This window comes from Vidua macroura, chromosome 7, assembly GCF_024509145.1.
Source record: "Vidua macroura isolate BioBank_ID:100142 chromosome 7, ASM2450914v1, whole genome shotgun sequence".
In the NCBI taxonomy this organism is placed as follows: Eukaryota; Metazoa; Chordata; class Aves; order Passeriformes; family Viduidae; genus Vidua; species Vidua macroura.
In genome coordinates, this window is record NC_071577.1 from 3,627,739 (window position 1) to 3,699,394 (window position 71,656).

At 45.0% G+C, this 71,656-nt stretch overlaps 1 protein-coding gene across 4 annotated transcripts; it reads right to left on the reverse strand.

The window, feature by feature from the left end:
- Nucleotides 1-597: 597 nt before the first annotated feature.
- On the reverse strand, nt 598-47,911 carry TRPM8 (transient receptor potential cation channel subfamily M member 8). 4 transcript variants are annotated; one of them, XM_053982639.1, is made up of 26 exons: nt 47,686-47,911; nt 31,456-31,560; nt 30,257-30,330; nt 28,666-28,822; nt 25,531-25,708; nt 25,031-25,203; nt 24,233-24,407; nt 23,248-23,315; nt 19,826-20,023; nt 18,925-19,027; nt 18,278-18,396; nt 17,332-17,622; nt 16,910-17,005; nt 16,198-16,327; nt 15,039-15,184; nt 14,442-14,554; nt 13,635-13,851; nt 11,089-11,180; nt 10,245-10,383; nt 9,322-9,493; nt 8,967-9,144; nt 6,407-6,597; nt 4,600-4,699; nt 3,396-3,429; nt 2,028-2,114; nt 598-697 (listed from the first exon to the last, which is right to left on the reverse strand). In XM_053982639.1, the coding sequence occupies exons 1-25, from the start codon at nt 47,791-47,793 to the stop codon at nt 2,064-2,066; spliced, it is 3,408 nt and encodes a 1,135-aa protein (XP_053838614.1). In that variant the 5' UTR covers nt 47,794-47,911; the 3' UTR covers nt 598-697; nt 2,028-2,063. The 4 variants fall into 4 exon arrangements, with proteins under 4 accessions (XP_053838614.1, XP_053838612.1, XP_053838611.1 ...); XM_053982637.1 differs by lacking the exons at nt 18,925-19,027; nt 19,826-20,023; nt 23,248-23,315; ... (5 more) ...; nt 31,456-31,560; nt 47,686-47,911 and having other exon boundaries at nt 598-1,839; nt 18,278-18,360; XM_053982636.1 differs by lacking the exons at nt 598-697; nt 2,028-2,114; nt 18,925-19,027; ... (7 more) ...; nt 31,456-31,560; nt 47,686-47,911 and having other exon boundaries at nt 2,527-3,429; nt 13,644-13,851; nt 18,278-18,360.
- Nucleotides 47,912-71,656: the final 23,745 nt, after the last annotated feature.

Here is a 71,656-nt window from a genome sequence, read left to right on the forward strand (position 1 = left end):
GCCCACAAAGCCTTTAGAAACATTTCCTAGATGAATTAATGTCTCTCCCATGCAAGGCTGTAATAGCTGAACTTCTGCACTGCTGAAAGGCTCCAGGTAGAGGGGGAACAAGTCCACAATGTTCCTGTACAGTCTGAAATAGGGATGAAGGGCTGGACCAAAGGCTTTCCTTGGGGGGATGATGCTGAAATCCATTGCTTTCTGGCATGCCAGCCTTCCAGACCCCAGCAGGTCTGACAGACAGCCCGTGCAAGGAACAAGCAAGATCCAGCTACTGCAGGACAGAACAGGAAGGGAGATGGATTCATTCAGACGCGCAATTAGTGCTTGAAGGAAACCCATGCACGGGTCCCTTTGAGTGAAGTGTAAAAGCAAAGGGATTTTGGCAACAGCAGCAGAACTCTTGGAAATAGGAGTGTTTTGCAACAGCAGCTTACAAGGACTAATTGCTGCCAGTGGACATTAGGGCAGATGAGAAGAGTTTGGGGAATGCAGGAATCATGTCAGGAGATAAGCAATCATCTCCTGTTTCACCACAACCTTGCAACAAGCAGAAAGGGCTGTTTGATCAACAAAAATAAAATTAGCAAGAAAATCCTGCTGACTCCTGCCGAGACATTGATACTCTGGTGCCTCCGTTACCATCTGCTTGGGGGTTACTGCCAGCTCCGAGCAATTTTTCTTCATGAACTGGTACCTGTGTGAGCAACAGAAAGAATTGGAGAGTAGAGCTCCCAGCCCACCTCAAGGCTTTGCTTTCATCCTCTCAACATCAGCTCAGGTGACTGGATGCCTTGTCCAGGGGAGGGTGGACATAGCAGAGGGTAGAACTGGATGAGCTTTAAAGTCCCTTCCAACCCAAACTATTCTGGGATTCTAGGATTCTTCTGAAGGCACTATCATCTATCATGAGAGGTGCCTTTCCACAAGCTCCATCATGAACTGCTGTCCCTTGTCCCAGGCTGCCCCACTGTACCTAATTACAACCTGTTTGCCAGCCACACTGCAGCTCCCTTTGATCTGTGCTGGCACTGTTTGAGCAGCACTGGACTAAATGGCCTCCAGAGTTCCACTATTCTACAGCCTTTTTTTTAGGCAACTTGGGAGTCCAGCACATCCTAGAACCAGCCCAGGAACTGGTGATCTCTGTAGATTTTATTAGGTGGTTGCAAGTCATTCATGACTACATGGAACTTAGGTCAAGTGAATATTCAGTTCTCCCAGGAAAACAGTGAGCTGAGTGGGGAATGTTTGGCACAGGTTTAAGTTCTCTTGGACAAAACCACTCTGTGGAAGAAGGAGCCAGGCCGTAATGTCCAGGCTGATCAAGTTGTTCCAGATTATCCCATTCAACAGTTACACTTCTTAACCTGCTGTCTCTAAAGATGGCAGCATTCTCTGCATCCATCAGTATTCTGTCTGACTTTCACATCCCTCTGTGGGATCCAAGCCAATTCTTTCTTGAAACTGGAGGCAAAAGGACACAAGGCTGATGACCAGACACTCAGCTGCACCTGAGACTTTGGGTCAGCTCCTCACACTGCAGCTTATTGTACAAGAAGGCTACAGCGGTCCAGCCTAATGCCCCACTTTGATAGTGGAAAAATAAACCTTACTCCTGCCCTCACTTGTGTCTTTTCTATTTGGGTTGCCTGCTCTTCAGAGTTAGAAGGTACCAAGGGTAAAGGATCCAGCACAGCAGCTCCTCATTTTCTAGAGGCCCTCCAACAGAAAGACAACTAAAATAACCTTGGGTTAGTCACAGTTATTCAGAGGCAAGCGAGCAAAACAAAGTGTTTTAAACAGTGCCAAAAACTGATGGAAAGCCCAGATGGAAACCTGTATTTTTCAGAAAGAAAAACACAAATGAGGAAGACAATTCGGGTCTCCTTTCTTCCCCAGTATCAGACAATATGAATACAACCATCAGCAATTAATACTAGCTCTTCTTTCAAAGACACACCAATTTAACACCACAAATGCTGGTAACTTTTTCAAGGCAGAGAATGGATTTAAAGAGGGCTTACCCTGCTCCAGTAGCTGCTCTTGAATTTCAGCTGCACTCATTTAATTTTACTGGTAATCTCTTTCAGAAGGCCTTTCAAATCAGAGAGCTTAAAAAAAAAAGAGGTTATTTTTGTAAAGTCCATCTAGCTGAAGGAAAGCAATGCTAATGAGTAATGAAGGTAACAAGTAATTGCCTCTTCAAGTATTACACCAAATGCAAGAGTGCTCGAGAGGACACTCCCAATGACAGTGTTCATCAGGGCAATTAATACAGCGAGCCCCGATGCCTCTGTATTGCAGCGAGTTAACCAGCAGTTAGCAGAACAGAGGAGCAAGAGATGGGTATTTCTTTTCAGAAGAGAATTAAGGTTAGCAAATCTCCTTTCAGTTTCAAGAGAAGCATCACTAGCCACAGACTCACTCACCACTTCCCTTTCAGTCTGGGAAGCAACCTATTATTTTGCAATCTAAATTATTGACAGCAACCAAAAAAAAATACTCTGAAGTATATGTGGGTCTTTTCACCTGTGAGTTTCTCAAAAAGTCTGTGCTTCATACCAAAGCCACTCCCCACTTCAGAGGCCAAAAAGATAGTCAAGCCTCAGAAAATACCCATTGTGAACACACATACCCATTTCAACATCACAGTCATAAAAAGATTATTTGTATGGCAATTCTCATCATGTGCTCTCTGGTAGATTGGTAGCTTTATATTGCTTAATTACCCCATGCCAACAGCACCAGAAGCTAAACTTGACAGACACCTTTGGGATGGGGACATGAAAAGTATGTGACACCCCTTCTTCCCACTGGTGTTTCATGGACCTGTTAAGACAGCTGAATGTTGCAGTTTAAGATGGAAATTCCTTCTATTTTATTCCATCCCACAAGGAATACTGAGAAACACTCCTCCAGTGCTAAGCAAGTGTCTTTGTTTCATTTTCCTGCACAATATGAAGCTCTTGTGGCTTGGAAGGGACCTTACAGCTCATTGTGTTCCACCCCTGCTGTGGGCAGGAACACAGGCTGCTCCAACCCCATCCAACCTGGCTTTGGACACTTCCAGGGATCCAGGGGCAGTCACAGCTTCTCTGGGCACCCTGTGCCAGGGCCTCCCCACTCTCACAGCCAAGAATTTCATCCCATTATCCCATCTAATCCTGCTCTAAGTTCAAAACCATTCCCTCTTCTCCTAATCACTACACACCCTACACACTCCTATGTATGGAATCAAAAGAGCACGGCAAAAAAGGCCAATTAAAATGGGGTCCTGGTGACAGTGACAAAGACTGCACATGACTCTGGGAGGCTCATTTTCCTTGCCATGGCACACCCCCTGCTTTACCAGAGAGAATCACATTCCCCAGAGCAATCTGGGTCAGAAGTACCTTTGCATCCAGTTGTCTAAATCGATGCACCATCCTAGAAGCAGAAGGAGAACACGGAGCAATGGGATCAGTCTGGATACCCAGGAAAACTTGGCTAATTACCACACCCCAACTCCCCCCAGTGCTCCATCCTCCCAGGGAGGCAGGGCTGCACGTGACTGGCATCGTTTTTAGTACAAGTAAATGAACTAACATGCAAATTACTATTAGTAGAATGCTATTCCATTTTCCTTCTCCAGACACTTTTGCTTCCAGTACCAAGGAGATGTTTTTGGTATTTCCTTGACTTCTTATCCAACGCTGCTTGTCTCTGGGTAGTCTTAACCTAAACACTTATTTGTGGACAGCAATGTTCATGCCCACAGATATGGAAGGGTCTGGTTTTTCTTGTCCATTCCTATCAGCTCTCTCTGATTAAGGGAAATACTCAAGCTGCCACAAGTTAGCAAAGTTAAGCAATCATACAGAGCAGATTTTGTTCTCTAGCAGTGTTCTGTTTTCTTGCTTTCTGTTTTTTTTTTTTTTTTCTCTTATACTATTACTCTGAAAACAGTGAAACAGCTCCCAAAGATAATGTTTCCATGAGCTGGCAATCAAAGAAACATCCAAGTCTAAGTCTCCAAAGTTTCAAATACCATGATTCTAAAGACCATCTTCCCCTCCTCAGAGGTCTTCCTTACTCATGCTGCTAAGTACACATCTCCATCTGGATTACTGCTGTGGGAATGTCTGAGATTCCAGGTCTAATGGTAAACATTCTCTGCTAAATGTAAATTCACAGAATTATTTGGGTTGGAACCAATTCCACCACTAATTCATGTCCTCAAGTGCCACATCCACACAGCTTTTAAATCCTCACCCTGAGATGGGGGTGCCACCACTGCCTTGGGCAGTCTGTTCCAGGGCTGGACAACCCTTTCTGTAAAGAACTTTTTCCTAATATCCAGCCTAAACTAATGCTACAGCAAGAGTCAGCTGTGGCACTGCTTCCCACGATGAGATCTCAGAACACCATGGGAAGACATTTTCTTCTCTTCAGCAGACAAAAAAGCACCACTTCACTTTGGAAATAAAAAGCACATTAATGCTGAGTTTATTTACTTACTCATTAGTTTGTAAACACTTAGAGCTGCTGAAAACTTGCCTTCACTAGAAATGTTCAAGAGAAAATTAAGAGAATGAAGACAAAGATAGGCAGGCTTACTCTTCTGACGAATCATTTGCTTTTGTATTGATTTTGACGAGGTAATTCTCCTTCATGACAGCTTCCCATGCCAGGATTTCATTGTCCTCATTTCTTGAGCCTGGGAAAGGTATTTGAAGAAAAAATACTTGATTTGTCTTTCCAAAGCCAAAGTGCAAAAAGGCTGGCTCAGTGTGTGCATTGAGAGGTTAATGATTCCCTTCCCCACATCCTGAGCACTCACAGCCCCATTGCCCACTCGTGACTCTGCTCTCACAGATGTGACACTAACGCCTTTCGCTGAATGCTCCCGGCAACCAGAGTCACTTAAAAACACAAAATAGGAGCAAACATAAAACCCAAAAACCACCAAACAAGCACAAAACCACCCCACAACCTTACAAGCTCCAAAAGTCTTCCTGGACTTTTTTTGACTCTTGGTTAACATAGGTGCCTCTACTTTCACAGGTACAGGATATTCTAGCAAGTTCCCATCTGGGTTTGAGCTTTCCATTTGTTTCTACATTATCCCATACTGGATCATTAAGAGTAACACTTCCAGGAACCATGATGTATGATTTTTCATTGAACTGAAACACTCCAGAATGATGAAGAATTGTCTTCTCTAAGAAGCATTTTGTGGTGGTGCTGTAAATTCAAGAGTTGATACAGAGGAGCCCGCTTGGAGGCATCATAGTCCTCCAGAGTAATACTTGAGGATTTTGTCATGTTCCAAAAGGATAGCATAAACCACAGGGGTTTAAATAAAAAAATAAAATCAACTGAGACAAAAGAAGCCCAGGGCTGGTGAATGGCTGAAGTCCCTTTCTTCCACCCAGTGCTCCTCTGACCTCAGACACCCCTCAGCTGTTCCCCCCACATTCCAGCAAGCATTTAAGCACCCAAATCCCAACCATTTCTGTAGGAGTTAAAGGGGAAGGCAGGATTTTACAACAGTCAATACATCAATGTGCTTCCTCCATGCAGTTCTCAGTTCCTATCATCAGCAAAACCACAATCATTTTCTGGCTCTAATGAACTCTCCCATTCTTTCAGAGCTGCAACATCAACTGTGCATCATTTGAGCAGGAATTTCTGCCATCCAACAGTTTCCCCAGCAAGGAATCCACACAGCAATTTAGACAGCCAAAATGATTTAATGCTAAACAATTTTATACCCCAAAGCAGGCTCTTCCTCCTAAACTGGTAACAAATCCAGCTTCTGCTGCAGGGCAACAGGCTGGTTACTGATGGATGGGAAAAAGCCTGTCAGTTAACTCAACTTATGCTCTCTCAGCTGAGAAAACACTCTACTTGCTGGAGAGGTGTGGGGGAAAAGCTTGTTAAAACAATTCCTATCTGTGTCCTCTAACAGAGAAATTAAAGGAGAAATAGCTTGAGAACTGACTTGCCACATTTTTGAGGTGGTTTGCTCATTTGGCTACATGGAAACTGTTTGTTCTCTTTCAGTCACTCCCTAGCAAGAAGAATGAATTATAAAAAAGCCAAACCCACAACCTTGCAAAGCTGGGAAACAGCATGAGCAGCTCTAATTAATCTGAAGTCTTAATGATTTACACACACAAGGCAATTCTACATAAAAATGGCTTGGACAAGAGAGCTCTGGATAAATCTCACTTGAAAACTTGAATCTTACTGAAGAGATTTCCAGCAGCACAGTGGATTTGCATGACAGAGGTCTACATGGCCCTTGGAAATTTCCCAGCACAGCACAAAATGCCCGGAATAAGCACCGGATGCCATGGAGGAACTGCAATGCACCTGCTGCAGAGATGACTTTCGGGCAACAAGGAAAAATCCAACTCACAACAAATGATTGGCTCTTTGCTTTCTTTGTTACAGCAGCACTTGAAGCATTTCCTCAGCACCATGAATATGTAGGCAAAGATGACAAAGGGGAAGGGGATGGTCAGGCGACTGCAGTATTCCTGCACCAGGAAAAAACGCTGGAACTTCCACACCTGGTCATTGTTCTCTTGCACTGATCCAACAGTGTAACTGATGGGAAAGAGAGAACACACCCAGGATGAGTTGTTCACCAAGGAGCTGCATCAGAGCCAAGAAGAGAGCATTCCTCTACTGCACCAGGGCATGGTTTTATAGTCACAGAATCCCAGAGTGGTTTGGCTTGGGACTGACCTTACAGCTCATCCCGTTCCACCCCCTGCCATGGACAGGGACACCTTCTTTCATCCCAGGTTGTTCCAAGCTCCATCCAACCTGGCCTTGGACACTTCCAGGGATCCAGGGACAGCCACGACTTTTCTGGGCACCCTGTGCCAGGGCCTCAGCACCCTCACAGGGAACAATTCCTTCCCAATGTCCAATCCATCAATTGGAAGCCATTCCCTGTGTCCTGTCCCTCCATCCCTTGTCCCCAGTCCCTCTCCAGCTCTTCTGGAGCCCCTTTAGGCCCTGCAAGGGGCTCTGAGCTCTCCCAGGAGCCTTTTTCTCTCCAGGTGAGCAGCCTCAGCCCTCCCAGCCTGGCTCCATTCCCTCTGAGAATCTCCTCTGGACTCATTCCAGCAGCTCCATGTCCTTCTGATGTTAGGGGCATCAAGGTAGTAATTTTTATTGACTAGGAGGTTATTTAGTTTGTTCTCCTCCTTAGAGAGTAGTTTGCAAATGGGTGGAACTAAAACAGTAGGGGGGAAAAAAAAAAAAACCTTGAAGTTACAAATAAACAGGAAAAAATTCTGAATAGGAAGAAAATACTCCATGTACTTTAACTACCTCAGCTCTAACAAGTCTTCTTCTAGCCTAGACACATGACAACAGGATGCTTCTTCACAAGATACTGTGTCTTATTAATTGAGCACATAACTCCTTTCTTAGGAAAAAACCCAAACCTAAAACTTACAAGAAATTTAAAAGCTCCTGAGATTTATAGTAGAGGTATTAAGGACACTGCAGGCACAGCTCAAACCCACAGCTCAAGGCACTGTATGGACCCAGCAAAGCAACAACCACAGGTGCAAGCAGCTCCCAGGCTGCCTGACCTTTCAGTGTGACATTAAGTGGCAGATGGATGCTCCCAAAATGCCTCTGCTGAGAGCCCAATGCACCTTTACGTGAGATATATGCAAACCTTCACCTGGTGGAGATTCTTTTTCTTTAAAAGATAGATACAACTGGCAAAAACTAGAGGGTTTTTTACTGGCATAACAGCATAAACTAGAGCACTTACCATCAGGTGCTGTTAAAGTAAGTGTTCTAGCAAATATTAAAGGTTTTTAGGGTAGAGCTGGCTTACTGCTATATACTTTCCTTCATTCTTGAGAGGTACTTGTACCCTTTCTAGGGAGTATGAGCATGCTTGTCTCTCCCCAGGCATAGATATGCTTTACCTATCCTGGCTGCCTTGCCAAAAATAAGATTTCTGACTTTCTTTAGATTCTAGGTCAGCCTGGGGAGAAAGGGTCAGAGCAGAACCTAAACCTGAGGCATTCTCAACTTATCACTCTCGAACATCTCACCTCAGGCCAGGAAACACTGGCAGTGTCATTCAGCTGAGAGATGCTCTTGAGCAGCACCAGGAGTCCTGTCAAGACTCCTGTTGCCAAAGCAACTTCCTGCCAAGGTACCATCAAATCACAAAAATAAACCTTGTGGTCCTCAATAAAGGGTGGTCAGAGGTTTTGAGTACTCTTGTTATGTTGTGAGTGTAATGCAGAAAAGGAGCAGGGCTGGGAATGGGAACAGAGCCACAGCACCAATCCAGCTGCATTCCCAAGTGAGACATGAATGCAGCAAACCCCCAAAGTCTGATATGAGGAACTTCCCATGACTAAATCAACTCCGTGTCACAGCTTGCAGAGGATGCAACAAAGATTTCTGGGAGAAGCTGAGGAAGATGTTCCCTGCCCTTGCTGGTCTAGAAGTGATGGCACTTCTCAAGACAAAGTCCTTTTGCATGTCCCAAGGGGATGTGGCCCATTACCTGTGGTCTAAGTCAGAACAATAAATGGCAGGTCCATCAAAGCAAGTACCAGACTCATCCTCACCACACAGCAGCTCAGGTTAATAAAACCACAGTGTCCTGAAGAGTGATAATAACTCATTTACTCACTCTAGCAAGGTCACTTGGGCAGCAGCTCACACTTGGTAAGGCCCTGCTGACCCAGCATCACCCCCTGCGTGACTCACGGGGGTTCGCACCACAGCCACAGTGCAGAGGATGCTTAGAGATGGAGGCAAAGGACAGGCAGCAATCCCTCCCCAGGACACTGCACCAGCTTCCCCCAGGCTGCTGTGGCAGATGCAGAGGCAAGGGTTGACTTCCTGCTGTTTTCCAGCACTCCAGTCCCTTCCCCAGAGGTATGTCAGTGCAGGGACGACCAGGAAGCCACGGCTCCTTCGTTACGCACCCGAACATGGCCACAAGCAGGTTGACCAGGAGGATGTTGGTGGAGAGCATGTAAATGCACACAAGGGGAATGGTGATCCACTCCGGGAAGCGGGGCTGGTTGTTGGCATCCAGCTCCACGCACAAGGGCTTGGACTCGTTCCCAGAAAAAGTGCAGTGGTCGAAGTTGTAGGTGGTACCTCAGAGAGAGAGAGGGGAGAGCAAACAGTGAGCTCCTCGTTCTGCTGGTCCTGCCCTCAACCCTCCATTCCTGCTCCCTGTTAGACTTGGAGGCAAGGGGCCAGCACAGGGCTGGACAACCTTTAGAAGGACAGAGCCTTCGACCCACCCAGGAGAGACCCCCAGAAGATAAATACCATCAATATCATCAGGGTACTGGCCAAACATGGCCAGGTAGGGCTCGTAGATGACCGAGCGGAAGATCCACTCCCAGCGGTGCTCATTCTTCCTCAGGATGCCTTGCCTGGCTACACCGAAGGCCACCATCCACACAGCAAAGAGGAAGAGGAAGAAGAAGACATCTATCATCTGAAAAGGGACAATAGGCATCAATCAGTGCCCCCCTGCAGGTCTGCTGCAAGCCACACAGGGATGGCTTTTTGCTCCTAATTTCACCAACACACATGGTAATAACTGACCGCTCCCATTCAGAGAACTTCAAAAATACTCATGCAACCACAAAAGCAAGACATGTTTTGGAATACAGGACATCCCCCTGGCATCAGACAGGCTCCACAAAAGCCAGAACCAGGAAAGAAGCACTGTGGCTCATCTTACCCCTGTGAGATGAAAGCTTCTGGAAATGCCACTCTGGGTGGCTTCCAAGCAGCATTTACAGCCCAGACACTCTGGCCAATGGTTTCATGAATTTCTAGCACTGTATGAGAGGATCCTCACCACCCTCTTCCTCAGGTACTTGTGTGATGGATGCAGTGGAGGACCAAAATCCTCCTCCTGTACCCTCTATCATCACTGTCTTGTCTGGGGAATACTCATGGGAGCAACAGAAATACCACTGGAATGTTTGATGTATGGAAGACAAAAGCTACCAGGAAGCAAATTTCCTCTTCTGTTCTTCAGCCTGGTCCTTATTCTTTCTCTTGACACAGAAAAATGCCCTACTCTTAATTAGGTCCCATTTAAATCTTAATTCATCCTGTTTAGCAGATTTAACTTGCTGCCATCATTAGAACATGGTGATTTCACTTTTAAGAGGGAAGGGAAAAAAAGAGGTGTCACATCATTTATTCAGACTTTTGAATAGCTGCCAGAATCTTACCATCCTCTGCAGCATAATAATTTTGGGTCCTAGATTCCTGCTAACTGTGAAAATATGGATGAGCCTCAGGGTAAAAACTATGTAGTCCAAACAGAAAATTACTCTCCCGGAATACCAAGAGCTTTCATCAGAGTGAAGCCTGATGGAGACAGCAGAAGAAAACAAAGAGAAGCCTTGGGTGAATTATGCAGAAATCAGGTAAAAACACACTGAAACATTGAAATGGAGAGTGGGAGGTAATTGGAAAGCAGAGCACAGCTATCCAGGGCCCCATGGCCTCCCCCATCTAATGACAGGTGACAGAGATGGTTAATGCACACTCTGTTTACACCCTTTCTTCCTGATGCGCATCATCCCTGCTCGTTTTTTCTCTTACCCTTAAAGCTATTAACAGCAAGGAAATTTGTACCTGGAGCTACTCCCACAGCCCTCTGAAACCACCACAGTGCAACAACTGCTGCACTGCCCTGAGGCAACAAGGACTAAGTTACAGCTGACTGAACAATTACTTTGGAAAATGTTTCCATCATTTCTTTGCCATGGTTTTTAACTCATCCTGTCGTGTAGAACAGCTTCTGGGAGATAATGACATTGTTAGGCTGCTGCACAGTCCTCTTAAATATAACACAAGGCCCAAGTGGTCATATTAAATAGCCAGTAACAGAAGCCACAGAAAATCCTAAAGATTTTTTTTTTTTTTTTAAGTCAACACTTGTCAGTATTTGGGGCCTTCACAATGGGAATTCCATGAAATTCCCCAAAATTTCATTACAGATTGCAGGCAAAACCCACTAAGGAAGGGAAGCAAAGCTGTAACATGGACACAAGAGAAGGCATTACTCACCTGAACACAATTCCTGCTATGAAGTAGAAGATTGCAAGGGTATCCATAACATTCCACAGGTCTGAGAAATACTTGCTGCCGTTCATGTACCACTGGGAAGGAAAAAGAACAAAAAGTAACCCCCACACAGCACAGTTTCTTTGTCCAATTAACTTTTTGTCATACAGTAGATAACATCAGACTTCAGATGGCTTTCAATTTCCCCAGAAAGAGGGGTTTCATGTATCCAGCAATGCCACAAATTACTGGCAACCTGTTTTTTTGGGTCTTGGTGTGACCCAAGAAGCACTGCAGGGGGAGGGGGTAGCAGTTTAAGGGTAGCTGATGCATCCTGGCTTCTCTCCCTTCACAGAGCTTATTCACTGATCTGTCCCCAGCTACATGCACATGCTTTGGATGCAAGATGCACATTTAATTTATTCTTTTAATTACAGAGCTCTCTATTTCTGAATTGCAAGTCTAGTGAGAATCCCTGCTCATTCCCAGACTGACTGGCACAGCAGCCTGGATCCCAAGTCTGTGCAAGAACTAACTTCTGGAATCAATTCAGAGGTGACTCATAAGGACAAGAAGCTTCATCAGGACAAACCTCTGCCAGGCCTGGAGAAATAAACTGCATCCCCAATTATAAGTCTTTTGAATTTCAAATTTCATTGAAATCAACGTTTTGGAAAGTACTGCTCAGTGAATCTCTAACTGGCATATCCAAGGAAGGCAATTCTGTCCTTATTACTTCTATGGGAAACAAACAGAAATCCAAGGGAGCTTTCTCCTAGGTGCTGTCTCTGCCCAGCAGCTCCTTAAATCAAACAAAACATCTGGGACTGAGGTGCAGCTCTCCAAATTCCAAGCAGCTCCTACTGCTGAGAGGTAAAGTGCACAGAGGTTCTGTCCAGATTCCTTCTCCACTGGAGAAAACAGGGCTTTCCTTCACACCCCACCAGTCCACCCACTCACCTGGCTGGAGGCTACCTCCATGTGGCTAAGGAGACAGCAGGGAAAAGGCCTCTCCGATTTCCCCATGGCTCTAAACGGGACTAGGAGCAGCTCCAGCTACTTACAAATCCCTGGGACCACCAGAAGTGAAAGCGGGGCTGAGCCAGTGGCTTACACTTCAGAGACTGTTCCAGACCAAGGGCTGATTTCTCCCCAGAACTGGTTATCCAACTGCAGCAGCTACAGTGGGACCCCAGGCAAGCTGCTCTTACTTTGCCTTGGATGTGAAAACAAAATCTGAGATACCCCTCTCTTTTTTTTCTTTAAATACAAAGGACACAGACACAATTTTGATGCAGAGTTAGACCGATGCACACATGGTCTGTTCTCAGAGGAAGCCAGGGAGGAATTTCCCCAAGAAGTCTAGAGGACTGGGACACTGCTCTGCTTTCTGCTCAATTTCTCCTCCTCAGGAAAATGGCTTTGCAGCCAGAACACTGGCTGCAGATAGCTTTCAATCTTCCAATTTAGCTGCCTCCACTGCCAGATTGGTACAGTCTGGCTACCAGTTACTAAAGGGAATTGCAGCAGTTCTACCTGCTCAGGGCAGTAAGAAAAAGGGACATTGTTAGGAAAATAAGCTTTCTATCCCTAAGTTTTTCCCCAGGACTTTTGCTGGGTACACACAGGATGTGCAAGGACAGGTCCAGAAACACCAGAACCTAAATCAGCAGAAACAAACACTCCATTAGTGTTTTCATGGCAAAAGAGTCTTTTACTTTTCCCCCATTTTCTTAGCAAGTAAAGTTGCCATAAACAGGGTTCTACCTTGACTATTAAAAAGGGAAAAGACCACAGTAACAGCAGCATCAGAAATGTCATCTGAGCTCAAGTAAAAAAACATTATTGCAGGGTGGGATGATCCAGCAGATCACCCACAAACACTCGTGACGCGACTCAGGCTTTACAGCAGAGTCAGAAAGCAGCACCAAACCCACACACCCACTGCTTTTTGACTCCCCTAGCATCCTCCCACTGCTCTGACCACAGACTGGCAGAGACCAGCTTGCCCAAAACCCACCAGATTGCATGTGAAGCGAGGAGAAGATACCAGCTAAGTGGCTGGCTATAAAGGCAGTCCCACATGCTGTTCCCCACATCACAGCTGGTCCCCGAGTCTACACTGAACCAGCAGAAACTGTACAGATGAGTAAAAGCTAAATAAAAATGCATAAAGGTATGTAGCTTACTGGTAAACTATAAAATAAAGGGAGTGGAATGTAGAGAAGAGAGGCAAGAATGACTTAATCTAAAGCTTTGCACCAAGATAAATGTGCTAAATCTAACCCTTTATTACCAACTACCTTGGCAAGCCAAGCATTCCTGGGAAACACCTGCACTGGCAGCAGCTTATCCTCTTGGTGCACAGACACTGCACTGCAGTGCAGGAATTAAACACCAGAGGAAAAAATCCCTCCCTGGGCCCTGAGCTGCCTGAGCAGCTCTGCTAGGAAGTGGCTCCCCTGAGCACCTGCACTGCCTGGGAGGGGGGAAAAGCACAAGGCTGTGGCTCTAACACTGAACTTTCTGGGGTTGCAAGCGCTGCCTACTTGTCTCACTTCATCACAAAGCAGAATGAAGACCAGCACGTAAAGGATGATCTCCAGGGCCGTGGGTTCCTTCTGGAAATCCATAAGCAACACGTAGGCGAAGAGCAACAGGAAAGCAATGTAGAAGATGACGTTCCAGGAGAAGACCACAAAAGGGGAGGTGAAGAAAGACACATAATATAAGAAGAGTTTCTTACTCTTCTCCACAGGCTTTTTCCTGAGGAATTAAAAGAGGGAAAAGGTCTCTAAGCATAGCTTTTAATGCCTAGAAACATCTGTGTTCTTAAAGGCGAAAGAACAAAGGGTGCAAAATCTAGCTCAGGATGTTACTTCAGAGGTAAAGACATCCTGCATCCACTGCCCTCAGGCACTCCAGTACACTGGTAAACTTCCAGCTTGGATGGGGCTTGGAGACACCTGGGATAGTGGAAGGTGTCCCTGCTCATGGCAGAGGCTGGAATAAGATTAGCTTTAAGGTCCCTTCCAACCCAAACCATCCTGTGATTCTGTGGTCTTAAATCCAAGATCAGAGTGAAACCCAGACTGTCAAAAGCTCATCTGGCTTTTGAATACCTTTATCTAAGACTGACTGAACACTAGAACAGCTTCTCCCGAGTAGCTGTGGAGTCTCCACCATTGGAGATATCCAAAACTGGACACAGTCCTGGGCAACCTGCTCCAGCTGACCCTGTCTGAGCACAGGGTTAGACTGGATGATCTCCAGCCAACTTGCCATAATATTCTACAATTAATTAACTTGCTTTGCCTCTGAAAAATTTTCCCACTAATGAGAAGTCAATTGATTACCTGAATGAGATGAAACCACAGCCTATTAAAGGGAAAAAGAACAGGCACAGTATAATCTTCCAGTTCTTAGTGTCTCTTGAAATCTCTCCATACCACTGCTTGGAAAGGAAATTCTGCAGGGAAGAAGGAAACACCTTTATTTGTTCCAACAGCAACAAAATAACCTAGGAATGCTATTTTAGAACATTTGATTTAGTAAAAATAAACCCCAAACTTTGAGATTTCCATCAAAATACTAGGGATTTCTTTTGCAACAAAACAGAAAGGTTTCTGCATCAGTGACAGCTCCTTGGGGCAGCCATGCTCCATCTGTGTGATGAGGAGTTAAAAATGAGGCTGAGCAGGACTTGACCCGATTGATAAAACACTTATAAACCATTGCATTATATGCAATGCTCATCCATGCTGGGCATTACATCCACACTGTGCAAAGCAGAAACCACTTCAGGCAGTCTTTATTATCCAGTTCATTATGATTTATAGCCCCCAGTCAAGATTTCTTCCTCCTGATTTACATTTGTGGGTAGAGGAGCCAACTCCCCCTGTCAGAGCACAAGAGCTACAGTGACCTGTACACCCTTCCTTCACTGCCATTACCTGCACACCTGGCTGGGCAATAAACTGCTGGTCTCTGGCTTCCACTGCTAGTTCCAGACAGTTGCTCCCTCCCCAGGCTTCACAGGAATAAGTCAGCAGCTGCTCAGCCAGTTCTTCATCGTTGCTGTAGCACTCGGTGAACAGCTCTGGTAGAAAGAAGCAGCTCCACATTGAGCTCCAACTTCAATTTCCCACCAACTTGGGTGCAAGTATCTTTAGTGTAGTATTTGTAATATCAAAGCATGTAGACAAGAACCCTTTTCACATTTTCAGCACTGCAGAACGACTGTGCATCCCTTTACAACCCCACTTGCACATCTTCAACTTTTGATACAGAATTTGTGTCTGGATGGAAAACTGTAACACTAAATCACACAGAGCACTTAGTTCTGAACTAAAAATTTGAGTAAAAATGTGAATTTCTCCTTAAATGACTCAGTAAATCTACTTGCTTCATCCTCTTAAATTCTTGGCATTGATCTAATGAATTACAGTCAGTCCAAAATTAACAGCAGGGTTGAGAAAGAATCTGATGCTTTTTCACTGGGAAACGCACTGTTCACTCCTTAGTGTCTTGCTCAATCATCTAGCCTCAGGGATGTAGATACCTTTAAAAAAGTCTATTTAAGCAGCTTTTGCTTTGTAGAATAAGAGATACTCTCTGGAAACAAATAAGGTATTTCCAGCATGGCCTTGAGCTGGTCCTTATAAAGTCACAGAATCATCAATCTACTTTTTACCTGCAACTTGCTCTCATTCCCCAAAAGTACTCCCTGAAGGGTGGTTTTTCCCAACCTGAATACTACCAGTACTCATTAGGAAAGTTTACCCTTTTCCATATTCTCCTTCCTGTTTGTGGGCACCATTCTTTAGCCTTGCCAGTAGAGCTAAATAGCTTTTCTTCCCCATGAAAGAAATTCTCCACTCCAAAAAAAAAAAACCCCACTTCACAACACCCACCACCTTTTGAAGCCAAGCTTTTAACACAGGACACAAAATTTCTACTGGGAACAAATGGTGTGGAAGGAATTTCCAAGCAGTAAAACCACATGTTGACATAAAAGAAAAATGTATTTAATGCTGGATATCTAGTTTTTAATTCCCTGGTCTCTGACCCTTCCCACTAAATTTCTAAAGGAGTCACAGAGCAGCCACTTACCTACTGCTCTTGTCTCATACTCATTAGCGAGCTCCTCAGACTCCCCAGCAGCATTTATATCATTCTTCACCTTGGCCATGCTTTTCAGGAGCTTACTGGCCCCCAGGGCTGCCAAAGTGCAGCCTCTGGTCTGTGGAGAGAGAGTGAAGTCATGCAAATCCCTCTGAGAAGGGAACATGATCATAGAATCCTGGAATCACAATGATTTGGGTTGGAAAGGACCTTAAAGATCATCTCATCCCAACTCCCTGCCAAAGGCAAGGACAGCTTCCACTATACCAGGTGGAATCCTTTAAAAGTTATCCTCCATTTTGCAGCTTCACAGTTCCCAGTCCAGAATGATCTATTTGATTCTATAATCATTAAATTAATGTCTAATCCAAATTAGAAATTGGATTTCCATCAAACATCTAGAATCAGAATCCATCCATGCTGTGGAAGGGGTGGGAACTCAGCATCCCAGCTTAGGCACAGATGACAACATACAATGGATATAGCCTGCTGACTCACACACAGCCTTAGGAAATGAAAGGATAAAGTCCACATCCAGACACAAAATGGGCAATATAAAACCTACTGAGAGTCATCTAGCAATTATCTCTTGTGGTGTTGTGTTTGAAGCTGGATGTGGAGCCTTCAAAGGCCAATAAACCAAAGGCACAGAACCCCACTGCACAGCCTGCAAAAAGAAATAAAGGAGAACTCCACTTACTTGCTCCCAAATTACTTTGGACAACTCCTTCTTGTTCTGAAGAACTGACCAAATAAACAGAGCTTGCAATGGGTGCCTCGTGATAGGACACTCCTCCTGAAAGAGAGAGCAAGAACTCAGACCTAAGATCACCAAATGTTTTCAGCTGGAACAAATCCTGGACTCTGTTTTTGTATTTTCTTTGTTTCACAGCCACCTCACCAATCCCTTCTCTCAGCTCTCTGCCAGTTGTCACACACTACTGTGAGTTAAGTTACATTTGCTATTTCTATTAAAGTCTTGTATTTGACAAGGAAGAATCAGCCTCCCTGTTTTTCCTGAAGCTGGTACTAAAGAATACTTGTGTAAAAGGCACTTCCTGCTTTAACCTCTGCAGCCCAGATAACCTCACTCACAGCAGGATCAAACTGCCCATCACTCACTGAGAGCTGTATCTCCATCTCATCCTTGCTGTTTTTGTAGTATCTTTTGAAACCTCTCCGGAAATCCTCCACCATCTTCCACACGAAGGTGAGGAGGGCATCATTGTAGGAGTTCTTGGCAATCTGCAGGTTCTTGAACACCAGGCTGCTGAAGTTGTTGGTGTACAGCTCCCTCAGGACCTCAGTGGTGAGGAACTTCCGCAGATTCAAGCCGTTCTCCAGGAAGAGCCTGACAAATTTGGGCCTGTCTTTCACCAGGGCTGTGAACATCACATCCTGCAGGTCAGCAGACTAGGAAGAAGTGGAAAAGCAAATGTTAGGGATCACATGAGACGTGTACACCTTATGTAAGGCCTGACACATGGTCACTGTCACGTTTTCATCAGAATCAGTTTTTTTTCTGTACACAGTTGCCCTGGCTGGATGGCCCAGAACATTTCTGGCATGGGCAGATCGCCTTTGCAACCACTGATCATACAATGGGTCATCATGGAATGATGGACGATGGTTTTATGGAATATCCTGAGTTGGAAAGGACCCGCAAGGATCAAGTCTCACACCCCTGGCCCTGCACAGACACCCCAACAATCCCAGCCTGTGCATCCCTGAGAGCATTGTTCAAATGCTCCTTGGGCTCTGGCAGCCTTGGGGCTGTGCCCATCCCCTGGGGAGCCTGGGCAGTGCCCAGCACCCTCTGGCGGAAGAATATCCAGCCTGACCCTCCTGTGACACAGCTCCAGCTGCTCCCTGGGGTCCTGTCCCTGGCCCAGCAGAGATGGGAGCTGACCCTGTGAGGAAGCAGCAGCTCCCAAGGAGGCCTGACCTCTTCTCCAGGCTGAACAGAACGTGTCAGTGCAGGAGCAATAGACACTAAGAGGCTGAGGTGCTGAGACAGTGGCTCCTGCTGGGATGTGTCCCCCCTGCACTCACTCAGAAGTGGCTGTACCTCCCAGTTTCGGTCGTTGGTGAAGATCTCATCGCTGGCCAGGTCCAGCTGGTTCCACTCCAGCAGCAGCTTCAGCTGCCCGTTCCAGTTATCCCTGTCGTGCTCGTTGGTGCTGAATGCTGCAGAGCAGGAACAACCTCTGGGTCAAGAGCAGGCATATTTATCATCTCTGCTTCTCACACTACCAGGACAAGACTCCTTCCACTGGCTTTCCCCACATCCACGCACATCTTCCCAGCTGGAGGATGCTGCAGGCTCAGGGATGTATTTATGGTCCAAGACAGGCCACAAAGGAGCTGCCAGGAGCACCTCATAACCAAGGTGACCACAATGCTTCCTTCAGGCTCCTCAGAGTCCTGCAGCCTCTACAGAGGAGAAATTCTGCAGGATTCCTACCAGCATTCCTAGGGCTCTCCAAATTGCCTTCCCAATTACCTGGTTTGGATCTTTTCCACACTGAGAGATCCCATACTGCTGCTGTGGCCTGCCCACACCTCTTCAGAAGAAGGCAGGCTCCACACTATGGCAGTAGCTTAGCTCTAGAGAGATGGCACTGCTCTAAGGAAACCTGTTCTAGAGAATAAATAGCCATCCTTTTTCCATTTATTTTTAAATCCCCAAACAAACTCAGAAAAACAATTACTTGCCTTTGTATAGGGCAAAGGAAATGGCATTGCTCACAATTTCATCTCCAGCTTCTTCTATTTTGATCACTGTCAGTAAATGGGGGCTCTCAAGGACTTCTTTGATCTAAAAAAAAATAGAAAAGTTGTGTTTCAAAGCTATCAAGGCTGTTTAGTAGCAGATCTCCTATTAAAAAGAAATTTGACACCACATCATAGCAAAGCTGCTTCTCATCAGTCCTGGGTTTTAACAAATTTAAACAAACCCAAACAGAAGTAGATAATGAGCTTGATTTTAAAGCCACCAAAGGACAACATTAATTATCCTCTGAACATACAGCAAATAACTGAGATTCCCCTATTCAGATCATCTTTAACAAGAAGATTATAATCTCAGTAATTAGAAGTGATTCTTAAAGTAGAAAAGATTGTGACAGCACAAGTTTCAGCTTATGTCAAGCAGTTTGTTAGAGAACAGTCTCTATCTCTTTGTGCTTTGTCAAAACCAGGTAATTTTTCTCATAATAAAGCTTTGTAAAGTTAACTTCATTTTAGCACATAGAAGACAAACAATCTTGGCCATTTCTGATGCAGGAGGAGGTACACTCCAAAGCAGCCCAGCAGAAGCTGTGAGGAGTGTGGCCAGACAGGGAACACTGCCTCCAGCAGCTCCACACTGCACAGGGAAGAGATCCTTCTGGAACCTTCTTAACTTTCCTGTGAGCAGACATCTGCTGACTTGATTGCAGTCCCCCCTCCCCCGCCCAAGGCTTTTGTTCCAACCCCTGTGGAGTCAGAATTTTCCTTTTTTAAATCTGCACAGATGTAACAAGGCAAGGAGCCCTGCACACCCCACAGGTATCACCAGACAGCAACACCCCTGACTTGGAAGCCACCAGCTGCTCCCTCAGCACCCCACACTCACCCACTTGATCCAGCTCTCAGTCTCCTCTTCTGAGAGCCTGGAAATGGTGCGAGGCAGGAACCTGAGCAAGCTCTCCTTGACACAGGAGGAAGCAAGAGTGCCTTCAGCCTCCACCAGGCTGGCAATGACGTCAGCAATGCGCCCAGAGCCTTCCACCACCACACAGGGAATCTTGCTCTTGATGGCCACGTTGATGGACTAAGGAGACACAGAGAGAGGAGAGCACTTGAAGCATGGTTGTCACTAGAGTCTGCTATCGAGTAAGGAAACGTAGAGAACAACAGAAACCCACAGTCCACAGCAGTATTTTTACTATTATCCACTGATGCATTACCAGTGACAACTCTTTAAAGCATCATCCATCTAATGAGAGAGGGCTGTGAAGAGCCCCAGAGAGACTGAGGGTCAGAAATCACCATCTGCCAAATTTCCATAGAATCACAGAACAACTTGTGTTGGGAGGGACCTCAAAGCACATCTTGTTCCACCCCCTGCCATGGGCAGGGACACCTTCCACTAGGCCAGGCTGCTCAGTTTTAGAGTGGATCAGCAGATCAGGACAACTGCCAAGTGGAAATGGCATTCAGGTCACACAACAGTGCTGCCCAGCTAGTGTCACTGCTGGTTTATGGCACAGCATTGCTCAGCTGAGACCCAGGGCTCTGGATTTATTTGCTGGGGGCAGAAGCAGCAGTGTTTTACAGAGAGATCATTTCTGTAGCATCACAAGAACATCAAACTCTAATGTTACTGGCAGTCTCAAAGTAGCTACTTACATGATTTCTCACACAGCAATATTGCACATGGATTAATAGCAAGACAAAAATCTGCTGATTTATGCTGGATGGACCATTAACCCTCCTGGTGCAAAGACCATAGGAGACGCTGGTTTCATTTGCACCACTACACTGAGAACAGAGTCACAGCATAAGCTGGCTGCCAGCAAATGTACAAAGGGAGTTGATGCAAGTTATCATCAAACACAGGAAAGACAGAACATCTACTAGTTAAGAGAGTTTCTTGAGGGGAAAAAAAAAAAAATCAACTCAGTCATCAAAACCATGCGCACATTCCTCCTGTCAGCTGGAGAGCAGGTCTCTGACAAAGGCAAGCAGGCTTTTCTTATCAGCTAGATGAAAGTGGTTTTCTAAAAAAGAGTTCAGCTAAAGTGCATGTTTTACATCACAGGGAAACTTAAAACAGAAGCTTGGAACAGTTTTACTTCTCCCTCACTAATGCTGATTCTTGTTGTCATGCACCAGTCACAGAAGCTGAGAAAAGAGGGAGCCTTTCCTGGCCAGCACTGCTAGGACCAAGGCATGGCAAGGACAGACATCCACAGCATGGACTCTGCTGAGTCATTTGGGCTGGTCAGAGACTCAGTTTACTCCTTTAAAAAAGGCTTCACCTCAGAATATCTCAGTGCACTTCCAACACTGAGAAATAAAAACTCAGCATGACATAAACCAGCCTCAAGTTGCACCAGGAGAGGTTTAGGTTGGATATCACAAAAAATTCTTCAGGGAAAGGGTTGGCAAGGACTGGGACAGGCTGCTTAAGGAAGTCACCATCCCTGCAGTGTCCAAAAAACGTGTGGATGTAGCACTAGAGGACGCGGTTTGGTGGTGAACATGGTAATGGTGATAGATTGACCACGGGATCTTAGAAGTCTTTTCCAACTTCAATGTTATCATGATTCTATGAAGCAGCCAAGAGAGTGGCATGAACCCTGAACTGAACCATCATCCAGGTACTTCCAGAGGAAACTCTTGCCAGGAATTATGCACTTGATTTAACAAGGCTTTAACTCATTCTGGTGAGGCAGCTACTAAGTCTGTGTTATGTATCATTGCTTAACAGTGGGTCTGAGGTCTCTCCTAAAAATGTGAAATTGTAAGTCTGCACAGCTACAGCACCTGGCAGTCAGTCAGCTCCTTCAGTGATGGCCAAATCCTTTCTCAAACATCAGCAATTTGGAGCTAAAAGGAAATGGACATATTCAACACAACCCTTTGAGCACAGCTTTCCTCTAAAACCTGACTGGATGCTTCATATCATCTCAGGACCTCTGATTAACACTGCCTCTGCAGTCATCTACAATTGGGCAAAGATAAAATTGATCACATGAATGGAACCAAACTCCCACGAAACATACAGGGAGGCTGGGATAACAATCTGGAATTTCACACACTGATTCAGACCAATTGATTAACACCAGCAATGAAGTGGAAGCAGAGATCATGCTCTGAAATCACATTGTTTATCCTCCTGACAAGCCAAGTAGTTTGATCAACCTCAACAGTAACAGCACAGCTCTAGTGAGAGCAGAAGCATCAAGATAACATCTACAAAAACCAAAAAATCATAAATACAATGCTGCTTCAATTTTATTTTTGCTGCATACTACTCTCTTGCACAATCCAGGCCCTTTCCCAGCTCTTTGTACAGGCTAAACCAGCTCTTCCTGACGTTGGTCAGAGCTTGTCCTCGCTGTTACAGTTCCCTTCCCACACAGCCTGACTCCACATCCCCTCACTCTGAAAACCTGGTTCAGGTCCCTTTGCTCCCTTCAGGCCACTCATCCTTACTCTGGCACGGTGAATGAGCAAGTAAGAACCCTGGTTTTTAACCCTGAGAGAGATTTAGAAGCCATCTCCCTTTCCCCCTCTCCCTCAGACATCCTGTTTCAAGAAACTTCTTTGTTCTTCACCCTCTCATCTGTTTGAAGATGATGCCTGGTCCTTCCCCACATAGGCTTAGAAGGGTCAGAGTCAGCAGAGCCTTCCTGCTCTGCTCAGCTGTCAAGATTTAAACCAGGTCTAGATCCAAACTAGATTTCAAATGTGGCCTTTCAGTACTAAAAGGGGCTTATAAGAAACAGGGTGAGAAACTTTTTACGTGGCAGATAGTGATGGGACAAGGAGTTTTAATGGTTTTAAACTACAAGGGAAGAAATCTATATTTACATTAGGAGGAAATGATTGACTGTGAGGGTGGGCAGGCCCTGGCACAGGGTGCCCACAGAAGCTGTGGCTGCCCCTGGATCCCTGGAAGTGTCCAAGGCTGGGCTGGACAGGGTTTGGAGCAGCCTGGGACAGTGGAAGGTGTCCCTGCCCCTGGCAGGGGGTGGAACTGGGTGGTCTTTAATGTCCCTTCACATTCTGTGGTGTGGAAGAAGCGAGACAACTGAACTATCCCAGCCAATACTTTTCCTGGCAGAAACTTTGTACAGAAATTTTAACAGAAACAAAGTTCAAAAGCTTAAATTGCAAACAATGTCATTCTGTAGTAAGTGCAAGGCAAGCTTCTGTAAATAACAGCAGTGTCTACTTCATCAAGTTTCTTTTGGAGCAATTAGTCTTCAATATTAGAGCAATGCCCCTATTGTGATTCCTGGAAATAAATAAAAGAAATTAACTTACTTTCAAAGTCTCCTTCCCACCACCTTGGGCAAAACACACAATTGGGATCTTCCCACCATAATTAGATTCTGTGAAATATGCCAAAAGGAAAAAAGAAGGAAAAAGATCAATTAATGCAGTTTGAACAACTTATTTTTCCTGAGTACAATGAAAGCATTTCCAAGCCATTCTTGTAAATACTAGTTTGCTGATGATTTTGCCAGTTACTAACAGATGTTTTTAACAAAAACTCAGTTTTGCCTAACCTTCTGTATAGCTAACTTCAGACACCCTTCTCCAACAGCTTTTCCCTTCTAGAAATCCTAATTTTTGCTATCTCTGAAGTCGTTAAAATGGAATTTTATTGTATTTATCTGCTCCTTTGACTATTTGAGTCTTAATGAAAAGTTCTTATCACAAGCTCAAGACACAGAACCTGAGTTCACATTTCCAATTGTAAAAGAAAGGTAAGAATTCTGTAACTCTAGGAGCTAGTGCTTGAGACAGTCCACAAAAAAAAAAAAAAACAAACCAAAACAACCAAATCCAAACAACAACATGCCCAAAAGCTTTTTAAGAATTTCCTCCTAAGGCCTTTGATTTTTTTTTTTTGTTTTGGTAAAGAAGGGGGCAACAGAGAAATGACTTAGCAGTGGGTTGCAGGCAGCTCAATCACCCTCATAAATAAATATTTTGGGAAAAGCCTGTGTAATTGTGCTCCAGCTACCTGGAATTCAGTGACAGGTAGGAGGCATATAGAGGGGTCAGCTTCTAAGAGGAAGGGAGGGAAGGGCTGTGTGGCTGAAATGAAGCATTTGCTGTGGCACAAAGGACATAGAGAAAGGAAGATGAGGGAAGGTGTTGCTCCAGAAAGGGCAGGTTGCTCCTGAAAGAGCTCCAGATGCATTGCAGTTCACACACAGCTCAGCTGCCACTACTTTCTCATTTCAAGAAAAATCACTGTGGATCAGCCCCAAAGCATGCAGAGCCAGGAGGAGGAGGATACCTGGGATAACCCGCTCCGAAATGTACTTCTCCAGCTGCGTCCGCACTTTGGCCTCTGTGGTGGGGTGCCCGTGGGTGCCGTTATCAACCAGCAGGAGATGGGTGTGGTTGTTATCCAGGCAGTACAGGGGGTCTCTCTTCAGGTCATCCATGATGTAGTGGGCCAAATAGCTCCCCTAGGGGCATGCACAGCATTTGACACAGAATTCAAGGACAAGGACACCCCCACCTTATTTATGTGGTGGGACAATTTTTTAGACGTGTTCTATCATGTTTGGTGGACAAGAGACAAAGGGGGCTAGCCCAGTGCATCTGACAGGTAGGATGGCAGTGTCAATGAAAATCCTGAACAGCAGCAGCAGGTACTGTGTGCCTTGGCTCATGGGAACCCCTACTGTGGGAGAGCGCATGGGGAATTCAGAGCTAGAATAACCATGTGAGTAGTTATTCCCTAAAGCAATGCCAGACATGGAGTTAGAGCAGCTGAACTCCCACACAGTCGTGCCAAAATCTGGCACAGCTGCAATCCTCCTCACCAGGCCTGATGTGACCTGGGACTAACTCGGGCATGAGAACATTTCACTTTCCTCCTGTTCTGGGAAGAGCGCCCGACGTTTTGAGGCCGAGCCTCCTCTTTCTTTCCCCACCAACCCATCCACGCAGCACTTGAGGACGTGGTTTAACTGTGAGTGCGGCGGTCGCACTGGGCTGACAGCTGGACTCGATGATCTCAGAAGCCTCAGTTTGTCCAGCCTTAACTTTAAGCTCATCAATGACTCCACGAGCCCGTGTTCCTTACGTCGCTGTCGGCCGTGCGGATGAGGGTTTCCCGGTTGGAGATCATGCCCCAGGCCGCGATGCCAATGGCCACCACGTTCTCCTCAGAGCTGCGGCTGATGGTGTTGTCTCTGACCACCTCCCCAATGTACTTCATCAGCCCGTAGTGCGTTCCCCCGGTGAAAATCCAGGCTCCTGGAACAACACCCAGTCACCTGGGGGAACACAGCCAAACACCCACCCTCCCACAGCATTACAGACATAACCCAAACCCCTTTTGATACCTTGGGGGCTGGCTCTTCAATTAAGCACAAAAGAGATGCTACACAACTCACCTTATGTTATCACAGGCACCCCTGACTAAATCCCACTCCTGTTACTTCCAAACCATTTATGCCACACGAGTCCCATGTGCAGCAGCAAAACGAACACTCTGCTCCCCCACGGACCCTTTGAGCTGCTGCCTCTGCACCCCTGTTGTGCAGCAATGAGGTTACCAGAGGCACAGAAGGAGGTGTTTACCCTTGGACTGGGCGATGTAGATCAGCCTGCTGAATATCTTGCGCATGCGGGGCTTGAGCGCGAAGTTCTTGGCGCCGCCGGTGACGGAGATGACGAGGTTTGGGGTTTTCAGGTGCCAGTGCTGCGTCATGAGATCATAGAGTGTCTCTGAGTCTGTGTCACACGACAGGCGGATGTACTTGGGGGAGAGAAAATAGGAGAACAAATAGAGCAGGAGATAAACCGAGGTGGCTGGGAACAACCCAGCAATTGCATTTTCTTCTCTGCTGCACAGCCTAGCTCCAACAGCCAGGAGATGAAAGGCAAGGTGATGATGAAATCCTTGTTTCTTCCTCTGAAGCACTTTTATCCTTCCCCTACAACCAGGCACCCAACCCAGCTTCCTCTAGAGAAGGCAAAAGCAGTGACCTTGGGCTTCAGAGGAACTCTGCAAGGATGAACACACCGCCACTATAGCAACTAACTCCAACGGTGCTATTTAAAGCTTAGATTATGAATCAGAGGCAGCATTATTGCAAGTGAACTAATAATAATGACAGTTGTATTTTGATTCACTATTCAAATAAATTCGAGGCTCTATGTGAGTGGTGTCCCTATCACAACACATACCCACTCCAGTGCTTCAAGTATGAGACAAAACAAATATGCCAAGTTTGTAGTAAGGCTTGAACACTCTACAAAGATGCCAAAAAGTAAGAAAGATTATCTGGCTTCAGGTGGACTAAACATGTCTCCATTTATGTAAAAGCTTCTCTGACCTTGTCTTGCTTTACTATTCAAAAGCCCCTTCACAGTTTCATCACTTTTGGAAGACATTCATGGCTGCACAAGCCAAATCAGGAGATGAAAGACTAGCTTGGACCTGAATCATAGAGGATTTCATATTGATTGCCCAGTACTTGCAGGAGAGCAAAATGAAAGTATTACTTTGAGAAGGAAATGTCCCCACCTAAGAGACACTGAACTTGAATAAAAATATTCATGTGCTGCAAGACAGGTTCCCAGAAGGAGTTAAAGCATTTAGGGCATCACAGAGGATGCTGAGCAGGCTCCAGCAGCTACACAGAGAGCTAAGGGACTCCCACAGCTTCTGCCCTAAGAAGCTTCAGTCACATGAAGCTTTGGGTGTTTTTCTGGAGAGGATCCCCTATAGGAGAGGGGGGAGCTGCCAGGAAAACAACCTGGTCAGCCGTGCCCACAGCAAAGCTGACAGCTCCAGTGCAGCAGGTGAACTCCTCAGCTCAGCATCTCTCTCCTCTGAAGTACAAGGATGCCATCTCGTGGTACTGCTGGATGCTTGCTCCCAGACCAGAGCTGTGATTCAGGAAGTCTTTCCGGGGTTTGGGCTCCCAGAACATTAAATGCAGTGACTGAGATGCTCGTGGATGTTACAGGGTCTGAGCAGCACAGCAGAAACGAAGAGCTCAAAAGCAGGACTTACAGAGGGTGAGATTTTATAGAATCCCAGAGTGGCTTGGGCTGGAAGGGAGTTAAAAGATCGTTCAGTCCCATCTCTGCCATGAGCAATTTGCACTATCCTAGGTTGCTCCAAGCCCCATCCAATCTGGCCTGGGACACTTCCAGGAATCCAGGGGCAGCCACAGCCTCTCTAGACAACCTGTACCAGGGCCTCATCACCTTCAAAGTGAGGAATTTCTTCCCAATATCCCATCTGCCCTCTGGCAGTGGGAAGCCACTTCCCCTTGTCCTGTCCCTCCATCCCTTGTCCCAAGTTCCTCTACAGCTTCTCTGGAAGCCCTTTAGGCACTGGAAGGGGCTCTGAGGTCTCCCTGGATCTATTTGATTAGATATAATCTAATCATTAAGCCTTCTCGTCTCCAGGCTTAAGCACCCCCAGCTCTTCCAGCCTGTCCTCAAACCTCTTTATGGGTCTGTTCACATCTCATTTCTGCTCAGAACTTTTTAGGACTCATGTGTCCTAAAAAGCATAATGCAGGATTATAAAACTTTCCATCCCTCATTTATAATTGACAGCAATTCTCAGGTCACCCTGAGTTTGAAGTCCTCTCTGCCGTGCATCAACAGAAAATACTTGGCAATCTTCAGGAGCAGCGGGTGCCTTGCTGTGTAGGGAATAAGAACAGGGAATTAAGATGTATCTTGATTCTAGCTAGCATTCCAATGGGATGGACTAGGAGACCTATATGCAGTGTTTGAACAAAGTATGCTCTGAAATATGCACAGTGGCCTTGAGAGTGCACATGAAACAACTGAGGGCACATGAACTGATTCCCAAAGCTGGAAGTGGGGAAGGCACAACCTAAGGAAAGAACATTTAACCTTTGAGAAGTCTGAAATATTGCAACAGAGCAAAGCACTTTTTGTTCCAGTACAGTCATACAGCAGCTTACAACAAAGTAGTAAAAAGCTAAAATGTGCATATCAAAAAATATGTGAAGCACATGGATCTGTCTAAGCGTGATTTGAAACTTTCAGTCTCATTTCCCACTCAAGTGCCTCTCATTTCTGCTACTTTGCATAAAACAAACCAAATTCATTTACACAGTAGGCTCTGATTTTCCTCATTTATTTTGATTGTCCCAAGCAACCTGCACTGGTGTTAAGTATCAGCCATTTAGAGGAGGCAGATGAGCTCAGCCACATGTGACTCCTCACAAGCATCAGTACAAATCACCAGAAACAGCAACAGCAGCTATTTTCCTCTTCCCACACCTCCACTGTCCCCACTCAGAGCAAAGACACAAGGAAAAAAAAAAAAAAAAAAACAAACCAACAAATGGAATAAAACTTTTGAAGTTCCACAGATATCTTACATGCCCCTCCAGAACTCTCCATCCTGGAAAATATTCAATTGCTTATAGGCATGAGCAAGCTGGTCTATGTGGATATAAAATAATCCCTGAATGCACCCATTCTCCTGCCACGTCTGGAAAGAGCATATATCTTTTCACTCCCATGACCAGCCTAACCAACAAGTAACACAAAAGGAATTATCCTTTGTTACCTATTTTCAGGGCTTGAAAAACAAGTTTCTGTCCCTTGTAGACTATCTCCTGCCATTAGAATAAAATCCATTTCACCTTCCTTGCTTCTGAGGAGCTCCCACTGGTACTCAACAGGGGCCTCATGAATATCCTTCATATTTCCACTTACCTTTCCTCTTTTTCCCAAGTTTTCAAACTGAATGTCCCCGAAGGCATCAGTAGGAAGCTCCTTGGTGTGCTTCTTGTAGTTCCATTTTTCGGTGGTGTTAACCTGGGTGCCTTCTATGTGCTGATTTTCAGGGTATCCACATTTACATAAGTTACCCCTGAAAGAAGAGGGAATAGACACGAGACCCCCGAGGAATGCTGAGCACAGAAAAGTGAGCTCTGCCAGCAAGGAAAGCAGCAGGTGGAGCTACAGAACCAGTTGTGTGAGGGACTCTGCTGGGATTTACCACCTGACAAAGCAGAGCAGCACCTGATCCTGCTTCCTCCCCAAAAACCTGCTTCTGCCCAGCACTGGGAAGTGGAACACAGCTCAGGAACCAGGCTGTGCTGAGGGGTTTTCTTCCCCTTTTTGTGCTCTTAACCACACAGGATAAGTTCACTGCATCTCCTCTCCCAGGTAACAAGTGACAGGACAAGAGGAAAAGGCCTCAAGTTGAGCCAGGGGAGGTTCAGATTGGATATCAGGGAAAAAAAAAAAATTGAATGGAAAGGGCTGTCAGGCATTGGTCAGGCTGCCCAGGGTCGTGGTGGAGCCACCATCCCTAGAAGTATTCCAAAATCACATGGATGTGGCACTTGAGGACGTGGTTTAATGGTGGTGCTGGGCTGGCTTGACTTTAAAGGTCCTCTCCCACAGCCCACACTCCTGCTTCCTCAGAGGACACAGAGAAGGGGTAATTGCTTGTCTCCTATAGAAAAGTTTCTTTTACTCTGCTGCGCCTTGCAAATGAAACCAGCTTACCTTAAAAATACCTAGACAAAAATAACCCAGCAAGTTCTGCAATCCCCTCCCAGAGGGCTTGCAGGAAGAGAAGCTGTTGAGAACCAGCTCCTCCATCCACTGGTGCCTTGCCAGACATCCCATTTTTGGTGGCAGAGGAGGACCCTGAGCGAGACTTTCTGAAATGAGACTAATTTCCCTCCTAGCTTCAGAGCAGAGTAGTGTCAGAGAGCCCTCAGAGCTCAGTATTAAGATTTCTGCAGCTGTATTAGTTTGATCATTTTTCTCCTGAGACAAAAAAAAAAAAAACCACCCCAAAACCACAAAGCAATGTTATGGTCCTCAAACTAAGACTGCACTGGTACCTGTGCCTGAAAATGGAGCCAGTTTAATATTCTGTTTTAAGAGAGCATCAACCTAAGCAAAACCTAGTGCCTGTGTAAGGTTTGTGCATGAAATTTATGACTTGGGTTTAAAAGGAAAATTCACATTATGCAAACCTCTGATGCATACTTTGTCATACACCCATATCAGTGCTGCATCCTTCAAGCATCCTATTGCCCCAGTTATGCTTCAAATAGAGAATTTGATATTAAACCCTGTGACAGAGCTGCTGAAAGATGAGATCCCTATTTCTGCATCAAATTACTTGTGGAATAACTCAAACAAGGGGACTGACATGAGATTGCACTGCTAGATCCAGACTCTGAACAAAAAAACCCAAAACTTTTCTCCCTGCCTTTACAGACAGAAATACCCTCACGTACCAGCCCCCCCCGTTCTTGAAAAACAAGAGAAAGTATCTCCTTACATTGACTTGGTGTCTTTTGTAAAAAAGACACATTCTCTCTTCTTAAAGTTTTCTTGGATGAAGTTGGCCAAATCCTGGAAAATAATATTTAGAAGTTTATTTCTGCTGACTCATGAAACAGAAGAGACCTCAGTAACAGTACAGTCAGTGTGAACACAAAGATACTGCATAAAACACTGTGGCAAACATTCTTCCCAATGGTAAAAAAAAAAATATAAAGATAAAATAGGGAAGACCGTAACGTTCTTTAAGGTAGAGGCTGTTTTAATTCAACACACAAAGACCCCAGCAGGAGTTCAGAACAACTTCAAGTCCTCCGGTATGGGAGCTCAGTGGAATGCGAAGTCTCTCCAGCTTGTTTAACCATTAACTCCGCTATTAACCTTGAAACTCCCCGGAGAAGCTTTGACACTCGGGGAATTCAAATTCATCCCTAATCTGCCCCTGCTAGCTAAGAAAGCAAAGACAAATTCTCACTTGCTGATGAAGTGTTGGGGGTTTTTTGTTTGCTTTTAAGTACAGTTTAGATTTGCAGGGCAAGATTTCACCTGGGACACAAAGAGAAGACAGGCAGCCATAGATCAGTTTACCCGTTTGACACAACGCTTGTGGTTAAACAGCAGGTAGAAGTTATTCCGAGCAGAAAAAACATCACAAGCATTATATCCAAAACAAGTAAAATGGAAGGGAACGCATTCAACCAGTAAAAGTCAAAACCGTGCATGAACAAAAAGAAGGAGGAGGAAGCACTTGCTGAAGTCCTAAGAATCGGCCTTTAAGGCCTTCTGCAAACCCATCAGGAGCAGGGAATCTGCCACACAATTGCTGGAATCAGCAGATCTTTCAGACATGAAAGATGTTTAACATAACCATATGCTGGCTGCCTCGGCCATCAAGCTGCGAGAAGAGCTTGGGGTGGTTCTTTACACAGACAAATTTGTCTCTTGCTGCAAGGTGGGAAAAGGTTTAAAACCAGAAGTGATGAAGAAAGAACAATAAAGAGCTACAGGGCTCAAAAGGAAGGTAATACACCCTTAGGGTTTCACCGTGTCAGCTGCTGCTTGAAGGTCACTGGTTAGGAAAATTTCTCCATAAAGGGGAAAGTGACAAATCCATCATCCTTCTGCTCCTGACCTGACCGAATTCACCACCACCACCGTAGCCCCCTCCCAAGACACCAGCATGTACCAGGTACTCACAGCATCGCTGCAAGCCACGTCTATACTGCGAGACATGCTGGAATAGAGGAGTCTGGAACTCTCAAAATTGCCATTTCTTCGGTGTCTCATGCTGCCCATGGAAACCTGGAAAAGCATGGTAGAGGGGGAGATGGAGGAGCACTAGAGAACAGCAAGGGCACTTTGCACCCCAGCAAGGCAAGGAAGAGGTTATTTGAATCCAGCATAAAGAATTAGGATGGAGATTATTCCTGAAGCGTGAAACAAAAATTCAGAAAAAATATTTTCTATTATTTCATACCACAAAGAGACGTTCTTTTATCTTTCCCCTCTCCAAAAGAACTCCAAATCAACATCTTTTGAGAAAGGAACATACATGAAGTGCCATCCCATTCAGTTCATTCCCATATTTGAACTCTTTTGTCTCTGATAAACAAGCTCAGGCTTATATATATGAACAGTCCTTAATCCAATGTATTTGCAAAATAAAGGGGATATTAAGAAGAAACACTTCAGGCACGGAGGAAAAAGTGCAGTGTTAAAGCAGCTGGCCCAGCAGGACCCCAGGAGCTTAGAGGAGCAGCACCACCCACCACTGATGCTACTCCTGGAACAAGAACAGTCAACACGTGCAAACAGAAGAGCATGTGGATTTAAAGGACATTGGATCCACAAATTAGGAAGTGACCTGTAGAAGTGTGAAAAACGCCAATCACTTGGTTTTTAAAAGTTTTAAAGTTTAATAATAATAATAAAATGGTTATAAAAATAGTAATACAATTAGAGTAATAAAAATTTAGAGTTAGGACAATTACAAGACAATAAAAAGCAAAGAATTACAGATGCCCGGATGCTCTCGGGCACTTAAGCCACGACAAGCATGCCTTGTGAACAAAGGAATAACTTTAAAAGCAATAGCCTGTTGCATATACAAAACACTTCATGATTATGCATATATTTTATTTAAAACAAGAAATTCGTCTGGTACTTGTCAAAAAGTTTCTGTTAATTCCCAGGCACCTTCGAGTCTAAGTTAGGCTTGAAGAAGTTAATTTCTGTTGATAAGGAAAGCCATAAATTCCTCTCCTCTGGAAAATTTAGGGGTTTCTGTAATTGTTATCTTTGTGTGAAGAATTCCTTGATTATCTCATCTCTTTCTTGAGATAGTTAAAAAGTATCTTACATAGTATAGTTTCTATTTTAACATTGTGTTATAACCTAAAAATACATTCAACACACTACTTGAGAGAATTAATACAGCATAACTTTCCAACATTACACATATAACATTCATTGTAACTATTGTGAAAAGCCAATCATAAAATATGCATTTTTCACAGAAGCAAACACATTTCCATTGCCCTCCGCAGCAGATCCCTGTGTTGAAGTCACCGTCTTTGAAGGAGCATCACAGCACTCGCAGCAAAGCACAGAACAAAACCATACTTATTCTAACACAAATATTTCAATTACCTTCAGGCTAGTCTATGAATAATACTGGAAAAGGCCTTTTCCTGAAAGAAAAGCTGTCAGCCAGCGAACATGGGGAGCTCAGAGCCTACTTGTGCTTCCACCACTGTTTTCTCTCCTGCCTTTTCTCTGCCTGCGTGCTCTGGGTTTGCCTCTGGGGTACCACTGCCACTGCATGGCACACAAAGCACCCCTCCCAGGCACAGCAACACTGAAGCATCACCCTGTAAATACAGAACTCCTGAGAGCCAAGAACCAGCAAGTGTGAAAATTTCCTTGGGGCACTCAACACAGTAGGAATGGCACAGGCAGTGGGAAGCTGCAGCTTCAGTAAACAGAATGATGGAATGTGATGTGAGCAAGCCCCCAGAGCAGTAAGGAACAACAACTTTCCATAAAGACACATATATTTATGTGTTATAGTTATTTTAAAAATCTTTTGAAAAACATTTCGTGTTGAGGGGGAAGCATGATTGACTCAGTGTTTACTGTGCATGGCAGAAGCCCTCAGCTACTTCCCCCAAATTCTGCAGCATGCCCGGGGATCTGTGCCACTCTATCACTGATAAGTGATAGAAGAGCACTGAAGAAAGCCCTTTTCCTCCTTCCCAGCTCCTGCACAGAATAGGAATAATTTCAACCCAAGAAAAGGGAAAAAAGGGCTGGAAAGTGAATGGCTGGAAGGCTGGGCCCGGAAAAGAGGGAACAGAATTAAATGCAGCTGGTGGCCAGTGACCAGTGGGGTTCCCCAGGGCTCAGTACTGGGCCCAGTCCTGTTTAATATTTTTATCTTTATCAAGGATGAGGGGATGGAAGCTGCAGACACGGAGCTGGTGGGATGTGGATCTGCTGGAGGGCAGGAAGGCTCTGCAGAGGGATCCATGGGCCGAGGGTCAGCAAGGCCAAGGGCCAGGTCCTGCCCTTGGGCCACAACAGCCCCGCGGGACACCGCAGCTCAGGGAAGAGCAGCCGGGAAGCTGGAAAAGGCCCGGCAGTGCTGGTGACAGGGCTGAACACGAGCCCGGGTGGGCAGGAGGCCGATGGCCCCGGGCTGTGCCAGCCGCGGTGTGACACAGCCCTAGGCAGGGACTGTCCCCGGGGCTGGCCCTGCTGAGGCCCCTCCGGCCAGAGGGACACCCAGGGGCTGGAGCGTGTCCAGGGCAGGGAACGGAGCTGGGAAGGGGCTGGAGCCCCAGGAGAGGCTGAGGGAGCTGGGAAGGGGCTCAGCCTGGAGAAAAGGAGGCTCAGGGGGGCCCTTGTGGCTCTGCACAGCTCCTGACAGGAGGGGACAGCCGGGGGGTCGGGCTGTGCTCCAGGGAACAGGGACAGGAGGAGAGGGAACGGCCTCAGGCTGGGCCAGGGCAGGCTCAGGGTGGATATCGGGGTAAATTTAATCACTGAAAGGGCTCTCAGGCACCAGAACGAAGGGGCTGCCCGCAGCAGTGGTGAAGTCACCTTCCACAGAGCCCCAGCACGGCGATTTGGGATTCTCAGCCCAGAGGAACAACAACTACCAACCCTGTCTTGTGTGACCTCCTCATCAGTGATCCCGAAGTGACCGAGAGGAAACCCGACTGACAGAAAATAAGGGACCCAAAGCTAGTCAGCAACACTAATCGATAATGTGGGAATGTTTATTTCAAAATGCAGCATTAATAATTCAGGTAAATAAACTTCAGTATACAGAAAGGAAGCATGCTGTCAAGGTGATGGAGAATATGCCCTCAAGTACAGCACATCTAGGCAGCAGAAAAATACGTAGTGGTTTAATATTTTCCATTTTCACAAGAGCTTTTTGTATCCCTAATTTCACTCCCCTTGATATGTTTTCCTAGTTAATACTATTTAGTGTGCTCCATAAGCTAAACCCAGTTAAATGAGTTTGGCTTTTATTACGGAGAACTTCATTATAAATTTAAGGTACAGAGGATGGCTGCACTGGCATGTGGGATGGGCGTCTGTCTTCTTTAATACATGCAATTTATCGATATTCAGCTCTAATTGACATGCAGTCCTGCCTAGGTCTACTCTCCCGGCTCTGACTTGGGTACTTGACTGGGATCATTCAGCAATATTTAAATGCTCATAGAAATTTATTTTTATTTAGCCATGCAGTTGGGCCCAAACTCCACCCAGATGCAGGCAGCCTTGCCAGTGATTCTGCTCTGACGGAGCAGGCGTGTCAAATGGGATAGTAAGGAAAAGAGGGGAGCTGTACACAAAACACAAGAGAGGCTCAGAGCTGGCACACATCATAGACGTGAAAAAACACCTTGACAGTCACGGGCAGCAAGAAACTCCATGAAACTTCAACTTGGTAGCTGGTAAGGACGGAAATCTGAGATTTAAGGACACAGGCAACTCTGCACTGGGAGACATACTTCCTAATAACCCAGAAAGCAATTCTTAATATTTCATATGATTAATGTTCAGCGTAAAGATGGTTTTAAAGCTGTAATTCAAGATAAAAGCCCCACGGAGGGAAATTACATTTAGGGCTGGATCTACGCAACTTATTTAGTGACAGTTTTACTTTCATTGTCGATTTGTTTAATAAAATTTAACACCAGAAAAGTGATTATGGACATAACTGCACAGAGAGGAGATTAAAAGGAAACAAAGGCATTCAATTATTAATTCCAAACACTATGGGATTTCAAATTTGCCTTGCTGCTTTCGTAAATTATTTACAAGAACGAACAAACAAACTGAAAAAAGTTAGCGAGAGTGGAAAAAGCCCCTCTGAAAACCTGGTATTTAATTTTAAATGCTGAAAAGCCTCATCGATAGCGCAGTGTTCAGCTGATACCAGTGAGCGACGCTCATGAACTCCGTGAGTGTCGGAGATAATACAGCAATTATACATATTTTAAAATATGCGACACAGCTGCACTCCACGAAACAGGCAAACTGTTCTTTTGCTAACACATTTCCAACCCGTTAAATTAAATACATAAGATATTCAACGCATTGAAGCATAACTCTCTTAAAACAACATATATTGAGAATAATAACCATTGGATAAACTCCAAAATAATCCTCTAAAGCTTAAGACGATAACTTCCACGGCAATTCAAGGAGCATATCCAAGGTAATCTTAAGCCTGAGGTGACTTAAAAAAGAGGGAAAAAAATCTATTTCTAAAAAGACAAAGCAAGAGGCTTTTAGAAACTTGTCTTCAATTGAAAAAGCAAGACCAGCTCCATTCTCAAGAAGCTCCTAAACACATGAAACCACTATTTGCATTAACAATTCCCGAAATCGGCTTTAAGTGAAACCTCTCCGGCAGCAGAGAACTTCACCGAACTTCAGCTGCACCCGCTCCCACAACTTCAGCAAATTCAAAGTATATTCACTCAAGGACAGAAAAAACCCCCAAGATTTATTCAGTAGCAGAGACTTACCAAAGTCTCTAGAATATGCCCCAGGACTCCTTCTGCAATCATGACTCCAAGAGGAAGGCTCTGAAATAGTCGGGCGGGCAAAGCCCCACCTTTATCTGTGTCATGCCTTCCTTTTAAGGGAGGGAGGGATCATGGCCAGGAGCAGCAGAGTTATTCACCAGTTCCTAATGAAGGCTTAATTGCAGCAGGGTGCGGGGGAAGAGCAGCTGCAGGTTATTTGTAATTTATTTATTTGTTATTTGTTTGCTGTCCCACCTGCTGCCCATGGACTGCAGGAACAGAAAACACCGCAGCTCGTTTGCGGCACCAGCAGCACCAGTAAAAAGCCAGAAGTAAAAGAAAACGCTCGTGGGAATAAATAAGTAGATTTTAATGTAGCAGAAGATAATGAAGCAGCTGTAAAATCAACACCTATTAATCTAATTTATTACAAGGTTGTTGAAGCTCTGTTGAGTGCAACAGAGGATTTTAAAAGTGTTTTTACTCAACAAAAATCTGACTCAGTTCCTTAATTTTTTGTTTGACACTCAGCATGGAGTAATCTGGTTTTCTCCTGCCTTTGACTTAAAGCTTTTCACTCAGGTAAAATCAATTTCTATTCTTGTGATGTCCAGTGACTCCATGGAGAGATGGATTGCTCCCAGGCCACCTTCCTTGCAGAAAGTAGTGCTACTCCATTTGCTGCTGGAGAACCTTCTACTGCCTTTCAGTCACCCAGTTTGGACCAGTTTAGGTTGGAAGGGGCTTGGAGCAACCTGGTCTAGTGGAAGGGTCCCTGCCCAAGGAAGGAGGTGGAAGATTTGAGCTTTGAGGTCCCTTCAAACCTAAATAATTTCAGGATTTTAAGTCTCAGAGTCATCTTTCCTTCTGTGATGGAAGGTATGTTTATTTGTCTTAAATCTCACATTACCTTGGCATATACACGTCTGCATTTTCATGAATGATCACTTAGGGGCTTCACCCCACATGGCAGCATCTAACAGCTCCCTAAAACATGTCTGTTGAGAAAGACAGAAAGCATCCAGTGATCCATTGCTCCTAAGGAACACAAAGAAAACAGATTTCAAGGATTTGCAGCTAAGCCTGAGAAGGAACTAAATAGGTCCTGTGCATTTTCTGGCACCCTGTTTCCTTAAAGCAGAGTTTTCATGAACAGCAGCACTGTGGTCATGCAGCAACATTCCTGAAGTACTGAACATGAGAATTTACTGTGGTTTATACCTGCACATAGCCCCTTAATCACTGCCCTGTGAAACCCGCCTGGCTGGCAACTCTCAAGAAAAATAACTACCCAGTACATAAAATGGAGAGCTCAATTATTCCTTTAAAAATGTTGGTGCACAGTTGAGGAACAAAACCTTCTGCCTGGTCCTCTTAGGTAGAGCAAACCTGGAAAAGAGACAGAATTTTGGGGCCACTTTATGGTTCTCAAGTAAGAAATTTGGTATACCAAACATAAGTCAAAAATGCTCTCTGAAAGTTTTTAGGGCAAAGATAATCAATATTTTCCAAAGACAAGAGCACCTCCATGGGCAATAAATCACACTTCCCAGCATTCCTGCATTCTTGTTTCGAGACTACACATACAGGTATTCCAAATCTACAGGAATATGTTAATATTTACTGTATTCCAGCAGAAACAGGGCTGACTCCAGCAGAGATTTCAGTGAGAACTTGCCAAACTGCACAGCACGGTCCCATCTTTCCCAATTCACAGAAGTTATGTAACTCTGGGTTTAGACTAGACAGAGCTATTTGTGAACAACCAAAAGGTGATCTTGTGGATCCAGGACTAAGAGTTCTGTGTCTTTCTGGTGAAAAAAAGTAAAAGCTGTCATCCTCAGGATCAGAATCCTTGTTATCTATGCAGGAATCAAAATGCAGCAAGCCCTTGTATTACTAAGAAGTGGAAATTCACATATATATAAAAGTATTTTCCATTGTATTGAGAGCAGTGAAGAGACTGTGAAGAAAAAAGCTCCTTCTGCATCTGCATAAGCCTTGTGATTGTTTAAAATGAAGTATAAAGCCAGAGAGCAGCTTTAAGGAAAATGGTGCCTGAAGAGCTACAGGGATTTGAGCCCTGCAGCCCCCACTGTGCACAAAAATAGGTACAATGGGATTGAATTCAGTGGCTGGCAGGAAATCACTTTCTCTCCCAGAACCTGTGAAATCTTGAGAGGGGCTTTTTATGGGTGAAGGCAGAATTGACAAGGTGCCTGTGAAATCAAGTGACATCACAGAATCCCAGAATGGTTTGGGTCAAAAGGACCCTAAGAGCCCATCCCATCCCACGCCCTGCCATGGCAGGGACACCTTCCACTATCCCAGGCTGCTCCAAGCCCCAGTGTCCAGCCTGGCCTGGGACACTGCCAGGGATCCATGGGCAGCCACAGCTCTTGTGCACCCTGTGCCAGGGCCTCAGCACCCTCACAGGGAAGAATTTCTTGCAGTCATCTTATCTAAATCTCTCTTCTCTCATTTTAGAACCACTTCCCCTTGTCATATCACTATATCCCTGTGTAATATATATTAACTCTCCTGTAGAGTGTATTTTATTTTGGGGATGGGGGGGGGGGGTGTGCCTTTTTAAAATTAAGTCAGTCTCAGTTCACCACACCAAGCAACATTTTTAATGCCAAGGAGACCATCACTGGCTGACAGCACTGAGATCACCATTACTGGCCATGAAATCCCTTTTTAGGAGCAAGTTTTTTTTGGCTAAGCTTTGAGCACACGTTGTAACAACCTGGTCTAGTGGAAGGTGTCCCTGCCCATGGCAAGGTGGAAGATGAGCTTTAAGGTCTCTTCCAACCCAAACCATTCTGGGATTCTATAATTATTATCCCACTGCTGCAAGGCAATGGAGATTTGTATGTGGGGTTTCAAAGCCTAGGCTCCACAGAATCCAATAGTTAAAAGCATGATGGATCAAAAAGGCAAAAAAACTAATACTTACTCTGTTGAGTGCTAATCATGAACATTCCCTCATCTCAGCTCTCCCCATGGACTGCCAGAGAGAACAAAATGTCAAACACTGTCGTAGAACAGCCAGGGTACTTACTAATTACAGCAGCTCAAACAAAGCATTACAGGGAGATTCACAAAGAACATTTCTATCCCCAGAATCCCTCTGGATTTCTCTTGCTTTGGCTGCAAGCTGTTAACACTTCTCCCGTTTCTGAGCAGGAAACTGGCAGCTGCACACAGAATTTCATTTGCTGTGCATGACCTGCCTTCTGCACCCTTTTATTGCTTGTACAAAAATCCACTTCTCCCCTTTTTATCCAAGCTGCAGAAGCCCACCTTGAACAGGGATAACAGCTGGTGTGTGGCTCCTCACTCTCTTCATGTTGAGAGTTTGGATTCATAACCTAAATGGGAACTACAGGATAACATTTGAGCCATCTCGAATATAACGAGCATGAGCACAACAAACCTGAGGAGGAATACAGAGAATTATGTGGCATAATAATACAGGCAATTTGTTGTCCTAATTTTGGGTTGTATGAAGGCACAGTGAAGTGAGGAGCCACAGAAGGTTTTCCTCAGTGCAAGCAAGGTCAGTGAAACTACTCAAACTAGACTGGAGTCCTACCCAAAGCAGAGGTGGGATAAGTCCTGTTACATTTGGCAACAAAAGCACAGACAGCACAACTTCTTTGGGGTTTGGGTCTTTAAAAATCTTGGAAAAGCCTAAAGAGCACTTTTCTGTGGTGACAGCTGCTCAAGTTCTGTGTGCAGGCAACACTTTCTGGATCCTCCTTTCTTCTGCTTTCAGGAGAGCACGTGCACTTCTGGACACAAACCAAGTTTCATAGAAGATCCCAGCTCCAGTGACTCTTACTCATTTGAATGGCAAATATTGTGGAATGGCATATTTCCATCAAGCTGCTCAAGTCACAGGGAGTTTTAATTTAATATTAATTACTGAAAGCAGTTTTTAGCCATTTACCTAAGGACGTAATAGAACATTCCAAGAGGCCTGCAATGACACACTAAAGGACACACCAAAGAGAAAAGAGAACACAAGCTGGTGCAAAATGGCAATATTTTGGCAATTAGTGGTGTTGGAACTAATGTTCAAAAGGGATTTTTAATGGAATTTAAATCTATTAGAAGCACTTCTGACTAGTCTGAGTGTCAAACTAGTCTCGCTGAAAGACAAAAGTCTCCTGGAAAATTTAAGTGTGACCCTGCAGAGATAAAGACCTAATGCTGTGGAACCTTGAAAATGGGGATACAACAAAGCAGAGAGCTGTGGTCCTGCCCTCCCTCATCACCCATCCTGCTGTCCACAAGCATTTAAAACCCTTTTTTCACAATTTACATTCCTAAATGCAGACACTTGTATTTCCTTTCAGTGTGAGAGTACATTGCATTTGAAGAACAATGAAATCATTCCGATGTGCATGTCAGCCCAGAAAGCTCTGAAATGCATTTTGGTGTGAAATATTAATAGGTAGGAACAGAACACTGGCGGATTCTTTCTGTAAAAGCCCTAAAAATAAAAATAAATTTTAAAAAATCCACCAGAAAGAATTATGTAATTTTCAGCTTATCAGTGTTGAGTGATTAGAAATTGTGCACCTCAGGCTTTTATGCACTTTATTTGATGGAAATGTTCTGAGAAAGTGTTCATCAAGCTTTAAAAATGAGGAGAGGTGAGGAGAGGAGATGCATGCTTGAGATGAGCTAAAAAAACCACCCCAAACCCAAAGAAAAAGCAATAAGAAGGCTCTAATTAACACAGCAGTCAGCTGGAGACTCACTTCCACCAGTTTCAATGCAGTAGGCTCACATCTTAGCTACAGCTCCATGGATTTCTTAGAATTTAGCTAGGATCTAAATAAAAATGTGCATTAAGCCAGAATATTCCAATTGATGACAATCACAGGGAAGTCTCAGCAACAAAAACTTTCGAAACTAAAAAAAACTTCAAATTAAAAGCAATAAATAAATGAAATTCTTTTCACTTTTACATCAAAACTTCATGAAAACCACTTTCTTGGAAAGGAAGGACACATTTCAGTAATCAAGTAAATTTGAATATGGCTAGAATATTTAAGGAAAATACCAAGTTCATTAATTTTTCAAGGCTCATGGTAATATTGTTGCAAGATTCAGAGTATTGTCCTTAGTAATAGCTGCTGTCATTCACTGTTGTAAAGTTCAGAATTCAGACAAACTATATAATCTTTCTGTTTGAAGAATTTATGCATAATTTCCTTTGCCTATTTTGCATGCACTAAGATCCTATACAGAAATCAAAGCCATACAGCACAAAGACAAGTGGTAAGACCAAAGAAAAATCTCTCAAATGTTCATTTAATCCACAGAAACTCCTCCAGTGAAGAAGTACATCTGTTTCCACAGAGCCATATGACTAAAACATGCTGTCAAATTCATCTAATATTCAGTGAAAATTAACATATGCTTGGGACTGTTTCAGTCTCCATTCTCTGGGAGCCGGGTGTAACATGCAAACCTTGCACATCCATTCCATTCCAGGCTCACACCACTGTGTGGATAATGGTGTGTGTCAGCAGCAGGCAGCAGATTATCCCACCCCAAAAAGCTACACTTAATCAGATATCCAAAGATACCTTGGGTAAAATGCCTTTAATCCATGGAAATCAGAGTTTTCAGAGTAAGTAGGAAGGTACCTCTGGAGGTCCAAATAAGTCAGAACTAAACTACACGTGACTCAAGAGCTCAAGGAACATAAATCCCACAGTCTCTCCAGAGTCTTTTCTAGTGCTTGAAAATCCTCAGGTGGATTTTTTTTTCTGCTACAAGAAAATCCCAGAATGGTTTAGGTTGGAAGGGACTTTATAGTCAATCTCATTCCAAGCCCCTGCCCTGAGCAGGGACACCTTCCACTATTGCATTTCTTTCTTGTTTTTCTGCCTGGGTCAGGGTTGGGATTGAAAGCGCTCGAGATGGTATTTTGTGTTTGGACTCAGATGTTTATTAATTCGTACCTATATTACAGTCTTACAAGTTGTGAGTTCTACAGCATTTCACTAACAAGCTATAAAATGGCCCTGTATCTATCTCTACAAGGTCTTTTGAGGAAAAACTATCCAATTAAGAAATGACACCTAAATTATTTTCACTTTTAACCCAATAAGCAACCACCCATGTCCCGCAGTGCGGACTTTTCTGTTCAATTACAAAATACCACCCAAACCCGTGGAGAAGAAGGTGAAGAAGAAGGATCAGCCTCTGCCCTAAAACCTCCATCTTAGCTTTATCTATATTACTATATTCTAAAACGTTGAACTCTAAGTTTCCCACCCTGTGCTATTACAAACTTCTATTCAAGCTACACACCCACAATCCCAGTTCTATTACTCAATTTTGGAAGCCTTCTCCATGGCCTCAGGTCAAATGCAGTGTTCTCTTGAGGGAGAACACAGAAAGTCTAAAATTCTCAGTAAAAAATCTCAGTAACCAGGGTTCCAACATTCCACTATCCCAGGTTGCTCTCCTACTTATTCCTTTGCTCCAGTTTGTGTCCAGTGCCCCATTCCTGCACACCTCGAACACGCCTGGATCCATTTTCTCTCCACATTCCCACATCAGGAAGTTGCAAATACAATGAAGATACCACAGCACACTTCCATCTCAAGCTCTCCTTGGGCATTGGAGTTGGAACTAGATGATATTTAAGGTACTTTCCAACCAGGAAGATTCCAGGACATTTTATTCACCTAGGACAGGATTTACCTGGGAGGGGACCAAAAACATGCAGTCAGGCATTAACAAGCCTCTAGCTAAGCTATGGAAAAACCCTTCAGCTTTCAGGAATATGCTGCCTGTTTCCAATCCCTGAACAGGCTGAGAGATAACCTGTACAAGTCCTGTTGGTTACTGTTTTCCTGCTGCCACAGAAGAAGTAGGGACAGAAATAGTGAATCATCAATCCCATGGAGATAATATTAAGACAGTGCCAAGAGAAATATTCAGCTGGAAAGTGTGGTTGGAAATCAAGTGAGCTGTGACATTCACCCCAGAGCACTCTGAACAAGTTGCTTTCTAAAAACAATATGGGAATGGGAGGCCAAGGACACCTTTGAGTTTTGAAATGAAAAAGCTGGATTCAGTTGCTGAAATAGGAAGCAATGAAAAACTAAGTGTCAGAGAATTCAGAGATGAAAACAATACAAGAACCCTTGCCAAATTCACAGGCAAAAAGTAAAACAGCCACACTCCAGGTTTGAGGTAGGAAAACCCAGGAAAACCCAGCTGAATTATCCATTTTGGGTGGTCTTCACACAGAAGACCCCACTCCTTGAAGTTTCTAAAATGCTTTGCATTACTTAATAATTTGTTCTCAGCACAGCTGCTGCTGGAAAATCAGTTTGAGAAAAGTAGGAGGATGGGAGGAAACTGCTTCCAAGAAATTTAGCTCGGGTCACAGTCAGCAAGAACTGGCTGTCCCTCCCTCCTCCACCCCAAAATGGAAATGTGCAGGTAAAGTTTTGAGCTAAAGAGTCTTTAAAAAGTAAGCACTAAAGGTAACAGAGTTAGCAGCTCTGACAAGAATTTCAGCACACAGGGAGAGGCGAGGAGGAAGAGATGGAGTCAATGGAAAAAATCCCCTGGAGGCTGAGGTCAGACTGATTAAGATGCTGTTTCAGTCAATATCCGCCGAAAACCATAGTTGAAAGCAAACAAACACTAAATATACTTTTTCAGAGCCTTACAAGGAAAAGACTCTCATGGAAAATGTATGAAGAAGCTTCCAAGTAATTATAGATTGGCAAAGTTATATTTCTTTCCCTGACCATTATTTTAATTAATTATTAATCAGCTGCTGCTGTCAAGCCTATGTGCTTAAAAACACCGAGCAGTGCATTCTTTATAAGGGGTAGTTTATCAACTTGATTTTATGTCCATCACACAGCATTAAAATGAAAGACAAATGATTTAGAGTAAACCATGAATTTGATCACTCACTTACACATTTCATTGCTTTCCCAAGTGCACAAGGAGCTTGGTGTCTGGGGAGGCTTTGCTTGACTTTGAGGGTAAGAACAGCACAAGCCCAAGGTCAGGCACAAAGGGGAAGTGCATGACTTGTCTGGAGTTCAGCTTCTGGAGAGCTTCTGCTTCTGGGAGACCCCCCCCCAGATTTCACATGCAGCAGTGCAGGACACAGAGCATCATTTTGACCCAAACCAGAGTCTCCCTGGAGTCACAGCCAGCTGCACAAAGGGGACCACAAACACCTGTCTCATTCTTCCTGCCTGAACAGGTACCATTGACTCATAAATGTCTCTAGAACCCTTTAGTCCTGCTTCCAGAATATCCATTTCTGTAAGGCTTGGACTTTTTCCAGTGAAAGTCTCTCATGTTTTGATCATCTGCTTGCATTTTTTCCAATATTCTTAGCACAAGAGCAATGCAAAACATTCACTCATTCTTTGCCCAAAACATTTTGTTTGCAAGGTTAAAGACCACTCAAAATCCCAGGAGCAGAAGTTTCCTCCTAAGGACAGCAAGAATGTTTGAGTGTACTTTATTTATTCTGTGCTGTAGCTGTCCTGGCTTGCAGTGAGGCTGGAACAGCTCACTGGGTTCTGTGCTGACACCAGCCTTAGTCCCAGCTGGAAGCACAGCCTGGAAAAAGCAGTGGAAAAAAGTATCAGCTGGAAAATGTGACCAAGACGGGGGCTGAAAAAATGCAAATATCTTCACCCCCACAGTAGGCACATCAATTGATGAGGGCAGGTAAGAGTGGGAGAATATTTACTCCAGCAAGGTTATCTGACTGGGGACTCTGTCAGTTGAGAATTCTGAGGAGAAAAGGGAGAAACCACAAAGAAATAGAGTCACAGACCTGACAAATCCACCATGGAGACACTGACAAGGAACAGACCCTGCCAGTCCCACGGATGGATGGGCTGCTCAGACACCACAGGCACCACTTCCAGCAAGATCAGCATGAGGCAGCAATGGTGTGTGTCCCTAAAAAACAGCTACTGGGGGAGACTAATGGGAATGAGGAGCCTTGGAAGAGTGGTGGAGAGGAACAGGCTATAAATAAATCCTACAAAGCAGGAGCAAAATTTCACCAGGTTTCACCTCCCTGTTTGCAATACAAAGGATTAAGGCTTTTAGGCTTGGCCTTGGTCTGCCTGAGGGCAGATTTTGCCTATAGATAAATAAGATTTAAAGTTATCTTCCAGGATGTCAAAGCCTACATCCAGTTTGTGAACTCAAAAATGCTTTAAAATGTAGATAAGGCAAGGCTGAAGCTGTCTGGGTTTTTTAAGGCAGAGGCAGATTTTAAACGGGTGTTTACTAAGGTTAAAAAAGCCCTCTAAGAACATCAAGTCCAACCAATAACCCAGCACTAAATGGTGTCTTTATTCATCAAGACTGCATTGTTTTGAACACTTCTAGGGATGGTGACTCCACCACTTCCCTGGGCAACCTGTTCCAATGCCTGACAATGCTTTCAGGAAGAAATCCTTCCTAATATCCAACCTGAACCTTCCCTGGGGCAACCTGAGGGCATTTTCTCCAGTCCTGCCACTTGTTACCTGGGAGAGGAGAGACATTTACCAGTTCTAGACTAATTTTAGATAACTATTTCTGAATCAGAGTAATGGCAACACAATTCAGATGGCCTTTCTTTACAATTGCAAATCTTTCAAAGATGGCCAAATTTTCCAAGGTTTCACCCTTGCTTCCCTGAAGACATCTGAAGCCAAACCTCCTCTTTACTGCTTCACTGCATTTGCCACCAAACACCCCCGATTTGTGATTTTCTCCCCATCACTACACAAAATTTGCACACCCAGTTCTATGTTGATTAGAGTTTGAGGACCTCAAAGAGGTTGTGGAATCTTTAATTTATGGCAGGAGCTGTGAAGACTTTAAAGAAAATAATTGGGATGATAGGTTATTTGGGAAAGCCTAGATCTGGCAGCCGTTGCAGACCGATCCTACGGCAAGCAGAGCTTTATAGCCACTCTCCCCAAAATGCTGAATTAAGGACAAAACATCCTGATATACTGCAGGAAATCCTGCCCAGTCTCAGAAAGAACCTCCAAACTAGTGAAGAACCACCCAGCTGCAGCAGTGAATGTCTGTCACCTCTAGATGTGCTCCATTTGTCTCCCTGCTTGTCACTGATGCTGTGGGCTCCACAGGGGGTGGGGTAATTGTGCCAGCTCCTTGTTCCTCCCCATTGGAGAGTGGAAAGTGCAGTAGATGTTGAGATGAAGAGAAGTCAAACATGCCCCTGAAGCAAAGTCTTGCACTTCTCAGGGCAGTGCTAAGTCTTGGAGAGAGCAGCAGTAACTCCAAAGATCTGCAAGTCTGCAAGTTATTGGCACTAGGAACGTTTTATGGTCTCAGGCTCTCCCCAGGACACACACCCCACAAAGACATGGACCTGACTTTGATGAATAACTGCAATTATTGCTAATTAACAGGCCTTTAAGAATCAGAAGAAGGAAGGCTATGAGTACACTGACAGAGGAGGACCAGAGACATTCCACCCAGGGCTGTGGAAGGAAATGAGAAGGGTATGGAATACTGTTAAAGTATGAAAAGGATATTAAAGCCAGCTTCAATTACCTAGACTATAAATGCATATACCATCTGCTAGCAATTTTTTGCATCTCAAAAAGGAGTCTCAATCGAGTCAGCACCATTCAGCTTTTCACACACTGCAAGTGGCAGTATTAGAAAGATCCATTCTGGACTTCCCCATCATCCCCACCTCTCCGGCGTCTCCAGCCTACCAGATGGCTGAAACCACAAAAGTAAAGAATGTCTTTAAAACCGCTGCTCCCTAATTTAGGAGGGAACACATTCTTGATCAAATGATAAAAAAAAAAAAAAAAAAAAAGAATGAAAACATTTATGATTTCCAGCTTCTCTGAAGCTGCAGAGAAAGGTTTTCGCTCTGACAACTTGTATTAGCTGGCCTGGAATCTGCAGACAGCAACATTTAAGAAGTAATTTGAAACTGAAAGAGTACTTTTGGGGAAAGTGTCTAAAATGTCAGACAGATCTATTAAGACAGCTCTTGACAGACTAATCTTTAAGCCTTTCTTTTTTAGTGTGAGATTTGTATCGATTTTTAAAATAGCAATCCCATTACTACACATTAACAGCATGGATAAACATCTCTCTGAGTATTTAGGATTACAACAGGACAAAGAGAGAATGTGAGGGCAGTAATTTTCCATCACACAGTAGGTGAGTTTAACGCTGTATCTGCAAATCAAGTCCATCTCTAAAGCAAATTTTCGGCACAGCAGGAACTCTGATGACCTTTTTTGTTACCCAAATCCACGCAGTACTCCCCACTCTGCTCCCTTCCCGGCAGTCAGCTCAACATCCCCTTACTCACCTTAATGCCTTCCCCACTGCCAGACCTGGAAATTCCTGTTCTAATGTGTCCAGTTGTCACAACTTCAGGAATAAAAGAGGAAAACCAGGAGCAAGTGTACCCATGCATGAGGCTCAATCGGCAGGAATGCAGGAAATGGACTCCATCTCAGAGGTTTTTCCAACCTAAGTGATTCTCTGAAAAGAAACATCCCGACAGAAAAGGAGAGGCAGGCAGTTCCCTTCATAGCAGTTTGGATTTCCAGGGCCAGAAAGACCAGACATGACCCTCCCCAAGCCCAAAGGCTGCTCATGGACTTGTCCCATGATGAGACCTGTAAGACTGACCAGACTCCCAACAGCACCGGTGTCACAGCCAAAATAAATAAATAAACAAATACTATTGCAGTAAATCCTGCTATTCTCTATCCCAGAGATTCCTTGAGCTCAGCAGGCTGGTGCATGCATCAGCCTCAGAGTAGACCACAAAATCCCAGAACCATTTGGGTTGGAAGGGTTCTTAAAGCTCATCTCATCCCAATCCCTTCTGCCACGGTAAAGGACATCTTACACCAGACCAGATTGCTCCAAATCCCATCAACCTGGCCTTGGACATTTCCAGGGATCCAGGGGCAGCCACAGCTGTGCCAGGACCTCCCCACCCTCACAGGGAAGAATTTCTTCCCCATTTTCCATCTAACCCTGCCCTGTGGCAGTTGGAAGCCATTCCCTCGTCCTGTCACTCCAACAACCCCTTGTAAATAGTCTCTCTCCATCTTTCCTTTAGGTTCCCTTCAGGACCTGGAAGGGTCAGTAATGTTACCCTGGAGCCTTCTCTTCTCCAGGCTGAACAATCCCAATTCTCTCAGCCTTTCCTTTTGTCTCCACCAGTTGCTAGAGTTGTGTAACAACAACTTACCTGGTTCGCCCTGGATTCCAGGTATGGAATAAACTTCTGTAATTTCAATATTTCTCTCAAAATCCAGTGTTTATGCCACTCATATACTCTCCCCTAAACACACACACATTTAAGAAGCTCATTTTCAAACAAGGCTCTACAACCATGGTTTGGATTATTTCAAAGCTCAACTTGCAGATTTACAGGTGCTCCTGGCTCTCAGGACACTGGGCAACAGAAGGATTGCTCAGAGGGGCACAACAGTAAAGATTGGAGCCCAAGAATGCTCAGCTATGTAAAACCTGTGACAACGTGGCTGAACCTGGGTCAGGTCAGGGGCCATAACTTTGGATGTGGAAGAATTAAGTTAGAGATCCATGGTGGGGCTGCCTACATTATTCTTTGGTTTAAAACTGGGATTAATCCAAAACATTCAGAGAGATTTTAAATGAGAAAAATGAGATGTTACCGAAGTGTGATCTGCAAGTGCTACCTGATCAATGAGGGAGGCAGGGAAAATGGGAATAGAGAGTTTGCAGGGAAGTCTCTCTCCTGGCCCGCAGTGGAGGGTACCACCTCCCCAACCCCAGCATTTCTAAAGATTCCACAGCATTCTGAGTCTCTCCAAAATGTCTTGTAGTGTTGGAGGCCTAGCTGGGTGCCTTTAAAGCCACTGGACTTCACTCCTGAACCTTCCTGCCCCATGGGAAGGAAGCTCCATGTAAGCCTGCTGCCTCCAGGCACATTTCTTTTCCAAGTGCTGTTCCCTCTGTTCCACCTCAGACAACCTCTGCTCATGTCCTGCAATTGCTTTTCCCAAGGAAGAGAGCCAGAAGCAAGAATAGACCTAATTGCTGCTCCAGCTTCTTTTTGGGTGGCAAATAGCCTTGAATATCAGTGGAGATGGCTTCTCACATGGGCACAGCTCCAGACCCTCCCACCTTGTTACTGCATACTTTAGCAACCAGGGCTAGTAGTGGACCTTGACCACCTCCACCTGGATCACCTCAGAGCCAGCAGAGCTGACCAAAGGGACAGCCCACACCATGTAGCACCATGCTCAGGCAAGAAAAAGAAAAGGAATCTTTGGAGTCTTTATTTAGTTCCCCATTCTGCTGAGGGGGACAGGGAGCGAGCGTGGGTCCCTGTGGGGTTGTGTCACAAGAGAGCATCACTGGGTTCTCAGGTGTCCCACCCTCTCTGAAGATGTCACCCAATATCTCAGAGCCCAAGTGTTACCTGGCTGATTGCAAGAGCTGAGCCATGACCTTCTTCAGACTCTCAAGTGCAGAAATGTAATGAGAGAGCTCAGAAATTTCAGCTAATCTTTCCATTAGAGCCCCGCTACACAAACTCCCAAAACTGAGGGTCAGAGGAGTATCAATTTGCTTTCTGAGTGGATTCTGTGCCCTTAAGACTACAGATCATAATGAGAAAAAACAAAAAAAGCCCTCAAACAGGCCAAGTACTGGAAAGGTGATAAACCCCACACCATTAAAGCAAAGATTTAAAGGCAGGTACATATTCTACCTGATCTGATTCTGCTGTGAAATACCCAAAGCTGTTACAGAAGTTCACATTAGTTCTTCCAGCTCCATCAAGAAAGAATGTTTGCATGGGCTTTGTCAAGAAGAGTGGAAAGTTCAGAGAAAAAATAAAAGAGAAAAAGGAAGAACATTCCACCGTTTGCACAATTATTCTTACAGAGCCAGTGGACTGGGACAGCAGAACAACACCAGGAAAACGCTTGTTGTGCAAGCTCACTGTCACCCTGAGCCCAGGGCTGCTGCCTTTTAGAAAGCTCCTCTTGCATCCATTATTTGGACTGTGCTGCACCTCTCCCTGGCCTGGAAGGAGGAACACAGAAGGGAAAAGGGAGCTGTCCCATTCCAGGCCATGCCCATTAAAAGCCTGAGCTTCTTCCTCCAAAATATTTCTAGCATAATACATTGAATATCCTGCAGGTGTAGCAAGGTTTGAGCACAACACTTCTTTTCTCCTGCCCCCCACCTCACTACTCACCTGCATTTCCAAATTCAGACAGCCAGGCTGAGTTCTGTTCTGTCTGCTGGAGAACCCCACACCTGGCCTGAGCAGCTTAGGCACAACAGTAGGATATACCAGACAGAGAAAGCATCAAGGGGAAATAAAATGTATTAACAGCTTCTGGAAGGAGCAGTTGGGTGTCATAAATGAGACTCAGGGAAGCTGAAACAGAGAAAGGTGAGCTGGAACAGGGATCAGTCTTGATCAGGGAAAACTTTTGTTGAAGCTATTTCTCAACAGAGCAGCACTAAGGAAAGCAAGTTGCAGTTTGTCCCTGCTGCTCCCACACAAACTACTTTTGTGACTGAAAGCCAAACCTGTTTTTAAGTATCAATACTAAAAACCCACAGAATTCTTTCAGCCTCCAACTATAGTGAAGAAAAAGGTTTCAGTGTCCTCTTTAAAAGCAAGAATCACATTTTTAAATATAATTTTGTCTGCCAAGATCCAATCTCCTTTCTGCCACTAGATGTCCCACAAGTAATGGAAGAATCCAGATGGGAGCACTGTAGGCTAACTGTAATTTGGATTTATTTTCATTTGAGCTGCTGTAAACTCTTAATGTATTATTCAACTCAGTGAAAGCCTTCTCAAATTTGTAAATACAACAAAGGACTCTTGCTGGATTGATGTATTAATTTAACAGCAATTTTGATGGTATAATGTTAGATGTTAATCCCATATTCAGGTTGTTTCTGTGCTTTAGTTCTCTAACTTCTAAATATAATAAAATTCTTGAAGGGAAGCATTATAGTGAAGCTATACCCCATGGGAACAGTTTTTGTTGGTGTTTATTTCAGCATTAAAATAAACATCAGAGCAAGAACTGTAAACTATCATTGAAAAAGGAGGATATGCTGTGTCCCACCAGCCAGGTAATTAATGACAATCAATATAATCAATCTACAGGGTACCTTAGCAGCACCTCCTCTGCAGCTGGACTTTGTGCCACTGTTCAGCACCCTCTGGTCATTTGGCCAGCTTTCAGTTTTCACTGGCCACTTCCATGAGCTGCCCTTTGTCAGCCCCTCTGTAAGGATGGTGTGGGAGACAGCATCAAAGGCTTCAGTAAAGTTGAGGTAGACACTGGTCCTCCTTCATCCACCACTGAGAAACTGCATCATGGAGAGCTGCCACACAATTAAACTCAATTCTGCCTACAGTGAAGGTGCTTTCCTTAGTGGGGAGTGGCAATATCCCCAGCCATGCAAGAAGCTTCTCACCCCTGCCTGGCTATAATATCCCAGGGGCTTTTGTGTGTTTTCCAGGAGGAAAACAGAGGCAAGAAAAGACAGAAAAGAACTCCAGAGACAGCACAAAACTCAACTCCTGAAGCTTGACTTTTATAAGACAACAGGATTTCATCCCACAGCTGGCATAGCCCCATGTGCAACCGAGATTTTCTGCTACAAGGGGTGGATCATTTCAGCCCAGTGTGGACACCAAACATTTGACAGCCACATAAATAAACCCTATTTTTCTTTCACAGAACAGTTTCCTGATTTCCTGTCACCACTCATGCCTCAGCACACAAAACCCCTAAGTAAACCAAACAAGGAGATGTTTTATTCATGAGTACAAAGCCCAGCTGAGTTCTGAGAAACCTTATTGCTGCTTTTGAGGTGTCTCCTCTCCAGGCAGGGAGCTGTGCAGTGCATCACATGGAAAGTGTCACAAGTCCCCAGCACAACAAACATGGCAGAAGATGCACAGGGAATGGCCAGTGTGTGAGAAGAGGCTCCTGTCATCCATTGTCAAGCTGGAATTTGGTCCCAGCTCTACTTTGTGTATTCTAGCTGCTTAATCCAATTACAAGAAGTGACCAGCTAAGGATTAGATGAGAAGGAAGCCAAGGAAGTTACTTTGGCCCAGGACTCAGCTGACAGATGCCAAGTTACACAGTACAATTCCCTTGGTAAACCTGGATTTATTTCTGCAGCACTTCTCTTCAGCCATTGCAAATAAACAACTCGACAGCATCTTCAGCTCAGGAGTTTTGCCCTCAGGACTGTCAGAACACAGCCAAGCTCAGATCCATCTCCTGCTTCATTAAATTGGGGTGCTGACCTATGTAAGCCACAGAAAATCTGCTCTTGAATTTGTCCTTGCTTTTCCAAGTGGTGCTGGGAACACTGCTTGACTGTGGAAAGGCAGAAACACGGATTCATTGCCTGTTCAATGTTTACCTGTGAAACATTCCCCATTCTCACACGTGTGAGGAACAGCAAACGTTCCAATAGTATCAGCTCGTGGAGAAGTCCGTGAAGATGGAGCTGGAAGCAGGAGGCTGAGTGCAGAGCCACAAGAATCAGCACCCTGATGGCACCAGTAGTCCCTAACTGCCCTGAGCAGCCTCTACCTGCAGTCCTGCTGATGCTTAAGGAGCTGGAACAGAGGCCAGATGGAGCCAAGAGGAATAAAGTGGATATTTATTGAAGTGCCTTCCAAGGCCACACCCTGGCAGTACCGGAGCCACAGTGGTGGCTCTGCCTGGATGGCTCCAAGATGGAAGCAAAAGAGGGCTTGGTCATGAGATCTCTCATTTTTGTAAGTTTTAGTCCATTTGCATACAGGAGTTAGCTGTCCAATTAATAGCTTCAAAGGATGAAGTTTCGTCCTCCTTGCTCACTTGCCCACCCTCCTCTTCTCATGTTGTTTATGTTTCGGGCCTGAAGTTTGAAGAGATTGTCCTTGAGTCTCCAGCTAGAATAGGATTGTTTTGTCTTCACCACGTTGTGGAAAGATTCTAGTGACACTTTATATAAAGCTAAAAGCTACACAATAAAAGAGAACAGAAAAACTTAAAACCCCAGGTATCACTGTCCAGAGGGTCCTGTTCAGCTCCATGCCTGGCACCCAGTCCTGACCTGATCTGGAAGGCAGGTGACCCCTTGGGCCCATCTGCAGCCTTGCCTACAGCCCCAATTCCTGCTGCTCCTGTCTGGAGCCCTGGATGGATCCTGGTCCATCCCCTCCCTTGGGCTGGGGCTTTCCATAGACCCTTTTACCAACATCCAGCTCTGTTGCTGCATCCCCATGCAGGGAAAGTTTTCCCCATGAGGGAAAGGTTTCAAATGGCAAAGCCCAGCCCTGGCTGTGGTTCTGGTGGTGTTGGAGGCATTTTGTTGCTGTCCCAGTGGATGGATTGCAAGGGACGCTGGCAGCTCTATTTACCAGCCTGAAGTGCCTCGAGCGCTCAGAGGTTTCACAGATAGTTCACAGGCACACCACCACTGGAGACAGCCTTCAAGGAAGTTAGGCTTCCAAAGGACAGGAAAGAGGTTTCACTTGGCTATCAGCACTAGGAAGCCCCTGTTAAGCACTTCTGAGCCCCTCAAGTTTTAATTTTATTGTACAATCCCTCTAGCAGCTTTTTGTTTCCCCCTGCCTCCTTTTCCGGATACTCCTGGCTCTTTGGAGAGCCACAACGTTCCTCTCACTGGGATTCAGCTGGATGCAGGATTTGGCCACATTTCTCCCACACACACCCCTGCCAGCTTCCACAGGCACCATGCAGGTGAGGGCAGCAGCTTCCTGCTGAGATGCAAACCCTTTCACTGCCCAGCACCCAAACATTCCTGTGCAGGTGTCACCAACCACTGCCCCTGCAAACACCCTGGCTCGTGGTCTCAAGGTCACTCGGTATTTGCTGTCCCAAAGCCAATGGAACTGGGGCAGCTGGACACAATCCCAACTCTGGGAACACCCTGTGGATCCAAATTCCCCCCGTGACCATGTAAGAGCAGGTGACAGGGGACAGGCCAACATCTGGAGCGCCAACATCAGGCTGCAGGACAGCTCCTTGGAAACTGGATTTGTCTGAACTGCACAGGGGATTGTTTGTAAGCACTAGATCAATGCCTTGCAGACAGAATAAACCCACTGGTTTGGTAATAAGGAGATTGAGTACATATTTCAGTCTCTTCCCTAGATATATGCCACCTCTGCAAGCTGAAAGGAGAAGCAGGCAGTGAATATTTTGACAAATATTCTAAAGGTTGTACCAACACAAGCTGATGGAACACACAAATAGGGAAAAACCCACATACTTTGCATTATTACTTCCTTATGAATTAGCCCAAGAGGCCCACAGATTGCTAGCTGAACTTCATTGGAATAGTGTTACTCAAGTGCTCTGGTCCCAGTTCTGGTTTACATATATTTAACTCTCTGTTCCCCCCCAAACTTTGTATTTTAACAAATAACTGATTTCTTCAATGGATTATTCTCCCTTTAAAGATAGCACTGTCGGGGCAGGTCACTGGTTTGGCAATCTTTAAGCCTAAATCCATCTAACCCACCAGCCCCCAGCCATATTTTTCTGATTTGGCTGAAGGTGGAGCTGTCTGGGTGCATGAGCTGACTCGCCTGTGAAAGCAGATGGCATTTTCCTTCCCCAGCTGATACAAAGGCATTCCCAGAGCAATTCAAACCCTTCTACACTGCCATCCTCTGGCAAAATATGCATACAATATTAATGACAGTTATTTTTGTCCTGTGGCACATTCAGTCCTAGAAGAAGAGTGGGAATATTTTCCTAATTCCTGAAGAATCTTTACTAGAAAAGATCCAGTAAGTCTGATCAGAATTGAAATTAGAGGGGTGTTTCCCCCCCCCCATCCCAGTGCATCTTTCTTGTATTACTTCTGCGAAGATGAATATATAGTTATCCATAAAGGTATCACATTATAACAGGATATCTAAGGATAATATTATTAGAATGCATGTTTTTCAAGCTCAGAAGCTACAGGATAAAAAGAAAAAGGTCAAAGCAGACTTAATACAGAAAGGAGTTTGCTCTTGGAATGTCTGCCTAGTCAGATGCTGGATGACTGATCCTGTCTGGGGGCTGTCCAGTACAAGAATGACAAAACTCAGTCAGGACCTGCTGAATTTGCAATTGACTTTGGCACTGGCATGGTTACCTAAAGTACCTGTACTCAAACAAGATCCTGGCACTGCTGGCTGAATTTCCCACCTCTAATCCAGGCTGCCAGCAGGAAAACTACCAGGTGGCAAACAAAGAAAGCAATTCCTCAATCACAGACAACAAGGCACCAGAGTTTTGTGTCAATCCAGCTAGAGCAAACATTCTTGAACTCTTCCAGGGATGGGGCAGTCACAGCTTCTCTGGGCAACCTGTGCCAGAGCCTACCCAGCCTCACAGTCAATAATTTCTTCCTAATATAAATCTAAATCTAATGTAAATATCACTACAGAGCTCTCATGTTAAGAATTCCCATCTTCTGTAATGAAGATGAATTTATCCCAGGACTGTGTCCAGGCAATTCTCTCTGCTGTGGACCTCAGCCATGAAATGAAAACAGAGCCTACAACAGCAAAGAAAATAAAACTGACCAGTGCCACAACTGTGTGCAGGGAGAATTGTAAAAGTGGCTTCCTTAAACAATCCTTGACAGAAAACAGCAAGCACTCACTGAGACCTTACCTAGAATTAAAAGCTGCAACACCTGCTGGGCTTTAAAGAACACACAGAAGGTACCAATGCAGGTGTTACAGAACAACAGTGCACGACCTGGAGAGGATGTGCTCCAAGAGGCTGCTGCAGAGGTGTTGTGCAGTAATTGCTTTCTCCTTAACTCTGGGGTCTGAGAGCCAGAATTCAGGAGCAGACTGTTGGCACTCCCCTCCTGCAGTAAGCTGCAGGAACAGGCTGCCCCAGAGCTACCCCAGGAGCCTGGAACAGGTTGAAGCCATGAGATGGATAATTGACACCACCAGAGTCATGCTGACAGCAGCGTCACCCACTTCTGTGCAGGCCTGGTGCAGCAGGGGGAGAACAGAAGTGTTCCACCAAACCTCAACTCAACACAGACCCCGGGGATTCCCCTGGCTCCCAGCTCACCTATGAACCCACCTGCAAACCCAGCTCTAACCCTGGGATGCATGCACTGGATAAAGCTTGGGAACCACTCAGGGAAGCACGGACCCCCACACTTACTGTGTACAGCCTCCACTTGCAAATTTAGCTGCATTCAAGAGCTGAGACCTTAATTTGGCATTTCAGACTGCTGCATTTGCTTTGGTAGTTTTCCTATTACTGTTGTGAATAGTGTCTGGGCTCCTACATAATTAACAGCAGCATAATGCCTACAAAGTGCTTCTAATTTGCTAGGCTGCTTTTTCATGCAAGTGAAAAAAATTTAAGCAGACATTACTAAGCAAGAGGCAGAACCCCACACATGCCGCTGGTGGAGGAATCTTGAGTTCCTGCCTTGAGCAAAACCTGAAATGATGAAACTATCCACTAAAAAATCTAAAAAGTAAAAACCAACAGACACCAGGTTATTCCTTTGCACTGAAAGGGGCAGTCTATCCTCCTGTGGTATGAGACCATGACTGTGGTCCAGCATTCAGCTTTGAGACGGAGATGTGCCATTTCTTATAGAGTGGGCTACAGACAGATATCCTGTCATTTTCTGCCCCACACAGGTCTCTCTGCTACTGTCCAGTGTCTAATACTGATCCAGGCACTGTAGCAATTCATGTTTCCCCAAATTAAAGAAAAAACCTAACAGATTCAACCTCCCAGCCCTGGGGCAGTTCTCTCCCCCAGCTACTCCATACAAAATCTCCCATGAGACAATCTCTTCTTACTCTCCTTCCTCCTGAATGCCTTTAATAAGCCATTCCCTTTTATCAGAATCCTTTCTATCTTTACTGCTTTTTTTGACCATCTCTTCTCTTTTCCTCTACCCTTCCTTTTTTTTTAACTGCCAGAAAAAGGAAGTTCTCATAGAGTGCAGCTGCATTTAACTGAGGATTTGGAATTCTGGATTGCTGTGGACAGCATACCAACCAAGCCTGAAAAAAGCTAGAGGAAGAACCACACACAGCCCCTACATCTCAAGTAATTCCCACGTTCCTGTCAATGTTGCTGATGTTTGGTGCTGCAGAGATTTTCCCTCAGCCTCGGCATGGGAAGCAGGCACGGCTGGGTGTTTATTTTTTGGCAAGTGCTCGTTCCCTTCGGTATCCAACAAGCCTCTTTTAACTTCCCTGATAACAAGTACGTTGTTTACAGCAAACATTCTCACAGAAGAATGTAGCTTGCACCCGAGGTCAGGCTCGGGGAGATGTTTATTAGCACAGCTGAAGGGATGTGCAGCAGGTAATTCTGCCTCTATTTTTCTCTAGTACCAAAGAAGCAATACGGAAGTGTGTGGATTTTTAGATGCAAGGTTTAATATCCCTATAAAAACAAGTTTTACCTGCACATCCCCCCTTCCTCCTATTTTCCCTTAGCTCCTAAGGCTAAGCACAACATCATAGAATCCCAGAATGGTCTGGGTTGGAAGGGACTTTAAAGCTCGTCCCATTCCACCCCTTGCCATGGGCAGGGACACCTCCCACCATCCCAGGTTGCTCCAAGACCTGTCCAAGCCTGGAACACTTCCAGGGATGGGGCAGCCACAGCTCCTCTGGACAACCTGATGTAATCCTCGTGCAGCATGGAACATCCCTTTGGTTGGTTCAGGTCAGGTGTCCTGGTTGTGCCCTCTCCCTGTTCCTCACTGAACCCCAGCACAGCTCAAAAACAGCCAAAACACCCCAGTCTTACCAACACTGCATCAGTCACAAATCCAAAACATCATACAGCCTGCTGTGAGGAAAATTTACTCCATCCCATCCAAACTAGAACAGCAAGACAAGCATCATTACCTTTCTGTTATATCCTTTAAAGAAACACAGTCTGTTCCCACCATTATGTTTATATTTCATCCCTCAGCTTTTCAAATGAATGCTGGTACAACAATCTGAAAAAAATTCCTGTTCAGAATAAGAGTATTTTTTAAAAAACTCACTAATAATTTTTAGCACTGACTTCTCAAGCTCATTGCAGCTGCAGCAGGGATTCCCCTGCATGTCAATGCTTTTGTGCTGCCCCTTTGGGAATGAGACTATTCCTAAAGAACTGAACAGCAGCAGGGACCAACAATCCCTTCCTCACCTGGGGGAGGTCAGTAACCAGAAAAGAATGAGCATTTAGTGCCCTGAGCAGCCCCACCCGGGACCTCCACCCACAGACCAGGATCTCCACTCCAACCAGGACAGTCCTGGCCTGAGTTAGGACAAAGGAGTGTGCCCGGAGTGTATCCAGCTCATCTGCATGAACCTCTTGAACTCACACTGTGTCTTCACCTCCAGCCCTCTGGTGCAGCAAGCCAACTAAATCCCTCCTCCTGGCAGGGATTTACCTTCTTGTCTTCCCATCCTGCTAATGGAAGGGCTGTGCCAGGAATGCCCCCAGCAGGTTCAGCACGAAGCTTCTCAAACTTTGGCAGCAGGCAACAAAGGAAGGGCTTTCAAGCACTACAGAGAAGCAGAGCCCACTTCAAGGGGACTCTTTCACCCCCCAGTCTTATCATAAGAGCTCTTTAATTACACACCCTCCTTCTCCAGCAGCTTGAGTACTCCTCTGCACTATAGACCAAACCTAAGCCAAATTAAATTCTGGTACCAGTGGCCACAAACCTGTCCTCCTTCAAAGAGCATCACTTTTCAATGTGCTCACCCCTGTTCCTCAGCAGCTTTGGGTGAATATCCATTTTTGTGTCCCTCTTGGCTTTAACACAGGAGACTGTGACTATTTGAAGCAAGGCCACTGCTCAGCACTCACTCATTCCTAGGAAGAGGATGACAAGACAAACAGCATGTGACAGATATTTCTCAGTCACCTCCCACATTGCTGGCATGGTGCTGGGATACTGCAGCAGCAACACAGCCCAGGAATGCATGAAACAAGCAGCTTTGCTCTTCACTTCCTTTCAAAGCTGCAGAAGAGACATCGGGATCTCCAGGACTTCACTGTGTCCGTGCAGCAAAACCTGACACCAAGGACGAGCAATTACAGCGACCCCCCCCCCCCCAAGTGAGAATGCATCAGCCACTGCACTCATCACCCACCGTGCACGACACCAAATGCTCAAGCAGGTAATTAGGTCACAATCTTTGACGTGACAGGGAAAACAATCCCCCTCCCCTGCCAAGCGAACGGGCTCCATCAGCCAAACACTCCCGAACTCTTAATGACGGTTTCAAAGTGCTGAGGGCGCAGGTTTGGCTGCTCCCCCCCAGGCTGGGAAGTGCTGGCATACCTTTTTTCACCATTAAGTGTCTACATTTGCAAACAAATCCCGGGCAGAGCTCCGGCGCCTGCTGTTTGATGGCTTTCACTGCAGGCAGGCAGATGAACCGGAGGGAATTAGTGCCTGGGTTTAACAAAACCCAGCTACAAACCAGCTGACACGGGGCTGTCAGCACGCTCGTCGGGCTTCGGAGGGAGGAAACAAGGTTATTCCTGTATTCTGCAACGTGCTACGGACAGACTTGAGTGAGGGCTGAAGATAAAAAGAGGATTGCAGCTTAAGGGAAGCTGGCACCCCAGCTGGGAGCAGCCTGGGCCTTCCAGCATGCTCCATCACAGCTCAGCATCTCAGAGCTGAGATAGAGCTGTGTCCGTGATCTTGTGCATACAGAATCCCAGAATGGTTTGAGTTGGATGGGATTTTAAAGCTCATTTTGTTCCATCCCCTGCCATGGGCAGGGACACCTTCCACTATCCCAGGGTGCTCCAACCTGGCCTTGGACGCTTCCAGGGATCCAGGAGCAGCCACAGCTTCTCTGGGCACCTTGTGCCAGGGCCTCACAGGGAATAATTCCTTCCTAACATCTGCTCTAACTCTGCCCCCTGTCACTTTAAAACCATTGCCCCTTGTGCTGTCACTATCTGCCCACCTCCTTTGAAAACATTAGAAGTTGAAACCTCTTGTTTACATTCCAAGCTTGCAAAGTAGATGATGCCTTTAAGCCCAGATCTGGTGCCTTTGTGCATCTGTAGAAATGATTATTTAAAACCTGACCTGTTCAGCTATCCATCCGGAGAGCTTCCTCCCCAGATCAGGACACACACAACTCAGAAATCCAAGCCCCTCCAGCTACAACAGATGTGCTCTTTAATTTTCTGCTAATTGACTTTGTGCTCACTTCCTACTACCTGACAGGTCATTGGCAACCTAGAAGGGCCCATGACTATGGAGTATTTGTGACCATCAAGCTTCCAATGTCATTTACCCCACCAAAGTTGAGAGGCAGAGGAAATTCCCAGCCAAACAGGGAGTCTCAGTCCGGAAAGAAGAGCTCTCTCTCAGGCTGTAACAGAGCCCAGCACATTCTGGGCAGTTGTTTGCTCACACACCATCTCATCCCAGAGCCAGCCTGAATTCCTTGTCCAGATCAGTCTGTGCTTGTTCTTTCCTTGTTTGCTTCACAGTTGCCATTGTTTGTTTTCCTTCCCTGAGTCCCTGCTGTTTCAGCCAGTCTTTTCAAGGCTTTTGTTAAATGCTGTCACAGAATCTTTGAATCATTGAGGCTGAAAAAGAGCCCCAAGATTATCAAGTCTATGCCTTGAGGAGCAGCAAATATCACCTATGCCAAGGTGTTCACTGCTTGAATTCAGAAGCATTGCCAGAAGCCACTCTACCAAGTTCTTCACTTGACAAAGATGTTTTCTTCTCCTCTGACATCAGCCTACGTTTTCTGATCCAGAACATAACACCCACCTAGAAGGAGTCTTCCTTTCCAAGTACCAAATCCTGAGTCAGGGCTGTTTAGCCCTGAAGGAGAACCAACCCTTTTATGTCTCCACCTGCCCTGCCTCCAGTGTGCCCTTGTAACACCAGAGCAGATTCTCCCAGGCCTCCTTTGCTTCCCTTACCCTCTGCCTTCCTTGGAAATCCAATTGCATTTTTCTTTGCATATCCCAGGAACTCCAAATGAAAGCCACAACAAATCTGTATGAGCAGCCCTCTGGATTTCTTTCTAATCCTTTGTTTTATTTTCAGCCTTGTGGAGGACATGCCCATAGATGGGCCACCAGATGCACACCACTGGCCAAACAGCTTATCCAGCTGGCAGCAGGGGCTCCTCCTCACAGCTCCCCAAGAGCTGAAGAGCAAAAACATTTCAAATTCCTTCCACCACAGGACTAACTGCTCTACTGCTAAGCTTTTACACTTGATAAGAGATGGGAATCCTCCTCAAATGCAGGGCAGGGAGCTCCCCAGCACTTCAGCTCTGAGCTCAAAAAGCAGCTTACCTGGAGGAGCAAGAGGCAGAGCCTGAACTGGAGGCAAATTGTCACTTTGTGATTGTCATCGCCACTAAAAACCAAACCTGATGGAGGACAGCACAGCAGAGCAGTGCCCCAGCTCCTCCAGAATGCCACTGACTTGAGTTACTTCATCAAAAGCAGTTATTTGTGCTTAGGCACACTTAGGCATGCTACTAGAGTACCAAAACACACGAAAATGTTGGTAGAGGTGTTACATCCACATGCTCTAGCAGAAGTGAGGAGTTAAACTCCCTTTATTTTTCTAAGGACAAGAGACTGCAACTGACAGTTCATTCCTATTTACAGAAAAGGGATCCAGCTTAAATCCTAGGAACTGAATTAATCAACAGAGAGGCTGCAAGAGATCCAGCTATTGCCTGTGCTGAAGCACAAACTCCACTGGGAATGATCACTGCTGAGCTGAGCACAGGATGGCCAGGCAGTGCTAAACAGGGCTTGGGTTCCCCCTTTTTCCCTTCTCTTTCTACCTTTTTGTTTTCCTTTAGCCACACATCAAAGTCCCACTGAACACTCTCCTCCTTATCTGCAGGTTAAGGGATTGTGTCCAGTGCAGGCCAGGGAAAGGCCTCCATGTCTAAGAGCAGGTTAAAAGTCTCTTCTCTCTGGTTTGGGCACAGCAGTACTCAGAGTTCACTCTCCCTACCTCCTGTATCACCCATTAGTGCAGGTAGAGCCTGCCACAGTGCAGGTCCAGTTTGGCCAGCATTATTTATGACAGTTTGGGCTCATGAAAGTCAAAAAAGAGGATTTATGCTTGCCTGAGTGAAGAGGTTAAGTGATACAGTACTGAGCCCTACTCAAAATACATCTGACACAGGGCTTAAAGTATTTTAGTCCTGAACTTCAAATCTGAGCTGTGCCAGTGCTGTCCAAATCCTCCTAAACCAGTTGGAAGTCAGTCTCTACATTTAGTAGAGTTAGGTTGGGAAGGGTTCACAAAATAGTGGATGCAAGTTCAACAAAACAAACAACACATATGGTTCTAAAATAAAAAAAAGAAAAAAAAAAGGAAAAAGCACAAGATCACAAGATCAGATAATTACACCTCAACAGGGAGAGCTGATAGAGTTTAATACTGTTTGTGCTGTTGAAAAGTGAAAGCCTCATCCTTTTTTGTTGATCTGATGATTCTGATTTAAAATCCACTTAATGAATACAATTAATGAGATTGCTGGGCAGACTGGATGTGGTTTGGTCAATACTTGCAACTTATATTTAAATAAAGTGCTCACATCCACTTCTACAAACAGCTTGTTTGAGCCAATTTGGGGGTCATGCCTCTTAGCACTCTATCAGCCACAGAAACTTATTTGGTATTTAAACAAAAAACCTAAGAGCTGGCAGTTGGCTGAGGTGCAATGCAATGAAGCAGCTTCTCCTGCTGGGCTCATCTGCTCATGGCACTTATGGACACTTGTCACCAGTGGTGTCACCTGCTCGGAGCCAAAGGAACCACACCCGTGAGGTGGGTCTGCTTCAGGAGGGCTCTCCTCAAATCCCTGCACCTGGTCCAGCACCACAGGCTGGAAGAGCTGGAGGTGTGGAGAATGGAAGGTTCTGGGGAGAGCTCAGAGCCCCTTGCAGGGCCTAAAGGGGCTCCAGGAGAGCTGGAGAGGGACTGGGGACAAGGCATGGAGGGACAGGACACAGGGAATGGCTCCCACTGCCAGAGGGCAGGGATGGATGGGAGATTGGGAAGGAATTGTTCCCTGGGAGGGTGGGCAGGCCCTGGCACAGGGTGCCCAGAGCAGCTGTGGCTGCCCCTAGATCCCTGGAAGTGTCCAACACCAGGTTGGACAGGGCTTGGAGCAACCTGAGATAGTGGAAGGTGTCCCTGCCATGGCAGGGGTGGAACTGGATGAGCTTTAAGGTCCTTTCCAACCCAAACCATTCTGGGATTCTGTATGCACAGCATGCAGTTACTGGACTATGTGGTTAAAGTGCAGCTACTTTTGCTGACAAATCCTGTACATCAGCTCATAAATTCTGTCCATTTCTTATTTTTCTAAATCTCTTGTCTAGATATATAGCTTAAGGGTAATGCTTTTTGTGGGAAAGATGAGCTCAAAATAAATCCCTTCATTCTCAGTTAAAGAAAAAATATTTCCGTAATTCTAATTGAGCTGCATTAACCTCAAATTTTAAACTGCTTCAGATCACTATTCTTCCACAGGCATCTCATTGACACAGTTATCACCAGACTTCTCCATAGGATCACAGAATGGTTTGGGTTGGAAGGGACCTTACAAAGCATTTAATTCCAACCCCTGCACAGGAGAGACACCTTCCCCTTTTGTTTTCTGCCAGCCTGGAAAAAAAAAATCCCTACTTAGTTAAATTATACTGTTAATGTTTCCCCAAAAGGTTTTAACTAATTATTTTCAAGGGCAAGAGGAAACAAATAACAAAACGACTCTATTTTAGTGTCAAATACACACAACTCCTGCTTCAAAACCAACTCACCTCCAGGGAGCAAAGCCCTGGGAATGGAGCGAGACCTAGTTTTCAAATTCACTCCATCAGCAGCTTGTGTTCTGAGCTCATAAAACAGAAACAGTTTTGGGGCAAAATAGATACTCAAGCTCTTTTTTAATGTTTCAATGATTTCCGAGTAACACTTGCAGACTCATCACCCGGGTGCCACATGAATTGCAAATGACTGGAGGAAGGTGAGGGGGAAGGAATAGAAATCCTAACTGTTTCAAAGGTGTTCAGCCTCAATTCCCAACAAGGGCTTATAAAAATCTTTTGCTTCAGCTGCATGTGACCTATTTGGCATATTTTGATATTTGGGAGCAGAATGGAGGTTTAAACTGGACACCATCACCCGAAAGAACACTACAGGAACTTTTAGATACTAAGCAAGCAATCAAGGCAAGCATTTTAACTGTGGAGATACAACTGCATCACTCCCACGTGGAAGGCAGCCAGGAATGATTTCCCAAGGTCAGAAAGATGCAGTCCTGCAGCTGCATACTATTACACTGATATAAACTACTGCAGCATGCAATTAAGAGGAGTAGAAGTAAAAAGCAAGCTCTACTGTATTATTATTGTTTACACCAATATTATTTACAGAGTAAGTGGAAGGTTTATTCTAATAATCTGTGTAAGTAAGAGAATTTGGGGAAGCTTGATCCTTGCATTGGAGGCAGGAGGTGGAATCAAACAGGATACAAGGATCTAAATGAGCAGGATTGCAAAGCCAACAGCTGTTCCTTGCTTGCTCCTCTCCTCTTCATTTTTCTTCCCAGGGCAGAAGATGGAGCTGGCACTGTAAAGAGAAGATGCTGGCTGCCAGCGAGGAGCACTGCAGGCTGGAGCCTTGTTCAAGGACAGCTGATCAGAACGGCCAGGTCCCTGCAGTTGCTCCAGCATTCCCAAGCCCCTCTGAAGGCACTGCTTGGCATAGCACAGCACTTATTACAGCAAATGTGTTGTGGGAGGGCTGCTGGTGAAATGAGGCTTTCGGTGTCTGGAGAGAACAGACAAACGATTGTTTGAGAGAAGCTATCTACCCCCCTCTTCCCACCAGTTTCATCCCTGGGTGAAAACTCCCTTTTTCCATCAGCTTGAGCCCACCCCTAAGACGTCTGGACACCGCAGCTGAATGGATCATCTCCTGTTAAACACATGCTGGTTTTTGCCACCCTACACAAACTGACATAATGACAGCACAAAAAGCAGTCAGTGGAGAGCCTGTGACCATCCCACCACCGCCAGAACATCCAGTCCACAAAGAGATGACTAGGGAAGAGATAATGCTTTCCCAGATAAAAGGACATAGAACTACAGGTGCAAGGGACTCCAGCCGGCTCAAAGTGCTCTTCACCTGAAAAATGCCGCTTTAAAGTCACTTCTGGCAATGGCTGTAATTAATTGTTGCCAATACAACCCCGATGAGTGTAAATGAGCCCTCTTAGCAGCATTTCACACTTCACATTTCTAGCTTAGCAACAGAAGTAGAAGAGGAGTGAAAAATTAGAGATAATTGGTTTATTCAGGTATTGGGGAAGAGGCTCATGTGTCCTGGTTGCTACTAAGGAAAAAACAGAAAGGCAATAAACCTTCTCATAATTTCTGAATGGGCAGTAGGGGCAAAAATTCAGTTCCACTTTGTCACTATGCTGCTCTATTTTTAATTAGCAATAAATTAATCTTCCCCAAGCCTAGTCTGTTTTGCCCATGACTGATTGGTGAAGGATCTCTCTGCCCTTATCTGAACCCGCAGGATTTTTTCACCTCGTTTTCTCCCCTGTCCTGCTGCAGAGGTTCATCCATGCCAGATGAAAAGGAAGCTCTAGCAGATCAGATTTCAGCAGTCAGATATTTTGCTTGATGACCAGCTTGGAGAAAGCTGGCTGATACATTGGCTTATCAGGGAAGAGGGCATAGCTCCTACATCTGTAAGGGATTAATTAACCTGCTCATACTCAGAAGGCAGCACACTGCACAGGAAAAGAGTTTGGCTCAATATAAAAAAGCAGCTGCTCCCCCAGCCTTGGGGGAAGTCCTTGGCTGTTTTGGCAGATCAGCAACTTGTAGAGCTCAGTTCATGTCTCTTGCAAGCCTTGTACCAGAGATGCTGGGTTAGCAAACTGCAGGGGCTGTGCTGTGCCAATGACAACAGACCTGCTGTGCATGTGTGTGGTGGGGCAGAATCCCACGGAGCAGGAAACAGACAAGCCTTGAAGAAAAAAAAAAGCAATAAAATTATAAAATTACCTGAGCACTGCTGTCATTTCCAGCAACAAAAAATTCAGGGTGAAGGGGAAGATGTAAAACAATGAGTAACCAGCCTGAGAAGGGTAAGGGGCAGGAAAAGAGTGACCCTGGTTATCATCTGTGTGAAAAATGCATATTTCATGATTGGCTTTTCACAAATATTACAATGAATATTATATGTGTAATGTTAGAATGTTATGCTGTATTAATTCTCATAAGTAGTGTGTTAAATATAGTTTTGGGTTATAAAAATGTTAAAATAGAAACTCTGCGATGTAAGATATTTTTTACTAACTCAAGAAAGAGATGAGATAATCAAGAAATTCTTCTCACAGAGATAACAGCAACAGGACACATAAAGAGTTACAGCCTCCTTATCAGAAAAAACCAAACATTCTTCCACCTTATCTTTGTCTTTATAGAACCACCAAGATTAAGGAGAAGAAGTTGACAAAAACCAGAAAAAAATCTTAATTTGCAAGGAATTTATGCATCATGTATGATATATGAATATGCAACAGGCTGTTGCTTTTAAGGGTTATTCCTTTGTTCACAAGGCATGTTTTTGGCAGCTTAGTGCCCAAAAACATCCGGACATCTGTAATTCTTTGCTTTTTATTGTCTCGTAGTGTCCTAATCCTAACTGTCCAAATTTTTATTAGTCTAATTTTATTACTATTTTTAATAACTATTTTATTACTAATAAACTTTTTAAATTTTAAAAACAAGTGATTGGTGTTTTTCACAATCTACCCTCCCAACATGGCTCTGTGCAGCCACCAGGACACTGAGCGTGGGACTTGCATGGCATCATCTGCCTGCTGCCTGAGCTGGGACTAAGAACTTATCAAGCCTGCTCTTGCACATTTGCAGCAAAGCCAGGCTCAGCAAAGCCACTGTGCAGCGTGTCAGGGCAATTCCGTGTGCTCGTGATGAGCTCTTTGTCCTCTTCACAGCCAGTTTCACCCTTTGTGCAGAGCAGTGAGCCAAAGCCCACAGACAAATTTAATTCAGGATAAAAATGTGTTTGCCAGCACAGTTTTGTCATACTTCATTGCCTCATGCTTGGTTCCATTGCAAAGAGGCAGCTGCAGTTGAGTTCTATCCAGTCACTTCAGTTTTGCTAAATTTGGGAATATAACACAGGAGTAGCATTTGTGCACTGGCACAAAATAGAAGATTTATTTTTCCTGATGCAACTTTCATTTGCACAATATGTGCCACAAATCCAGGATGAAAATGTTAATTCCAGGAACTACAGTGTGCTCAGAAAGCCTTTCCCAGGCAATTTACATTCACCCATCATAAAGTACTTGCTGTACAAGGTTTTGCCAAGTGGGTGCTTCTCCTCTTGGGCAGTTTATTTCACCAGCCAGGAATCTCTGGGACTGATTTCCTCTGCTACTACCAGGGCAAGCAAGAGTTTCACTGCTGTTTCAGAGACCAGCACTTAAACATAGCCCACAGTTTTTGTTGTCTCTTCAACACAGCCCAAAGCTTCTGAAAACGCCTTAAAAAGAAAGGCAAATCCTGTGATAAACCAGAAGTACTGTCACAAAGCACATTGCAGCAGGGGACTCATAGAGTAAGTTATGAAGAAACATCCTAGAGCAAAAAAAAAAAAAAAAAAAAACCAAACCCATCACAAGCACATTTAAATTGTGATTGAAGGTTAATGATACACAAATTACTGTGTTCCCAAACTTCCACCTGCAGCTGGATGCTACAGTGCTCAGCACACTCAGCCATCAATAACTTCACCACATCAGCTCAGTGCTCAGGTTTCCAGTGCTACAACCCCTCACGGAGTTTTTTGGAGTAAGGGATACAAAACCTTTTCTGTCACCTCTTTGGGGTCGTTACCTGTTGATGAAAGTAGTTAATACAAAGGTAGCATCACAGATTCATGGAATGGTTTGGGTTAGAAAGGACCTTCAAGCCCATCTCGTTCCACCCCTGCCATGGGCAGGGACGCCTTCCACTACCCCAGGCTGCTCCAAGCTCTGTCCAGCCTGGCCTTGGACACTTCCAGGGATCCAGGGACAGCCACAGCTTCTCTGGGAAAACTGTGCAAGGCCTGCCCACCCTCACAGGGATCAATCTTCCCCAATATCAAACCTAAATCACCTCTTTCAGATTAAAGCCATTTCCCCTTGTCCTCTCACGATGCCCGATTTATTTCTGCACTAGCAAATTTTGCAAGCATGATGAGGACCATTAAATACCTCACCACAAGCAAGTAGTGTAATTCCCATAGTATTGACTGGATGATGAAGTAGCATTATTACAGGAGACCTTAAACACTGGGGAATTAAAACACTGCACGGCTGTGAGAGACTCCTGTCATTAAAGGGCTGTGTGGAGAACATCTAGAACACTTTAAAAATATGCTTACATGCCATAAATCACTGTCCCTCAATAATACATGCACATTATATTCATAACAGCATAATTACATGACAATTACCATACAGCAGTAATTAAAGGGAAACGCTGTGTGCCATCCAAGGCAGCTTCTTTGAAACAGACTAAATATACAAGGAAAATATAATTAAGCAACAGAAGGTGAGCTGTTTCCTGATGATAATTACATTACTGGCTGTATTTTCAATTAGGTCACATCTAAAACATCAGACTTGTTCAGGGTTTTGATGTCCACAGGAATCCTGCTGCACAAGAGCCCAGGTGGTCATGGACTTACCTACCAATCTCATTTGTTAAAAGCTTTAATGGCAAGTAGGTTTTGCCCCTTGGCAGACTTTTGGGCAGCTGCCTAATTTCTATAATGGCCTAACACAGACTTCAGCCAAAAGCAGGAGTCATTCTGTATTACTGAAGAAAACATTCAGCTCGGGAGAGTTGAACAATAAATGCAGGTTTTTTTAGCTGAAGCAAGACCTTGCAGAGGTGAAAAGTAGCTCATGCATTTCTATGCATTTTGGTAAAGCCCTTCCAAAAAAAAAAAAAAAAAAGGGCTTGAGGAATAAGCCAGATGAGAGGGGAAGGCTGGGAAAGAATGTGCAGTGCTCCCGGAGGGGCTTGCACACAGCTCAGGCTGTGAAGATCTGCTGGCTGGGGACACAAAACCAGCCCAGGAGGCACAGCTGACATCTCCCACACTGGCATCAGAGGCACTGAAGAATTTAAGGGCTCCATTTGATACAACTCATTTAAATGCCTCAGACTCCAAGCAGCAGCCTAGAGGTGGGGGAATGCCATAATGAACCCGAGTGCTCAGGTCATTTCCATTACAGAAGCATTTCAACCTCTTTGGAGAAGCTGCAGCAACTGGTGAATTTCAAAGCTGAGCCTACAGACTTGCTCCATGGCTAGAGAGGGCTGGCTGCTATTTTTGTATGTGCTTTCCTGGGAAAAGCCAGCATTTCACAAACAAGTTCAGCTAGAGAAATCATTGTATATTCATTCTTTGCTCCCTCAAAAGGATACAACTTCCAGGATCCTCCCCAGGAGCAGCTCCAGCAAAGCACAGATGGATGACTCTGGATTTACCCTTCCCAGGTTGTCTGAGGCAGTGAGTTACTAAACATTAGTTGTTCTCATCATGATCATAATCTAATAGGTCACAGATGGCACAAAACATTATGGCATCCTGAATTTTGTGCCTGTTCATGCTGTTGTTTGTTCAAAAAAATTAATCTCAAAGGCTACCAACCCCTGTCTTGCTCAGAATCACCTTTTTACCTTCTCACCATCTGCTTTGAGACCTCGAGGGCAAATCAGTGTGAGTCCAGTCTGAGCTGCAACAAATTTGAAATCATCCAGCACAAAATGTACCTCATTGCTACTGATCCCTGCAGGAGAGGCAGCACCTTGCTGTCCAGTCCAGCAGTACCAGGACCACTGCAAAGAGAAAATGTTTTGGAGGTTGTACCCACAGCCTGAGTCCACCTACAACACAGCCCCATCCATAAAAATCCTTCTTTAAAATCAGCCAAGCCTGATAATGGATAACATCCAAATCCAGACTCACCTGGTCCATTGTCTCCTGAAACCTCATCAGACCAGACAAGCTGAATGATTCCCTATTTCTCATCTGGTACCCCTTTGCTAGCAAGGATACTTCGTCTTAAAAAAAAAAAAAAAAATCTACCTCATTTATATTGGGCCTATTTTGGACCTTTGCAACTTGAAGAGTCACTTCAAATTCTCCTCTGGCCTCCAAGACTTTTTTTTCCATGCCAGTTAGGCCAAAAGGAGACTTTTTTTGCAGACTAAATAAACAGAAAAAGGGATGAAAAGAGGAGGTCACAGTCCAGATTTCAGCACTGAACATGTCATACATGGCCTTTTCTGCACAAAAAGCCCAGATAACCCCCAAAATCTGATTATGTAGATTATTCTCTCACGTCACACTTTGATACTCTTATGCATTTCAAGGCTTCTAGCGTGTCTTTCAGAGAGAAGGGCATGCATGAGGCCCTCAACAGAGGGCTAGGAAGGAGGGGGAAAAAAGTGGATTTATCCTATCATTCAGCAAGCCAGCACAGCCCCAGCAGGAAGGTGGGGGAGCCTGGCATTCTGCCACTAGAGAAAGCCCAAGGAAAGCTGTTCTCTTTAAGCCAGCCATATGGAAATGAAGCCTAGAGCTGCAGCATGGTGAAAGCTGCTCCTACAGCAGCGTTGTTCTACTCACGGAGTAGATCTGCTACTCACAGGCAAGAAGAGAGTGGAGTGTGTGGGCTCATTGAGCCCACAGAGAAATCAGGATAAACAGCAAGCTCCTCTGAAAACAGAGCTGGTGATCCAAAAGGGGGAAATGTAAACATGCAGATAAACCATGCAGCAGCATCAGCTCGCTTGGAGCTTGCAGAGCTCACCAAGATGAGGGGCAGGGACACACCTGAAGGATGGGGTCATCCAGAGGGACCTGGGCAAGCTCGAGCACTGGTCCATGGGAATCCCACGAGGTTTAACAAGACCGAATGCTGGTGCTGCACTTGGGTCTAGCCACGCCCAGAATTCATCCAGGCTGGGATGGAGCAGCCCTGGGAGAAGCATTTGGGGGTGCTGGTGGGTGAGAGCTGAACCTGCCCCAGCCCTGAACCCCCCATGCCCTGGGCTGATCCCCCAGTGTGTGGGGCAGGGGAGAGGGGATTCTGCCCCTCTGCCCCTGTGCTCAGGTGAGACCCCACCTGCAGAGCTGCCCTG

Coding starts and splice junctions, on each gene's coding strand:
- TRPM8 (XM_053982639.1), bottom strand. CDS start 47,793: ATGCATGGGTACACTTGCTCCTGGTTTTCCTCTTTTATTCCTGAAGTT. Junction 24,408..25,030: donor TCCGCACGGCCGACAGCGAC/GTAAGGAACACG, acceptor GCATGCCCCTAG/GGGAGCTATTTGGCCCACTA. Junction 23,316..24,232: donor TTCGGAGCGGGTTATCCCAG/GTATCCTCCTCC, acceptor CATATTTCACAG/AATCTAATTATGGTGGGAAG.